This window comes from Poromitra crassiceps (assembly GCF_964638095.1).
Source record: "Poromitra crassiceps genome assembly, chromosome: 4".
Taxonomy (NCBI): Eukaryota; Metazoa; Chordata; class Actinopteri; order Beryciformes; family Melamphaidae; genus Poromitra; species Poromitra crassiceps.
Genome location: NC_139626.1, coordinates 41,802,789 through 41,873,406, shown reverse-complemented (window position 1 = coordinate 41,873,406; position 70,618 = coordinate 41,802,789). Strand labels below are relative to the sequence as shown.

Sequence of the window (70,618 nt, the reverse complement as noted above, 5' to 3'; positions counted from 1 at the left end):
TCTGGAACGGAAGCACCAAAAGACACGGGACTGGCGGCATTGGAAAGCTCGTCAAATTTTACATCTAGTAGTAGGTGAGTTGAAGTAAGGAAATCAACGCTGAGCAATGAACCCATTTTTACAGAAAATAGTTACAACATCAGATGCGCGTAACTCCTACGAAAATGCCTTAAAATGCATGAATTTTTTTTTATGAAGACATCTCCCGACATATATACATCGGTTTAAATTTGGTGCAATTTGGTGCAATTTTATTTTCGATTTATTTTCGATTTTTTCTTGTTCTCTTGTTTTATTGTCGAAGCCTTCTTCTTCTTCTTTGAGTTTTATGGCGGTTGGCAAACATATATGTGCATTACCGCCACCTACTGGAGTTTGATATCAGCCAATTGCCTGAGGGGTGGGCATGGAAACGAAGGCCACGCGAGCCCAGTGCATTGTGGGAAATGTAGTATTTCGGGTCCCCGCACCCGCCCCTCCCCTCCACCACCCCCCCCCCCCTCCACACAGAGTGGATTTCTGGTGATATCTCTGGCGGGAAACAACCAATTTCAAAAATTTCAACGGATTCGAAAACCTTAGGGGCGTGAGATTTAATTCATATTAATATATTTAATTCATATTCCCCACGGTAAAGCCGGCCTTTAAACAACCCCGCAGACATAAATAATGACAAATGTTGGTTTGCATAAAATCAACCCGGTTTAAGCTCGTACACCGAACCGGACGATAAACCGGAAATCGGCCCAACCCTAACTCGATCAATATATAAGAAAAAGAAAAAGGCCCAATGTCAACGCCAGACCGCTCTGTTTCACCACAGGAGCTGGACTATGAGAAGATACACAAGAAGATGCTGAAGCCGGCCTTCATCTTTGACGGTCGGCGAGTGCTGGACCACCTCCACCATGATCTGCAGAGTATAGGCTTCCAGGTGAGCACACACAACACACACTTTTCATACAAATCATGTAACAACATTGGTCCTAGCTAGAACTAGAGCTCAGAAGATACCACAATAATACAAGTGTGTACTGTAGTTTGTGAACAAGGCAACTATATTGAGGAGGGACATGCCTGTGAAAAGTTAGCTGAAAGTGAAAAACCAGCCAGAGAAAGCGTTTTCTCACAGCTGTGCGAGGTTGCTGCTGGCTATGCTTGTTCGGGGGCACCGTTTGAAACGGTCCAATTTGAAGCTAATGGCGGCAATTTGGTTTCTCTCTGTAATTTTGTTGCGTTTCTTCTGTCTGCAGATTGAGACCATCGGTAAGAAGGTGACGTCAACACGCATCCCCTACACGCCTGCAGCTGTGGGCGTTCCTCGCATCGGTGCCACGGAACCTCCCATCAAGAAAGCCAAAGTCTAAACTCACCCCACCACACACACACACACACACACACACACACACACACACACACACACACACACACACACACACACACACATTCCTTTCTCACCATTTCTACAGCTGGTCTTAACCATTTCAGCCAGGTAACAGGTTCCAGCCCCTCTTGTTGGTACACGTTTAATGGACAAAATTAGCCAACGGTCTGTTGACTAATTCCTGTCTAATATTAGGTTGAACTTTGCGCCAGGTTGAATGTTGGATAGATGGCAGGTTGGTTAAAGCAGATCTATGAATTGAGTTTGGCTCTCCCAAAGTGGTCTGCAAACCAGACACACAGGCAGGGTTTATATATTTAATGAATGCCAATTAATTTCAAGTCAAGTCAAATGTTATTGTCCCAGATGAGCGATTTGGGCTACAGCAATTATAAAATGCATATCACAACATAAAATATATACCGTAGTATCACATGAACATTAAGATAGTGATAAAGGTGACTCGCACCGCTGCACTAAAGTTCATCTCAAATCCAGGAGAATTGATTCAAGTGTTTGTTCATGCCCATAAAATCATATACCGGTAATTTACATCCAACAGTCCTTAGAGGATTGGACCATGCCGTCGTCAACAGCAAGATCTACTCATTTCAAATGCAGCAATCATGTATAAAGTGTCCCTTATAAACTGTTTAAAGAGAACAGTTAGTTTTGATCAGTTTCATCTACTTTAATACAATGTATTTACTATGTAATCAATGTTGACACTCAATGGCAAAAATATATATACTATTTTTAAAATATTTTTATAAATCATCTTACTGTATGTTGGTCAGTGTGTCATCAGTATGATTGTTTACTAAATGGGCCAATGCAATAAAACGTGATGTGTCCTCAAGTCTCGTGCCTGTTGTTTCGTTCCCTACAAATGTAGGGAGGGGAGGGGGGGGGGTTTATGTTCAAATGAAATCTGGTTTGAAAAATTAAAACTGGGAAATTTGGATTAATAGTTTTAATTATTTAAATACAAAGTTACATTTTATACAAGAGTCAGTCTGTATCACAATTACACCTTTCAAGCATATCATAAATTGCCTCAGACAAAGCAGTCCACACAACTTAAATCATTTTATTAGTCCTGAAACGGCAGACATTGCCTCAACGGCTCCTATAAGAGCTGCTGATAAAGGTCAGTGATTTAGGAGGCCCTGAGGTGATAGCTGTGGCTCTCATCTGGGCCATCTTCTTTTATTGGCTAGCTCGCTTTGGAAGAGTCCAGATCCACATGAGCTCCATACCGTCAGGCTCCTGACCGATGTTTGGTCTCCATAAAACACACACCTCTGGGCTGTGTCTGGCAGAGGACCAGTGTGTGTAGGGCGGGAACAAGAGTTTGGCCCCGTACTTCAGTTCAATCAACTTGTAATGCCTTGTTAATGTCCGTCCTGTACCCACTCTTTGAGCCCCTCTTGTGACTACCACAGCCTTTGGTACTACTTGCGCACTGCTAAAATAAAGTGTTCCAGCTATACAATAATGTGATAGGATGCTGCTGTTGTAAAAGTGGATTGATCTTATTGTGAAAGCTGACGCAGGAGGAAGCTGGAGGGCAGCGTGATGTGGGCTCTTCATTCTGCTAGAGTGACTTCTGTTTTTCTCTTCTCCAGCAGATTCTTCAGGAAGAACTCTCCTGTGGAGGGGGAAAAACATTTTCTTACATCTTATCCCATTTCCTTTCCTGGCACTCATTTATACATGATCATTATGGTCAAATGAATATCGTAAGGCCACTAAGCTTCCGACCTTTGCGCTCATTATTTTCATTATCTCGGAATTTAATCGTATTACTACAGCAGCTCTCACAGCAAGTCACTCCTGATAAGTGCTTTGACTAAATGTCTGAAATGTAAAATGTAGATTAACATTTCAAAGTCCCAAAAAATAAGAGACCTGTGTCACTGGGAGTAGACAGGGCTCTGCATTCAATTCATTCACATGGATTTTAAAAGTGTTAAGTGTGTGTGTGTGTACTGTATGTGTGTCTCACCTGCTTTGTAAGAGGATCGCACCAGTGGCCCGCTGGCAGTGTAGACAAAGCCCATGTCGTTCCCAACCTTCTCCCAGTGGGCAAACCTCTCCGGTGTCACATATTCCTCCACCTACACACACACACACACACACACACACACACACACACACACACACACACACACACACACACACACACACACACACACACACACACACACACACACACACACACACACACACACACACACACACACACACACACACACACACACACACACACACACACAGCATGACTGCTGTGGTGTAGGGCAGGGATTCCTAACCAGTGGTACGTGTACCCCTAGGGGTAGCTTGAGCAGTACATGGAAAGATTGGGGATTTCAATTTATTTCCAAAATGATATAAAAATAAATATTTTAAGTCATTTCATAAGCCCAAAGCTAAAATGATACGTGGATCATCGTCGATGGGCCGACCCCCATCGACCTCTGAGCCTTCTACAGACCATCCCTATCGTGATTACCGTAATTATCTGTTTGAATAAAAAAAGGCCAACTCCATTCAACTGCGACGCACACGGGACGCACAGGTGGCATTGAACAAGCGTACCCTCTCCCCAGTTCTGAGAAGCGGTACAGCCACTGGTAGAGCGGAGAGGAGGAGGGGGAGGATAAACAGAAGTCGGTTGTGTTGTTGTGAAAATGTTAAGATAAAGAAGAAACTTCACATTCCTTCCTGTTTTCAACCCAATGTGATTAATGTTACAAGTCTTCAACTGTGAATTTCTGTTTCTGTCTCCTGTTCCATGAAGTCGCTCCATCACATACAGTAGCCTACTGCTGCGGTGTTTCTCTCTTCATGTAATGTTAGGCTCAAAACAGCCCACATGAATCTAACGTTATCCGCCAGTAATTCTGTCCGTTTTCTGCCAGCTAGTTAAATTCAACACACACGTTTGTTGGTCAGGACCTGTAACGTTATTTGTTTTGGACCTTTCAATATAGCCTACTGTTTGAGTCGCCTGTCTGTCTCTGTGCTGTAGCCTATCCAAGCCCACTGGTCTCTCATGACTAGCCTGGGTGAACCCAGCCTCCACGTGACCTGCTCTCAGACCTGTTCTCAGTCACTACAGTGACTAGGAACAATGAGAGCAGATCACGTGGGGGCTGGGTTTACCTAGGCTATCTCATGACATGGAGAGCTCAGCTGTCATGTTGTAAACGTGAACGTGCATCGCAGCCAAACGGCACCGCAAGTTGCAACGACTTCATGTGACATGCTATCTGCGCCCCCCCCGCTGAAAAAAGAGGCCAACCCCAAAACACCGGCAGTTCAGTGACAAATCTATTTTGTGTGGATTTACTTGTAAAGGCGGTTACACACCAAGAGCGATGCGAATATACAGCACGAAATTGCGATGTGAATTTTGACCCACCTGTCAATCACAGCAACAGATGTGTACACGTGGGACACGGATTTCCCAAAAATCGACTGTGGTCCGAAAAAATAATAAACACCGCAATAACGCTCAGCGAAACTTTGCTGTTGGTATGCACGGTTGCATTGACTGATATAGGTTCGAGAAATATTATTGAAAACAACGCTCCCGGTGTGTAAGGACCTTCAGTCCGTGGATCCACTGTGTTTTCTCTGCGGTGCAAAGAACAGGCATGAGTGAGGGGGGTCTGTTGGCATGGCAAAACGACTCAAGGGGTACATAAGGCAACAAAGGTTGGGAACCACTGAGAGTGGGGGGAAATCGAGTGTAACATGCTCGCTGGTACCTTGAGGTGGCGTTTGGTGGGCTGCATGTACTGGCCCAGCGTCAGACACTCCACTCCTGCCTCCCGCAGCTCTGCAACACAACAGTGTGTTCAGAAGGGCTTATCAACATCAAAACCCTGTGTGTGTGCGTGTGTGTGTGTGTGTGTGTGTGTGTGTGTGTGCGTGTGTGTGTGCGTGTACCAGTCAAGGTGTTGAGTATCTGCTGGTCGCTCTCCCCCAGCCCCAGCATGATGGATGTCTTGGTGAGCACGGTGGGGTTGACCTTTTTAGCGTGCTTCAGAACACTCAGTGACTGGTCAAAGTTCGCTCTGGGGTCACGCACGTGTCTGGGGACAAACGTGACACATTATCATCCTGGACCAACAAGTACTATGCATGCCCCCAGAATAACATGCAGAACAATCAGAAAGTACTGTACATACTAACACCACTAAATATCATTCAGCTAAGTGTCATATGTACTGCATGTCTAATTCATGACAACTAGTACTCAAGTAGTACTAGTACTAAGACTCAAATGGCCCTTTTTTTATATATAACTTACGGTATAAAAGTGTATATATGAATCCATGATCCATGACAATTGTATCGTATTGGATGGACTATGTACTGTAGTTGATCAATGTATACTAAGAGCAGGGAAATGGCTTCCTTGTGCCACCTGCTGGTCAATGTGTGTAACACTGTCCTCCTGCCTATGACTTCCACTCCAGTACAAGCTTCACTACCTCCCTCTCCTGGCAGAGATGTGAACAACATTATGACTAAGCCATTTGATACAAAATAACAATGCAAAGACATTAAAGTCCAGGTACCAAGTGTCAGTTTTCTCTTCACAAGCCTTACATTTACAGTCTACATTTGAGACAGACTGATCAGGTAGGGGACAGATGGCTATGATCTGCATATATAAAACTGGAAATGTAGTTTAATCCTGTATCAGCTGGTAAATGTAGAGGTTAGATGTGTTAGTAGTCTAATTAAGCGTGGCCTCACTGGTGGCCTTGCAAAGCCAGTGTCCTCAGCGTCTTTAGAACGGGGCCACACCTGGCTGGACATGAGCTAACGAGCCACATTTCACACTCCACAAGCTCCAACATACTACTGCTTCTAAATACAAAATGCCCTATTTGAGGAGATGTTTTGCACGGCATTCAAATTTGATATTCGCTGGTGTTCTATTTATATCTGTTGAACACAAGGGACTGGAAGAACAACAGTGAAACCAGCAGTTGTCTACCACTGAGTTGGCTTTTCTCTCTGCATGATATGTCCTCATTATTTTAAAACCTGCTGTTCTTTGGCTGGCCGGATACTCGACTGCTGCTAAAGCCTAGCACTTGCCAGACTGAGGAGTGCGGATCAAGGCAGGGCCAAGTCTTTACTTAGGTAAAAACAGAGATTAGCTCCCCAAGTGAGAGGCTGCATCACCCCATAAAAACACGCATTAGCTTAGCATTAGCCTGTATGTTAAACACGCATTAGCTTAGCATTAGCCTGTATGTTAAACACACATTAGCTTAGCATTAGCCTGTATGTTGTCAGCCATTGAACATACAGAGGTGAGATGTTCAGCCCAAAAGTCTCAGTCGGTACCTCTGCAGCTCCCGGACCGTCTCCACATTGTGGGCGTACACATCGAGCCCTGACAGGGCGATCTTCTCTACTGCCGCCAGGTCGCCTCGGAAATCAGGGGTCAGACATTCCACCAGGATCCGAGGGGACCTGGGCAGGCGAGGAAGAATGACAATAACCAGCGTGTAAGCAATAAGGCTCACTAATAATGTCATAGATATAAACATAAAGACATACATTCACTTTGGCTTTAAAAGTCACCACATATTTGTTTTTATGGGTAGAAGGATGGATGGACATTGAGATGAGAGATTTTTTACCTTTCCTTCAGGTTGGAGACAGTTTGAGCGAAGTGCTTAGCTCCTCCATCAGCAATATCTGCCAAGGAAGAAAATGTGAGAGCAGCGGTAGAACAGGGTGTTATTGCTGAGGAAAGCATTACAATGTCATCACTGTCAGTAAAATTGCATTTGAACATTTATAGGCCTCTTATGTACAGTCGTCTGGATCAGGCAAATAGACTTTGCAGAAAAGAGTGCTGGGGTGAGTGGGGGGTAATTAAGGACACATCTCCATGATTAGTCTGTACAGCTGCACTCAGGCATGGAGATTCTTCGACACTACCAGGCTGCAGCTAGCATCTCTCAGCTAGCATCTCTCAGCTCAGCTAGACCAAAAGCAGGGAACGGAAACGTGTCTGACGACGACAGCAGCCGAGTTTGCCTGGCTGGTATCAAAAAAACATTCCAACCATGCCATCCCTGGCTGAGTGGTATAAGGCAGCAAATACACCCACAAGTACTGTAGATAGATATAATGTGGTCCATTTACCATCTCTGTCTACCGAGGTGAGAACCACATAGTCCAGCCCCCAGGCAGCGATGGCCTTGGCTGTGTTGTAGGGCTCGTCGGGATCCAGAGGAGGGGGCTGGCGGGCCGTCTTCACCGAGCAGAACCTGCACCCACGCGTACATGTGTCTCCCATCAGCTAGAGACAGAGAAGGAGAGACAGAGAGTGTGTGTGTGTGTGTGTGTGTGTGTGTGTGTGTGTGTGTGTGTGTGTGTGTGTGTGAGAGAGAGAGAGATAGAGTGAGCAAGTGAGTGTAGGTTAAAGCGTTTATTTGTGCAAATCTGGGTGCATTCCTTTGACTAACAGTGAAGTCAGTTCCACCACAGACTCACCATGATGGTAGCTGTAGCAGTGGCATACTCTCCTCCTCCCCAGCACTCACCGATGTTAGGACACCTGGCCTCCTCGCACACCTGAAGGAGAGAAGAAGAAGAAGAAAAAAACTCAATACAATCTGACTGACAAAGGATTTTTAGATCTGGTACCAGTGTCAAATTGATTGATTGATAGATACAGATATAAAACATATTTGTTAGGAATTACACACACAAACACAGATAACGTACTGTGTGCAGGTTGAGGTCTCTCAGTGTATTCTTGAGCTTGTTGTAGTTCTTCCCAATGGGGATCTCTGTCTTCAGCCATGGAGGAAGTCTCAGCCTATCACAGCACAGCAACAGATCCACTTACAAAATGCTGGCCATCATCAGCTCTGTTCAACTTGTTGGGACTAGCTGTGGTAGTGGGACGGTATGTTTTGGTTTGTGTCTCATTTGATTAGCCAGCTAGCCAAAAAAACAGCCGCAATAACGAGCATTGTGGCCTAACCCTAACGAAGTGATAATGTTTAAATCTACTGAAATAATGTGGATTATATGGATAAGAAATGAAGAATAGAAACTAGAACATCAAAGGAATGAATAAATTCCACACATCATTCCTTCAACTGCTACAGCTCACCAAAGCCTGTTACATACAGTAAGGATTTGTCTTTGAACCCTTTGGTAGCCCATCTGTTTCTTACACATTCACAGACAAAGGTTTCAATAAACTATATGCACTGGGTGAAATTACCACTACTGTGGCCCCGTTATCTTTCCTATCGTACCTCTCTCCTTTCTCTCTCTTCAGGTTGCCTCTGTACTCTTCCCACTTCTTTTTCTCCGACAGTTCCCCGGAGATGAAGTCTTGCAGATCGGGCCCATCATCACCCAACAACTCTTTCTTTCTGTCAGTCCGGGTCGGGGACGACTTGGCCGCTGTGGTCAGGCCACTTGCATACACCTGCCGAAGAGTGAGAGTGAGCTAAGTAAGATAGTTTCCTAGTTCTTCTTTAATTTGTCAGAATATGTCAGTGTCTTTTAGTTTGTCATGGTGTTTACGAAACATGCATGCGTCCATCCGTGCCACTACCAGGAAAACCAAATACCAGATACTTTGTTGTAATACACTACAAATACGTTATATAACGTCAAGTTACAAAACACTGCTTGTGACCAGATAGCCGACTAGTTGGCTAACCTTGCTAGCTCGCAATTTAGCCATGGCGTCAAGTGTCATTGGTGTGTCAGTGGTGTTTGGCGATAGTCCAGTGATGGGAAATACTTACATGTGTGTTACATCTGGGGGTCAACCATAGATGATTAGTGGAGAGACGACCAGCAATAAAACAACTTTGTTTGACCAACGCCATGTCTCTTAGAGACCAAGAGCAGCTACGCTAACTAGCGTTACCTGTCATTGACAACAAGCCTCGATGATCGGCTATTTTGGTCTGAAAGCAAAATAGTTAGCACTAGCAGCAGTAAAAACCTTGACGTATGTTGCTTTTTTGTGTCAGGTATTTTCTATTAATTTCCACTTGTACTGTTTGGCTATATTTTATTTTTTGCTGTCTATAATCGGAAATAGCAGTTTTGTAACAAGTTAATCGATTGTCTCTGCCTGGTGACGTTACGTACGTAGACTACAACTGCGTCGTGACGTCCTTCCGTCCTCCTTTCCTCTACTACCGGCGAGGTGAGAATGTCGGAAAAATGTATCGTGAACTTAATCTAACTCCATCAGTGTCTAATAAAACACATTTGCACTTTATTTAAAACTATCCGATCCGTAAATTCATATATTTCACTACAGACGTTATATTTTATCTATACTTATAGGTATATTACGGCATATGATATTTGTTTGTCCATTGATCCCCTCTATATCGTCCTCGGCCTGACGTTGCGCCTATTTGCATTCAGTGGGCACATTTTATGTGGATTTTAAATTATGTCCAGTGATTTATATTATACATTGTTTACTATAATCTGTTTTACGGTGTCATTCAATTTAACTATCCTGTATTCCGAATGGAGGGATTTGCTTGAGCTAGCATTGCGTTAGCATTAGCACTAGCACTAGCGTTAGCTGTGTTTAGACACACTGGTACCACACGTTGAATGATAAATAATGTAAATTGTACTAACGCTAAATGACAGTGCCAGAAAACTGTTTGGGCTACGTAGTTAACATTGATCCTATTGCCATATGTTATATTGAAGCATCCTCTTGTTGTGAAGTGCCTATAACGACAGGAGACTTTGCAGCCCTCAACCAAAACTGAGGACAGGGGGCTTGCTAAAGTGTTATTTTAACAAAAGCTGTAGTGATCGAATCTTACACACAAACGGGGTTTAAAACCGATGTAAATAACTTTTTTTTAAATCCCTGTCAATTACAGAATGAAGACCATTCTCAGCAACCAGACTGTCGACATCCCCGACAATGGTATGAGATGATTGATTTACAGATGGTTGACATTATGGATGCACCTGCAATGTGTCGTACATGAAAGCATGCTGCATCTGATCTGACTCCTTGTTGTCTCCGCTGTGGTTGTGCAGTCGAGGTGAGGCTGAAGGGCCGGACGGTGATCGTCAAGGGGCCCCGTGGCACACTCCGCAGGGAGTTCAACCACATCAACCTGGAGCTCAGCCTGCTGGGCAAGAAACAGAAGAAGGTAAGCGCTAACTCACCTGGTTTGGTTTCTGTGTGCTTCTAAATGGGGGGGAAGTAGTAAAGGGTGTCTGCAAGCCAGTCTGAGTCAGTGTGACGGCTGCTACGTGTGAATATCTAGGGATGCTTTAGGAGGGAATAAACTTCCAAGTCTGATTCTGCTATATTTGACACTGCCAGGTGGCGCCGATAACTAGCTGGATAAATTGTGTTTGATAGTAGGGTTTCTGGCATCACTGAGATGTTAGAAGCTTACTGTGAGTTTTTTTTATAGTGCCTTCAAGTGAAGCTTCCAAGGTATTAGGATAAATGTGGACAGTGTTGTCGGATTGACTGCGGTTACCTGTTAAGCCTCTCATGGTAACGCGTTTCACTCCTTGAGTAGGAAGGCTCCAGCTTTTCTTGAATACACACTGCTTTTGTTTCCAAGCAAGTGCTTCTCGATACGGAGACCAGCTACTCATCCTCACTAGCTTGCTGTATATTATTAGCTAAAGAGGGTCCACCAGGGTTTAGGGGTGGTGTAGTGCATCATGTATTCAATGTTCCTGGCTGCTCTGTGCTCCTCAGCTCCGTGTGGATAAATGGTGGGGAAACAGGAAGGAGCTGGCCACAGTACGCACCATCTGCAGCCACGTCCAGAACATGATCAAGGGAGTCACTAAGGTAAGGCTGCTGTTCAATTGACCTGATTGATCACACCTTTTTGACCGTTTTCACAGTTGTGAGGGGTGAAGGTACGATGTGTTCCGTGACTGCTGCAGTGCCTCCCTGCCTTTTATAAAGGGCTTATTTTTTCATAGTCACTGTCGTTTCTGTTGTGTGGCTGTACTCTGCTGCAGTAGCCGTGTGGCTAGTTATTTTTGGAAGAAGAATGCCTTCTATCTGTCCTGATCGCCGTCTCACTCGCTCCCCCTCTGACCGTAGGGTTTCCGCTACAAGATGCGTTCTGTGTACGCCCATTTCCCCATCAACGTTGTCATCCAGGAGACTGGAACGCTTGTTGAGATCAGGAACTTCCTGGGAGAGAAGTACATCCGCCGTGTCCGTATGAGGCAAGGTGAGTAAGACTGAGGGAGGCGGAGATGGTCTGTACGAGGGAACAAGCAGTCTTCTAGTGTCATAGTAAATTTATTATATAGGCTTATTGGGCTACAGCATAGCACCTACAGTCGGCACAAATAGTCTATGAATACCTGCATTTTAAAGTTACACAAAACTGACAACTGTCAAAACGAGAACTGTGTTGACTCAGTCATTCTCCAAAATATTTGACCTGTGAATTCGAACCGTGTTGACTCAATCTTTCTCCAAAATCACATGTAGTACCTTTTTTATGCCTCCGCCGGCGATAGCCAGGCCGGAGGCATTATGGATCCAGGTTGTCCGTCCGTACGTACGTACGGCTGTCCGTCCGTACGAGGTTCGTTAGCGCGATATCTGAGGAACGCCTGGACGGAATTTCATCAAATTTGCCTCAAACATCGACTTAGACTCAAGGATGATCTGATTAGATTTTGGTGGTCAAAGGTCAAAGGTCGAGGTCACTGTGACCTCTCCAACGCCATTTTCAAGCTTGTTAACGCGATATCTCAGGAATGCCTTGACGGAATTTAATCAAACTTGTCTTAAACATCGACTTGGACTCAAGGATGAACTGATTAGATTTTGGTGGTCAAAGGTCAAGGTCACTGTGACCTCTCAAACGCCATTTTCCAGCTTGTTAACGTGATATCTCATGAACAAATTTGCCTCAAACATCTACTTAGACTCAAGGATGAACTGATTACATTTTGGTGGTCAAAAGTCAAAGGTCAAGGTCACTGTGACCTCTCAAACGCCATTTTCAAGCTTGTTAACGTGATATCTCAGGAATGCCTTGACGGAATTTAATCAAACTTGTCTCAAACATCGACTTGGACTCAAGGATGAACTGATTACATTTTGGTGGTCAAAGGTCAAAGGTCAAGGTGAGCTCTCGAACGCCATTTTCAAGCTTAACGCGATATCTCAGGAATGCCTTGACGGAATTTAATCAAACTTGTCTCAAACATCGACTTGGACTCAAGGATGAACTGATTACATTTTGGTGGTCAAAGTTCAAGCTCACTGTGACCTCTCACACACCCAATTTCCAAGCTCTGTAACGCAACATCACAGGAGCGCCTTGACGGAATCTCTTCCAATTTGCCTCAAATGGCGATTTGGACTCCAGAATGAACTAATGTGGAGGCATAAGTCCGCGTTGCGGTCGTTCTAGTTTAAATTCACTTTTTGTTCTGTCTCCAGTCTGATTCTGAGCTGTGTGTGAAGGGTCTATTCCCTGCCTATGGTTAAATCATTTTTTGGCATTATCTGTCTCTTTTCCTACTCCACACCTCTGCCTTGCCTTTCTCCCAGGTGTGTCATGTGCAGTTTCAGTAGCCCAGAAGGACGAGCTGGTGCTGGAGGGTAACGACATCGAGCTAGTGTCAAACTCTGGTACGTTGATTCACCTTCTCAACAGCCATTCTGCATGATATGTTCATGATTTAACACAACCTCACTTCATTTCCTTCCTCCCAACTCCAGTCCATACACTCCAGTCCTTACACTCTGCTCCTCACCTCCTAATACTGCATATCTGTCAGATGGTTGTTGAGTTTCCTTTTCCCTGACCATACTGTACTTTTTTTTTAATGACTAGTTTCACATAGCAGTACTATGGTGTAGAAGCCCTATATGCCTATGGCTGCGTTCAGACAGGTTCCAGCCCTCTGGATTGGCGCTCCATTCGTTTTTAATAGGGGTGGTGTGTTTTGGCTGCGGCTACGTAAAAAAAAAACTCTGGGAAGAGTTCAACTTCTGGAGCCATGCAATCCAACATCACGCTGCAGTGTTTAATCACATAGCCCCCCATAGTGTAAATAAACTTGAGGTACACGATAACCATTCTTGTGTATATATAATATATATATATATATTATATTGTGAATATATAACCTGATCATAACTTGCTGCGCGGCCTCGCCCGCAGCTCGGCTATTGCGTGGCCTCACCTGCCTGCCTGGCGCAATGTCTCCCCCCTCTCTCCCTCAGTCTCTTAAAACTAATATTTTTTATATATATATATATTCAAGATTTTTATTGTCACTCCGTAGTACAAGTATCACGTGTGAAATTCTTGTGCTGTAGACTCCGTTACAACATTTGGCGAATCTCGTCCATCTCCCCTTGGCTAACCAGCGTGTGAATCATGTTGTCACATGTGATGAACTTTCTGTGAGCTTTCTGAGTCTGGAATCACAATATAATTTCGTGAGCACGCAGTGCTTTGCAACGTCAATGCACTGCGTCAATGCGCTACGCTCGCTTGCCTGACTATCTCCCTGCACCGGGAGACAATTAGGAGCATTCAAGTAGCCCAATACAGCCTTGTCGCACAATTGAATCGCATTGGTATTCAACAAACATGAACAACAAGTTGCTAATCTGCGGTAGGTGACGCTATCAACAACCTTGTGCATAATTAATCACTCCGCATCAACTCACATGCATGTGGTGGAACCATGGGTTGGAACCCGTCAATATATTGTAACGTCCGTCGTCACAATATCCAATGAAAAACTGAGGCAGAGGCAAAAGCAGCCGAATAGCTAGTCATTCTTCATACAATAGGTATTTCTGATACCAAGGTACACGTAAATATGGGACAAGGGTAAGACTCAATTACATCAAAGACAACAAAAGTTTGATGACAGTTGTCAATTCAGCCAGAATAGAAAGGAAAACTCCTGTTCCAAATTTCACAATAAAAGTACCATTGCAATTTTCTTTTGTGATCCAAAATACCACAAGTACCAAAGAGAAAATAAAGAAAACATTTCCATAGAAACCTGTTTTAAATTAACATAATGTTGTGACTTCAAAAAGTAAATTTTAACCCGCAGTAATACATAGCGCTTTTCTTTTTAAAATAAAATCATCTAGCTTCCGTTTGCTAGGTCGAGTTGGGCTCAGTAACAACAGAAAAATGATCAGTGAAGAATTCCCTTGACCACAGATGGATGTGACACGAGTTTAATCTTCTCATGTAATCTATCTATCCCATGTAGTTTAATTTTATTTGATCATATAATCTATCTTGTTCAATGGTCAATGTTACAGGTTACAACGGGACATTTGAGTGGTTGGTCTGCCCTCTAGTGGACAAAACGGTACATAACAACAACATGATGATTAGGATTTATAGAAGTAACATTAAAAATTCATTAAAAATTGAAAATTATTATATTATCTATCTTCCTCTCTATAGTACACCTACCTCTACTATTTGATGTGTAACTGAGAGAACCTGCTAACTACATTCAGTATTAGTTTGTTTTTGTCGTGGTGGTTTTGTTTGTCAGTTTATTTTTGGAAACCCAAAGCTTGTGAAAATATCAAACATGATGGGTGGGAATGGGAGGGGGTGGGGGGTCAAGGGAGGGAGAAAAAGTTTTGATGTTACCTCTATATGATCTGACTACTCTAATAAAAACATTATTAAAAAAAAAAATCGAATATTAAATTTAAAAAATAAAAGCACTGAAAATCGAATTGGATTATTGAGGAAGATTGACAGCCCGTGTGTGTGTCACTGATGACATCAGTGATGTCACAATGCATATGTATGACATCATCAGTGATGTCACTGGAACTATAGCCTTGTGTGAGTGAATTCGCAGCACGGCCTTGCCCGCAGCTCTGCTGATGTGTGGCCAATGAGACCAGCATCACTGACATCAATGATGATGTGACCAGAGGGACAGACGGAGAAACGCACAGAGCCCCAGCTCCCATTTATATACTGATGATGAGGATGATGATGAAGACACTGATGACATCAGTTGCTCGAGTGACAAGACTGATGACATCACAATCGTGACTGACACCGCCGCCACAGACACCACCCACTTAGCCAATTTTAACTAAAAGAAAGAATTGTGAATTAGATTCTCCAGCAGCCCTCTGCTCTAAAATAGTTTGTGAATCCAGATTTTTCTTTTGATGCCACCATCCCTTTATGCCACGTCCCCCCCTCTCTCAAACGTCATTTAGTCTTGTTTACAGTATCCTATTACACTGTCCTTCTCCAGTCCTCTTCCCTCTGCTTCAATCTGTATTCCCTCAATCTCTCATCATAACCTGTAGTCTGTAATGATGGTGATTCCTGATCCTGTTTGACCTGTACCATATCTCCTCTATTCCAGCTGCTCTCATCCAGCAGGCCACCACAGTGAAAAATAAGGATATCAGAAAGTTCTTGGATGGTATTTACGTGTCTGAGAAGGGAACGGTAGTGGAAACTGATCAGTAAATACTGCAGCTACATTCATAGAGGTAAGAACATGTCCAAAGCTTCCCTTGTCTGTCTTATATTAATCTTCTTCAAATCTTCCAGAAGTGTTAAGTCTGTTATTAGTTTGAGCTATCGGTTATTGATGCTTCAAATGGCTGTTTCGGCACGTGTCTAACTTGGCTCCGATTTATTGTCAGGATCTCACGGTAACGGCAGCAAGCGTCTGAGCTCCAACTTGTTTGAAATGCAGGAATGATTTGGATGTTTTCAAAAGAAGCCAAACGCATTTGTTTACTTTTTTATTTTATTCTGTGATGTGTATGTTTACATTTTTTCTAAATCTAATTTCATATGCTCAAACACAAATGTTTGTATACGATTGTATTAAAGGAACACTCCGCCCATTTTCAACCAGCTTTGTATCATTAGAACATTAGTAGTATATCAGAAAACTGTGAACTGTTTTGAAGTCTGTCATTTAATTTGACAGTTATTGAGTGTTAAAGTGTGGACCAGTGACATCACTGGTCTACACTAACTCAAATGAATAACTCATTCACTCAAATCAACTCTCAATAACTGTCAAACTAGATGACGGTTTTGAAGTCATTCATCTAGTTTGACAGTTATTGAGAGTTGATTTGAGTTAATGAGTTATTAATTTGAGTTAGTTTGGACCAGTGATGTCACTGGTCCACACTTTAACACTCAATAACTGTCAAATTAAATGACAGACTTCAAAACAGTTTACAGTTTTCTGATATACTACTGATGTTCTAATGATACAAAGCTGGTTGAAAACGGGCGGTGTTCCTTTAAGTGAGCGTCTGTTAAATAAAAATAAATCTTAAAAAAATATGCCAAACATAATCTGATTTTGTCAACTAGGCTGATGCATTATAAATTGCGGGTCTCAATACTGTGCCACTTAATGTAATAAACATTCAAAGTACGGTAAACCATGTGATCAGCTGCCTGTTCTCACTCTGCTCTCTTGTCTCTCCAGCGGCCTTGATCCAGCTGGCCATCACGAAGTTCAGAACGTTCAGGAACTTTATGGACGGCCAAAAACGCACGTCCATAAAGCAACCTTTCTGGAGGCTCTCTGAACCGTGTTAACGACCAATAAAGTTCATCCCCACTTTTCCAGATAAACTCGCCTCAGTGGTTAATTATTTAAGATCTGTCCTAATTTGTTGATTTAATCTTTTGTTTATATGCACTGAACAAAAATATACACACACTTGTTTCTCTTCCCATTTTTCAGAAAGATCTAAGACTTTCTATGCACACAAAGGCTTATTTCTAAAATGTTTTTTTTTCCATTTTAACACATTAAGTGCCAGAGACGACCTAACTCGTCTTACATAATCCAGCGCTTAAGTGCCAAGGACGGACTAACTCGTCTTACATAAACATTTTTTTTTTTTGACGGTGGGACATCAATCAACCCCTTTTACATCTTCGAGATAACTATTTGGAGCAAGAGCATGTGTGTAATCTATTTTACCGACCACTAAGTGGCGACAGATACAGAGAGAAGCCACAGCCACGGGACCCGTAGCAGCCGCCTCCCGCGGAAATGGCTTGGCGATTTTACAGTCAGAAGCCCGGACACACACACAGAACGGACAGAGATCTCTTCCCCCCAGAGCCGCGCAGCAACGCGCGAACACACACACACACACACACACACACACACACACACACACACACACACCGCGGGAGCAAGCCATTCAAGGAAATGGCTTGGCGATTTTACAGTAATCCATTTCAGACTCGTCCCCGCACGCAGGCAAGCAGGCAGGCAGGCACGCAGACAGACAGGCAGGCAGCACAACGCGCTTCTGACACGCCCGCTGTTAGGAGGAAGGAGGAGAAGACACACGGAGGGAGGAGTTTGAATGAGAGGGGTGTTTCCTGTTATGGAGGAAATTACTGTTCAAAACTATTGTTTAGAATGTCTGACGGTCTTACTGATGCCAAAAATGAATGGTTAAAGTGACTGTTTCACAAAAAGCCATTTATCTCTGAATAAATTTCCAGACGCTGAAACCATGCTGTACTCAACGGCTAATATCTACATAACTACTAACTCTGCAAACTAACTCTTTTAGACAGAGAAAGCACACATTCTATTAGTTATTTTTAGATGATTGGTGTTCATGAATTCTTAACAGAAAAGAATCCTCGGGCTGTTCTAAAATGAGCCAGAATCGTCAAAAACACCCCTGGCACAACTTACCTACAGGAATGAAAACATGGCTGGCATTCAATGTGTTAAAACAATACAATGCCACAGATACTGCAATATTGCAAGTTTTGAGGGAGCATGTGTGCCGACTACAGGAGAGCTCTTGATAAAACTGTCGAGTGGCCGTTTCTTGTGACATCCCATGGCACACCTGCAATAATCATGCAGTTTAATATCAGCATCTTGCTATGCCATATCAGTGTGCCATATCTTGTCAGATGGATGGATTCTTATCTTGGCAAAGGAGAAGTGCTCACTAACTAGTAAAAACATTTGGAAGCAATAGCCTATGCCTTTTGTGTTCATAGTAAAAGTCTTGGATCTTTTATCACTTATATTTTTGTTTATATGTGTAAACCTCAGGAAAATCTCCAGTTTCCGCTGACTTGCCCATGTGGATACACTGCAATAAATCTCACAGCATAGTAGTAGTGGACATTTGGCCACAGAAGACACTGGTCTGGTGTAGATATGACCACTAGTAGTCAGACATTCAGGTGATTAACATGTAGGTGACTTCAGCTGGAGAAATAAATAGATGTGTAGAATGAGAAATAAGAACTTTGACATCAGCGTCACCCACACCAGAGTGGATAAGCTGGATAGAAAAGGATGCACCAGGTCACACCATTGACCTATTGTGATTTTCTTTTAAACAAGTGTTATTACTGTGTATTACTTTCCAGGAGGCCAAACAGACATTCTTCCAAAAAATAAAGCAGCTACAACTTTCAACGATTTCTCTTCTCCCTCCTCAGTAATGAAAACAGATTTAGTGAGAAATTCTTAACAAAATGCACATCCGTTTCAGGACATACATTACAGAAACTACGTGTACAATGCACATCAATGTCTCTAAATAGTTTTTAGCTGGATAGAATTAACTAGTTTAATTTTTTTTAATTAAGTAGATATCGATTTAGCGGTAGGTAGCCAGTCCAGGTCCAAGCCATGCCTTCTTCCATACCACATCATCTACAAATTGATTCCAATATGAAATATCGGTAATGGCAATGTTGAAACATGGCTCATAGATCTTACCTGTATAACTGGTAAAACAGATTTTGCCCATGGAAGTGTATGTTGGAGATAACAAGGGTAATAGTTGGGCTGAAATCTAAACTCCAACCTGTTGAATTATGCCTAACGTAAATATGTACATCATACATCATACAGCGGCGGAGACGTCACGCACGTCGGCTGTGACGCACATACGTCACAGCTCCCGCTACAACGTCATTTCCAGGCGACCAGAATCGTACTTCGCGCTCGCGCCAAGGATTTACCCTGCCTTGACAACTAATCTGACATCTACCAGCAAGCAAACGTACAGTATCAATCATGGTATGTCACAACATATACTTGTCGATGTGTTCGAACAGTGAGCGGTCTGTTTTTGGAAACTCGTTCCGTTGCATCAGAATATTCGTGTTTTGAACCTGTCTGCTGTTTCGCAGCATGCACACAAGCCAGCTAAGTTAACGTTCATGTTAGCTGATGCTAACGTTACAAAAGATAACCTGGGCGAGGTGGCTCAACATTCTGCAGGCAGCACATTATTGTTGTCTTTGCCCTGTTTTGTAATTAGATAACGCGTTAAATGTATGAAATTGACAGTTGTGTTTTGTTACGAAACCCAAAAGGTTGAATGATGCATGCATCCATGTAAAAAGTAAAAGTTTTGCAGATGGTGGCCACAAAATACACATTAGCGTTAATACATTGATTTGCAACATATAACATTAGGTAACCATGCAACAATGTTCCTTCTACCCTGTCGGTAGTGTCCTGTTGTGATTGCCTTGAAGCTAACATGAGTCATCTTGGGGAACAGGACATTAGGCGGTTCTTTGCACCAACAACAAGCAAAGCCACGGTGCAGAAAGCAGCAGCCCCAAATGGAAGCATCAGCACAGAGCAAGAGAAGAAGAAAAAAAAGAAGTCTCTCTCTGCAGAGGATGACGTGAAGAAGAAAAAGAAAGTGACTCCCAAGGCAAGGAAATCATGATGTGATGCTCTGCTTATAGAGCCTGAGCCATGCAGATCTGGTGCGTTATGGTTAATTATGCTTCATGTGCTGCAGGTCACAAGCCCCAAAGCAGAGAAGAAACAGGACAGCGGGAAGAAACGCAAGAAGCGTGCAGTCATAGAATCGGGTAATAAGAGTGGCTCTGCATACCGCACCATTCATGTCTACTACAGTCAGTAGAAAGCGTTTAGCTTTTATCAACTGCAGCCAGCAGCTTGTCAGTTGCTCTTCACCCACTTCGTGTTTCTATTTGCTAATTCATCCCCGTCTTTCTGCCTACCAAGACTCAGAGGAGGAGCCAGAGAGGAAGCCAAAGAAATCTCCTAAAGAGAGGCAGAAGACCAGCAAGGCAGAACCTCCTCCCAAGAAGGATCCTGTGCAGTACGTCTCTGAAACAGGTGATGTGGACGAAGCTTCATTGTAGTTCTCACACGCACACACACACTACTGCCAAACCAAAACACTGTCTCATACCAGCACTTACCCTGGCTGTTATGCAAAATAACTTGTTTTGATAATTGAAGAAATCGGCTATTCCTCCATTTTTGGTTGTAGACTCAGACAGCGACACATTTCTGACCTTGAAGAAGACCTCCAAACCCCAGGAGAATGGTGTGTCCAAAACAGCAAAGACCAATACAGAGAAGACTCCGCCAGTGGCCAAGGAGACGACGAAGTGTCCCGTTAAGCCCTCCTCCACCCAGGGGAAAAAGGGGGTGAAATCCCCTCCTGTACCTGTCACCCCAAAGTCGGCCCCGCCCGCCAAGCCCAAACACACCCCCACCTCGGTGCTGGACTACTTTGGCACTGCGAGCGTTCAGCGCTCGGATAAGAAGCTGGTAGCCAGCACCAAAAGGAAGGCTGTGAGTATTGTTGATTGTTGAACCCCTCTTTATTCCTACCTTTTTCTTTGTTCATCTTTTATTTGTTCTCTCCAAACTCTTTCCCTTGTCTCACATATTTATCCAAAATGACATGGCTTTCTCTGAGTATTTGTACATTGAATTTTTTACTGATGTTTGTTCTCATCCTCTCACTAGACTCTCAAATAACGATCTTCATTTAAAATCTCAAAATTGCCACATACTAACTGTATAAATGCCAAATGATGATACCATACACAATGGTACACCCACGGCCGGATTCGAACCAGTGACCTAATGAGCTGATGTCATGGACTGGACCACCGTCACCACTACAGTGTCACCCAACTGTGAGGTCATTGATGATGTCACTGCAACTGTGAGGTCATCGATGATGTCACTTCCACTGTGAGGTCATCGATGATGTCACTGCAACTGTGAGGTCATCAATGATGTCATACATGCCAAGATATAAATAATAGGGCTGTCAATTGATTTTTTTTATTCTAAATCTACCTTAAACCGAGGTACCTTAAACCTGAGAGCTGTGTGAAAATATGCACTGTTGTATGGGTAGTAGCTATTATCATTAGTATGGGTAAGTATTTGGTATTGTTATTATTGCTACTAGTTACTGGGAATACACATATCTCAGGCTGCACTGTGTGAAGTTAATGGTGCTATCCTCTACATCTCTCGAGGCATAGACAGGAGCAGCTGCATGCATGCTCTCTCTCCCCTCTCTTTCTCTCTCGGTCTCTCTCTGGTCTGATCGCCCTCCCTCTCTCTTTCTCACTGCCTTTCTGTCTCGCTCGCTTTCTCTGCCTCTCTCTCCCTCTCTGTCTCCCCCCCCCCCGTTCTCTGTCTGTCTGTCTCTCACTCTCTGCCACGGTGAGAGACGAGACAGACGGGAAGAGCTGACTCGCTCCCTCTCTCTTACCCAAAAAGCAGGACATCTTTCTCAATTTGAAGCTGAACTTGCCATTATACCCATTTTCTTCCTCCTCTTCTGCTCATGGAGCTTTGTTTCTGCTTGCAATCAACGTTACTGCTTCCTGATTTCCCAAACTATGGAGCGGACCAAGGCTCAAACATCACAGAAGGTGCATGCGTTAATCGCGCGTTAAAAAAAATAGTGTCGTTAAAAGGAATTTGCGTTAACGCGTTATCGCGTTAACTTCGACAGCCCTAATAAATAAGCAATGTTTCTGTGTTCGACTGCTACTTGATCGGCCGCCTTACCTCAGCCGCATTGCCCCAATAAAATCTTAAAGACATCTCTGTGATTCTGATCAATCACCTGTGACGAGTTCTAATTTAAATAATCCAGCACATTATAATTGAAGCTACAACTTCCCTACACTAACTGTATGTACTCTGACTTAAAATCCCATCCGCTCCTCAGGCATCTCAGGACCCAGATGATGTGATGAGTGATGAGCTGATCGCCAGACAGCTGCAGATGGATGAGGACATGGAGGTAGACTGACCTACACTCCAGCTGCTTGTTTACTATAAACACTGATGTATTATTAACAAAGCCAGTGTTGTTTCACCCCTCCTCTTTCTAACCCCAACGTCTTTTCTCACTTAGCTGGAAACACTGGTTCATGATGACGAGGAGTTTGCCAGAACGCTGGCCATGCTGGACGAGGAGCCACGCGCCAAGAAGGTGACCAACACAACCACAAAGACCTACATGCACTTCCTACATACGCCATTAGTTGGTAAGTCTCATTGTGTGTGTCCCCTCACACAGGCACGTAAGGAGACCACGTTTCCCAAAAAGAGCAGCACAGACTCTGGCAGCACGAGCAGCCCGTCAAAGACCAACGGGACGATGGACTTGACGGATGACGTCATCGGTCCGTCCCCGAAGAAGAGCCCCGCCTCTGTCAAGGCCAGCTCCAAGCTGGCCTTGATGAAGAGAAAGGACGAGGCGCAAGCTGTGAAGAAAGAGGAGAAGAGCAAAACACCCATTTCGCCCGCAAAAAGTAAATTCTCCCCCAAAAAAGAGCCCCTCACCCCCTCGAGCCTGGCCAAGAAGTTCACACCCAAAATGGCGACCACACCCACCACACTCAAGACATCCCCCAAGAAACCGGAGGTGAGTCGCTCAGAGGGTTTATTTACCTTGGAAATATTTCAATCTGTAATCATCTCAAATCAAGGCACCGTGTGCATCTTCTTCATGGTGGAAACGATGCTCTCTCCCTTTTCTGTCAATGTGAGCAGAGCACAAGTACTAGTCCTGATGATGCAGAGAAGAAGAGAGGCAACTCTTCAGCCTACAGGAACTACCTCAACAGAGATGGACCACGAGCTCTGGGCTCCAAGGAGATACCCCAGGTAACACATACTGTACCTCTAAACTTTAGAGGTTAGGGAGAGACACATACCAGCTGCAGACGTTGTGTTCTGTGGCTGATCAGGTAACACGTACCTCTAAACTTTAGAGGTTAGGGAGAGACACAGAGTGCCTACCATCTGCAGACGTTATGTTCTGTGGCTGATTTTGCTGATTCATGTCACTGCCTTCGTCTTATGCTTGTTCACTAATGGTCTGTGATGGTGTGTGTGTGTGTGTGTGTGTGTGTGTGTGTGTGTGTTTTCCAGGGAGCAGACAACTGTTTGGAGGGCTGTGTGTTTGTGCTGACGGGGGTCCTGGAGTCCATGGAGAGGGACGCTGCCAAGACCATGGTCGAGCGCTACGGGGGCAAGGTGACGAGCAACATCAGCAAGAGGACCACCTACCTGGTGCTGGGCAGAGACAGTGGAGCGTCCAAGACCGAGAAGGTGACCAGACAGACTTTATGAAGTCTTAAATTTGGCTTTCTGAAACCTGCAGATGGCTTAATCCTTACACACAAACGTGCTCTATTATGTTTAGTGTTCACCCTTATTGACTCCTTATGCTTTGAGTTTTGTTTTTATGCTTGAACCATTCTCTTGCCGATGTGTTATGCCATGTAGATTATTTTGTGTTATGCCATGTAGATTATTTTTGCTGTTTTGTCTCTAGCCATGTTTGAACAGTTTGACTTTATACTCTGTCTTCCCTCACTGCTCAGGCGGAGAGTTTTGGTACCAAGATCCTGGATGAGGATGGCCTTTTGGAGCTGATCAGAACCAAACCAGGAAAGAAGTCCAAGTATGAGATCGCTGCTGAGGCAGAGGTCAGAACACACAAATCTACCCTGATCACTATATCATGCTGTTGGGCGTCCGGGTAGTGTAGCAGTAGATTCCCGGCCTACCAACACGGGGGTCGCAGGTTCGCGCCCCTGTGTTACCTTGGTCGGGCGTCCATACAGGCACGATTGGCTGTGTCTGCGGGTGGGAAGTCGGATTGAGGGTGTGTCCTGGTCGCTGCAGTAGCGCCTCCTCTGGTTGGTCGGGGCGCCTGTTCGGGGCGGAAGGGAACTGGTTGGAATAGCGTGATCCTCCCAAGCGCTATGTCCTGCCGGTGAAGTTCCCCGCTGTCAGGTGAAAAGAAGCGGCTGGCAACGGTGCATGTGTCGGAGGAAGCATGGTGCTAGTCTACGGCTCTCCCCAGATCGGCAGAGGGTGTGGCGACCGGGGCAGCAGGGGGAAATTGGCCAAGTACAATTGGGGAGAAAAAATGGGGGGAAATCAGAAAAGTAAAAATAAAAAAAGTATATCATGCAGTTTGCAAAGTGGTTTCATAAATCATAGCCTCATTTGCACACAAAAGGTGTCACTTCAATGGTATTTTTGAGTACGTGTGAATTTCATTTTGACACATTGTATTTCTTTTGGTGCCTTTTCCATGTCGCACAGAGCAAGGCCTCCACGAGCAGGACCTCAAAGAGCACCACCCCCCAGGCCCAGAAAATCTCCCCCTCCAAGGGTAACTCCAGGTCCCCTCACACCCCCAGCCCATCCAAGACCGGCCTGGTGGCGGGCCGAGGTGCACGAGACAGTGGCGGCACCACGCCCAAGAGAGACTTGGCCCCTGAGGCCCGCAGGGGTCTGGGCCTTTCTTCCTCCTCCTCTTCCTCAGCAACATCCTGCCCCTCACTGACCGGAGAGGGCGTCAGCCTGCTATGGGTGGACAAGTACCGCCCCCGCTCTCTGAAGTCTGTGATTGGCCAGCAGGGAGACCAGAGCTGTGCCAATAAGCTCGTCCGCTGGCTGAAGAACTGGCACAGGCACCACAGTGGGGGAGCTGCCAAACCACCAGGTAGGAGAGACAGAGGCTGTGTGTGTGTGTGTGTGTGTGTGTGTGTGTGTGTGTGTGTGTGTGTGTGTGTGTGCGCAGTCCGCACACATCTTGGAGGTGTTCCATCCACATTCTGAGCAATGCCGAACCAATTTTTCCTCCGTTGTTGAAATGAGTAACCAAAATTGATGTTGTTTTTAGTAGAGCCCGACCGATATATCGGTCCACCGATATTATTGGCCGATAACCGATATATCCGTATCAGCCGATATGTGGCCGATATTGCCGATATTTTTTTATTTTCTATTTTTTCTTTTGTTTACTGTTTCATTGCATTGATGTCATTTTGGACAATAAAGTTGATTGATAAGCTGTAAAATATCCTGCCTACATTACATATCTCAAGTCATGTCAAGTCATATCTTTGTCAAGTGTTTGATATTTGAGGGATAATTACCAAAAATATATATATAATGTGTATATATAATATAAGAATATCGGCCGATATATCGATATCGGAATCTTTTTACTCCCTAATATCGGTATCGGCCTCGGCCTCAAAAATCCAGTATCGGTCGGGCTCTAGTTTTTAGTGAATTTCAGCTCCTGACAGAGTCAACAGACCTCTCTACCTGTGTGTAACTTTTATACTGTTTCTTGCTCTACAGCTGCCAAATTTGGCAAGTTTGGAGGGAAAGATGATGGATCAGCGTTGAAGGCTGCACTGCTGTCTGGACCCCCAGGGGTGGGGAAGACTACCACCGCGGCCCTGGTCTGTGAGGTCAGTCTCAACACGCGCACAAACACACAATTTGGTCATTCATTGTTGTTTCCTGTATACTTTGTCGTGAGAATGTTCTTCATATGCACCCACATTTCCCATCTGGGGACGAGTTAAAGCTTGAACATTTTGCCAGTTCTCCTTTGACTCCATCTTGTCCTTCTCCCTCTACCTGCGTGTGCGTGCCTGCAGGAGCTGGGCTACAGCTACGTGGAGCTGAATGCCAGCTGTACGCGCAGCAAGAACAGCCTGAAGGTGGTGGTCGCAGAGTCGCTCAACAACACCAGCATCAAGAACTTCTACACTGGTACCGCCTCGCTCTCTTTATCTTCCTCCGTCTCTCTCTTTCTCTGGTCTCTTCTCACATGTTTGAACGTACGCCAGCCTTTACAGATGTACACAGGCAAATGGCATGTTGAAATAATAATATGAATGTCTGTAGCCTGTATCGGTAATTCGGTATGTGTAACTATTGGTGTGTGTTGTGCAGGCGCTTCTCAGACCGTGAGCAGTAAACACGTCCTGATCATGGATGAGGTGGATGGCATGGCCGGCAACGAGGACCGAGGAGGAATCCAGGTACGCAAACACACACACCTCTCTGTAAAATGTGGGAAAACTAGCTGAACTAAGAAAGATATTTTAACACACCATTATTATATCTATTTGGCCACATTGTTGTTGTTTCTAGTGGGTTTTTTCTCTTCTTCCTGCTGTTTTCTGTTTTGATGTTGTCTTAATCTTGTATGTTTTTATGTCCTGAGGACTACGGATGCAAATTAGCTTTTAGCTAAATCCGACATATTTACTGTTATCGTATAGATCACTCTGTAAGGTAACTGTTCATTAAAGTGTACTGTCCTGACCAAATGAACAAATAAAGTAAAGTAAAATATTAGTCAAAACAAATTAAATCAAAAATAGAGGTAAAAAAACAAACAGGCAAATGTTATATTTTAAGCTAACAAGGGGGCACCTCCCATTTGTCATCTAGATATCAATTATTTTATGTCGTCTGCCTTGCTTCCTGACGCCGACCTCTTGATGTTTTTGCCTCCTTCAGGAGATGATTAGTCTGATCAAACAGACCAAGATTCCCATCATCTTCATGTGCAACGATCGTAACCACCAGAAGATCAGGTCATTGGCCAACTACTGCTTCGACCTGCGCTTCCAGAGGCCTCGAGTGGAGCAGATCAAGGTACACGCACACACACGCGCTGATCTGCCCTATCACACCTGCCACCAACAGCTTTTCTGGCTGGTTGGATTATATTTGGCTGGAGGTAATTTAGGTAAAACACCCAGAAATCTTGGCGTCAATACACACAATGTAAAGATGTTGTGTTTGGATCCAACCAGGATGAGCTTGGATAGCAACTGTAAAAGGAGCTAGCAGTATGGAAAATAATATACGGTAGTTAATGGATAGTCAGTCGGCTCGTGAATGGTACAACAAGGGACACCATGTGTCTGCTGTCACTTTGGTCTAATAGAATGATTAGTATCAGTTAAAATAGAATTCAAGGCAGAACACTGGAGATGCTAGACTGAATCAATTTCCTCTCTCTCTCTCTCTCTCACATCTCCACACTCTCCCCTTCCTCTGCTTCTTTTCCCTCTACCTTCCCTCTTTCCTGTGTTTCATCAGGGAGCGATGATGTCCATAGCCTTCAGGGAGGGCATCAAGATCCCGCCCCCAGCCCTCAACGAGATCATCCTGGCCTCCAATCAGGATGTCCGACAGGTAAAGAAGCCAAAGAAATAAGGAAACCCTTTCTACCAGGCCCATAAACGTCTCTCGTCTGCCGTTTTTGCTAAACCTGCCTCCCTCGTTCCCGCGCCGCCCGTCTCCTCCTCTCCCCAGGTGCTCCACAACCTGAGCATGTGGTCGGTGAAGGACAAGGTGATGACGTTCGACCAGTGCAAGTCTGACGCAGCCAGCGCCCGCAAGGACATGAAGCTGGGGCCCTTCGACGTGTGCAGGAAGGTGTTCATCTCCGGGGAGGAGACTGCCCGCATGAGCCTCATAGACAAGTCCGACCTCTTCTTCCACGACTACTCGCTCGCGCCACTCTTCGTCCAGGAGAACTACCTGCATGTACGACCGGTGGCTGCCGGGTGAGAGAGGAGATACAGATATGCACAGCGCTACCTATACATACACATCTTTGATGCACAGCGCTACCTATACATACACATCTTTGATATGCACAGCGCTACCTATACATACACATAATAATAATAATAATAATAATAATAATAATGATTGGATTTATATAGCGCCTTTCCAAGGCTCAAAGCGCTTACACAGAATCATTATTCGTTCACACCATTCGTACCGGTGGTTCAGAAGCGTGGCAGCCACACATTGGCGCTCAACGGCCCCTCCGAACCACCATCATTCATGTCTACATTCATACCAATCATACCATTCATGTCTACATTCATACCAATCATACCAATCATACGAGGCAAGGAGGGTTAAGTGTCTTGCCCAAGGACACAACGACAGCAGCTGGGAGGGAGCGGGGATCGAGCCGCCAACCCTTGCGTCATTGGCCGACCCGCTCTACCTCCTGAGCTAAAGCCGCTATGATATGCATCTTTGATATGCACAGCGCTACCTATACATACACATCTATATGCGCAGCGCTACTTATACATACACATCTTTGCTCATAAGCCTGGCTGAGAACAAAGGATGAACAGTAATAGCATCTGCTGACAGACTCAAACATTTGATCCCAACGCAACTGTGTAGACATAATTATTCCTTTTATGTTTTTTTTTCCAATTTGTACCAATAATAATTTGTTCCAATGTACCATTAAATGAGGTTAGGATTATAACAGGTTATATTTTTCTTCCATCAGTGGTAATCTGAAGTCCCATCTGATGTTGATCAGCAAGACGGCCGACTCGATCTGTGATGGAGACCTGGTGGACAGACAGATCCGCTCCAGACAGAACTGGTCACTACTTCCCACTCAGGTAAAAACACATTATAGTGAATACCCGCACTGTAGAGCAGGGGTCTGCAACCTTATTTAGCATTAGAGCTATTCACCAAAAATAGAACTAGTTACAAGCTACTTTGCCTTTTTTTTTGCCAAGGCGAGTACATTGAAATTTAATTAAAAACCATTTGCACGTACCTATGTCCTGCTCCAACAGCCCCCTTTACATCTTCTCAGAATGCAGAACCTCTCCTTGCTATGGTTTGTTTGTGCCTAATTACACCTCTGATATATAGCATACAGCAGGGATACTCAACTTGCTTTGCCCGGGGGCCACTTTCGTGAAATGATAGAAGGCCAGGGGCCAGTTAATAAACAATCAATATACATTTTTCTGTAGCGGATTGTAGGTTTTTGGGGTGTCAGCCGGAGTTTAGTCTGACAATGTTGTGCACACCGGATAGTTAGTTAGGTTAAGTACATACATAAGTGCCTGGGTAGCGAGCAGACGGCGGTATTTGACAATTTAGCAGCTAAATCATAGATTTTGTTTTTTAATATATTTTATTTTCACATTTTAAATTTTTATAGAACACAAACAAGACAAAACCGACAAACAGGCTCAGACACAGGGGAAAGAAATGAAAAACAAAACAAAAACAAAATATAATCAACATTACAAAGTGCCGCCAGCCACCTAAGGTTCTTATGTTCTTGTAAACGATATACCTGGGATCTATCGTTTAATAATTAATAATTTAATCATTTATATTAATAATTTATATTAATATTAATATTAATAATTGAATAATTGAAAAGGTTGTCTATCAGCAACTCAACAAATTCCTAACCTCAAACGCACTTCTATACGCACCAATCAGGCTTCCGCCAGCATCACAGCACAGAAACCGCGCTCACCAAAATCATAAACGACATCAGAATGAACACAGACACAGGCCAAAGTACCGTACAGTTCTGGTACTACTGGATCTGAGTGCGGCATTCGACACCATCGATCACGCAATCCTACTTGATAGGCTAGAGAACTGGGTTGGGCTCTCGGGTGCGGTCCTAACCTGGTTCAGGTCCTACCTCCGCGACAGAAAATACTTTGTGTCCTTGGGCAACAACAAATCGGCCATAACTAGTATGACCTGTGGGGTGCCGCAGGGATCTATAATGGGGCCTGTTCTCTTCAACCTCTACATGCTCCCTCTCAGCCTAATTATGCAGAAAAACAATGTGGCCTATCACAGCTATGCTGACGACACGCAATTGTATATTGCTCTCTCTTCAGCTGACTACTCTCCAATAGACTCACTCTGCCGGTGCATTGACCAAATAAATGTCTGGATGAATCAAAACTTCCTGCAGTTGAATGGAGATAAAACGGAGGTGATCGTTTTCGGACCAGAAAAGCAGAGGCTCAGAATTGCCGCGCTCCTCGAGTCGCGATCCTTGAAGCCCAAGGACCAAGTCAGGAATCTTGGTGTTATTATCGATTCCGACCTGACCTTTAACTCCCACATTAAGTCTATTAGGAAATCAGCCTTCTATCATTTAAAAAATATAGCAAGAATTAGGGGCTACATGTCCAGACAAGATTTAGAGAAATGAATCCATGCCTTTATCTCTAGTAGGTTGGACTATTGCAATAGCATTTTCTCCGGCCTCACTAAAAAAGAACTTGGACAACTCCAGTTCATCCAAAATGCTGCGGCTAGAGTTTTAACCAGGACTAGGAAAGCTGATCACATCACTCCAGCTCTTAGGTCCTTACACTGGCTTCCAGTATCCTATAGAATAGATTTTAAAATATTGTTGTTGGTATATAAATCGCTAAATGGCCTTGGTCCAAGTTACATCGCCGACTTGCTCCCACGCTACGAGCCGTCTAGACCTCTCAGGTCTGCAGGGTTCGGCCTATTGGATATTCCTAGGATCAACTCCAAACACGGAAGAGCCGCGTTTGGCCACTATGCCCCCACTAGCTGGAATAAACTTCCTAAAGACCTCAGGTATGCCCCGACACTACTTGCCTTCAAGAATAGACTTAAGACCCTGTTGTTCTCTGTCGCCTTTGACTGTTAATCAGCTCTTCCACTGCCACTTTTAACCTATTTTTATTTATCCTATCCTATTTATCCTATCCTATTGTATTTTTTGATTTTAAATAAGGCGTGTGTGCCTTTTGTTTTTTCCTCCTGTAAAGCACTTTGGGTTGCTTCCTGTATGAAAGGTGCTATATAAATTATTAAACTTGAAACTTGAAACTTGATCTCACTCAAGGGGTCTATGGGAAGCCAGCCGGGTGAGTCACCCGTCACCCCTAGCCTCGTTGAGGTAGACTAAAAACGGGTCCCAGATAGTTATACATTTTCTAAGTGCATTGGTTCTCAGGAACCTAAGTCTCTCCATGCGTATAACAGAGGTCATGTCCGTCAACCACAATTGGAAAGAGGGTGGAGAGGGAGATTTCCATTCCTTCAGAATTTGTTTTTTGGCGACAGTTGTCCCCAGTGTCAGAGACTGTTGCACAGCTGTAGGAAAGTTCAGAGAAGACTCCGAGCAGCCGAAGATGGCGAGTTCTGCCTCCGGCTGAAGGGCCACCCCGTAGGCCTTAGAGTACCAGTCAAATATTCTGGCCCAGAATCCCGTCAGTGAAGGGCAGAACCAGAAGGCATGAGACAGTGTGCCCTCCAACACTTGACATCTTTCACACAGTGGTGAGATAGTAGGATAGATCTTGTGTAATTTCTGCTTAGAGTAGTGGAGACGGTGAACGACTTTAAATTGAATCAGCTGATGTCTGCTATTAACTGAGCAGAGTTGTACAACCGATATATAATATATAATGTCAGATAATTCAGTACCAAGTTCTTCCTGCCATGCCTCTCTAAATCCTCTCTAAATCATAGATTATTGAAAGATATTCCATATTCCAGACTGAAATGCTATAACAGAAGTGGAGTATTGGCCAGAATGACATGAACATTTGGACACTTAGGCCATGTTCACATTTCAGGCAAATACGATTTGCTGATAAAGTCAATAATCTTGCATTATCTTGATTGGTTTCCCAAATCTGATTTGGGAGTGTGTCCACACTGCCACAAATCTGATTCTCAAGTCGGATCTGTGTGGCCAGACCTAAACAGCCTATCTGCATGGGTTGCTATGGTAACGGCCTGGGCGTCAGTAAATACGTACGTTGGTGATGTGGTTTTCCTGCGCAGAAGCATTTGATGACGAGTTGCGAGTGACGTTCAAATCAGATTTGGTGGATCTGCGCGTCCGCACTCAAGTCACATCAGTCGAAAGCAGATTGGAAACTACCTCCATATGTGGTTTGGGACAAGTGACACAAATCAGACTTGGAGCGTCCAGACTCATAAAACCAATCTGGATAAAGTCATTAATAGGTCACTAAAGTTCACAAATCAGATTTGGCCTCCTAGTCTGAACATGGCCTTATTCAGCGGGTATCTTGCATCTTGCGTTCAGGTTTTTTTTTTTTTTTTTTTTCCCCCAATTCCGGTTCCAGTTGTGTATCACTGGCATACAGGATTTCAGGGCTGTTTTTGTGATCTTTGAATAAAGACATATTGTGTTTGCACATGGACTGTTATTGAAATGTGACTGGTAGGTTTCAGATTATTTTGCCGTGCGTAGCGGTGCGGGCTTGTTCTGCCCACAAATCCGGTGGGATCCATCGATCCACCGAGTGGAATTCACAGCATTCAATCGCCAGGATTGGCCAATGTCAACTCCAGTCCCCAGAACGGTCAAATCAAATCATCCACACACTATGTCCCGCCTCTCTACCTGGTTTCAGCGAAGGCAATATTTGTTTTCAGCAAGTATACGTCACACAGACCCTCTGAGACACCCTCTGAGGTTTCATGAACAGCGATTGCTCCCATTGGAATCCCGCTCGCTAGATAGTTATAGGAGATTCACTATACATGAGTGGGATTTAGTTTATGCATAAATCATAATAATTAAAAAATAATAATTGTGGATTCATTTGTGAGTTACTTAATTGACGGCTTGCAAGCTACCTGTTGGCGACCCCTGCTGTAGAGACTGTACACAAGAGGATTCAGGCAAGTTCATCATTGTGTGTGTGTGTGTGTGTGTGTGTGTGTGTTTTCCAGGCCATCTATGCCAGTGTGTTACCAGGGGAGCTGATGCGAGGCTATATGAACCAGTTCCCCACCTTCCCCAGCTGGCTGGGCAAGAACTCATCCACCAGTAAACATGCCCGCATCCTCCAGGAGCTGGCCTCGCACATGAGCTTGAAGTGAGTGGCACACATAGGCCATAGTTTTCAGACGTTTCCACATATGTACACACACACAACCATAGCTAGAATCTGCCTAAGGCCGTGTGTCCATATAGCTTCTTTTTCTGACCGTTAAACCCTGGAAGTGCGCTGGTGAGCGCTGATCCCAGCGCACAATATGCAATCAAGCAGATTGAAAATAACATTAGGAAGCTAGCTTGATAGCTAACAGCTAACAAGCTAGCAACACACGTTCTGTGATAAAAGCACAACACTCACCAGAAATATTAAGTGTCTAGCCAATCTGCTCCCACAATTGAGCCTTTCTGTCTCTGTTGTAATAGTTTCTCCATATGATTAGTTGCCTGAAAAGGAGCACCCGACACCAGCGTCTTTCTGAAAAGTTAAAATATTTTCAACTGGAAGTGCAGGGAGCCGGCGCACAAAACACTCTGAGCGTTCTGAAAATAGACCCTGGTTGCAGCGCGCTTTCTCTAGACGTCCATATGCGTCCGCATACGCTATCTCCTCATTGGAAACAACTGAAAAAAGATGCTGGTGCTTAGGAAAAGAAGCTATATGGACACATGGCCTAAGGACGTTCTTTACTGTGGTTATGGGTACGATGCTGACGAAGCACCCATGATCACAGTAAAGAATGTCATCAGGAGTATTTTGGACTTCATGCAGTAGTTGTGTGCGTGTGCGCGCTGACTGAAACTATATTCAGGCGTGAAGTGTCATTGCTTCGTTACTCTCACATTGGTGACACTGTCAGCCAGTATACAATTACCGGTAAGTGTGCCTTATATGTAATGTAATGCCTTACCTCTCCAAAGATCACCACAAGTTAAAGACCTTTTGTCAGCCTCACCTAACGCATAACAACAACAGAAAAGTGAGAAAACAAAGAAAAATGGCTTGTAATTGCATTACCTTCTCCTCATGTCTCCCAACTTCTGGACTTCTTTCCCTCCTTCCTTCAGGACGTTGAGCAGCAGACAGGCAGTGAACCAGGACTACCTGCCCTACCTGCGGGGGGCGCTGCTGACCCCGCTGCAGCGGCAGGGAGCAGAGGGCGCCGGCCAGGCCGTGCAGCTGCTGGACGCCTACCAGCTCATCAAGGAGGACGTGGACAGCATGATGGAGATCAGCATGTGGGGCGGGCAGCCCGACCCCTACTCCAGACTGGACCCCAAGGTCAGCACGGAGGAGCAGCATGGGCTGCCTGGGCTTTATTAGGGACCATAACAAAGATGGTCAAATGCTCCGGTCACTAACTTGTACAGTTTTTTCTATGAGAGTGGGAGTCCTGACACTGGTTGAGATCAATGCCACTGAGCTCCACATGCCTTTTATTATATGGTCACTCGGCAGAGGTGGGGGTTCGAGTAACATGACTTGGACTCGAGTCCCTCCCAGTCAGTTCATTGTTTGACACTTGGCTTGATGCATGAAGAGATTCCTTGAGACTTGACTTTGGTTCTGACAACTTGGGACTTGACTGAAATGGTTTCTAAATTGTTGATCAAAGATCCTGTCGAAGATGCACTTAACAAGTTTTCTTTTTAATTCTATTAAAATGATTTTGCATCGAAATATCCTAGATATTTTTTCTTTAAGATATTAAATTGATACTGGACCCTAGATTTGTTGTGACATGACTTGGTGTTCTACATTTAGACTTGTACTTGACTTGGTAAATCTACATTTAGACTTGGAACATAATTTCCGACTTGACTGACTTGGGACTCAAGCCAAATGGACTTGATCACACCTCTAATGCTCAATCAGCAGTGTTTTCTGTCCTCTAGCTGTCTGGTCAGTCTTTTCACTATCAGTGTATATGATTTGAAGTCATGATAAGTCAACTCAGAGGGTATTGTGTCATGCACAGTCCTGACTCCACCCCTGTCCTGTCTCCCCCTCCCAGGTGAAGGCGGCCTTCACGCGGGCGTACAACCGTGAGGCGCACCTGACGCCCTACTCCCTGCAGGTGGTCAAGAAGGGCCGGCGCGGGGGCGGAGCGGAGTCCGAGATGCCCGGGGTAGAGTCCCAGGACTCCCAGGAGCCTGAGGAAGAGGAGGAGGAAGGCCTCACTGCTGACGCTATGATAAAAGTAAGAAAAACCCATCTGCGGATGATTGTGATTTGTGTGTGTGTGTTTTATCATAGCTAGGGGTGGGAATCACCAGATGCCCCATGATATGATATTTAAGTCATGATATGATAGTATTGCGAATCGATTTATTACCTTTTTTTCACTGCAAATTATGTCCCCAAAGGAAAACCTTTTCACCATCTGTTTAATCTACGTCTACTTAGATGTGATACTCTGCTGGATCATTTCTCCTCCCTCCCACCCACCCCTCCCTAATCATAGCTGGCCTCAGTTCGTATCTGATCACTTCTTTGTCTCTTGTTCCTCCCTACAGCAGAAGAAGGTCAAAGCAACCAAAGCCACCAAGGAGCCCAAGAAGGAGAAGACGGAGGTTTCTGCAAAGGGCAAAGGCAAGGGGAAGGGCAGAGCTAAGAAATGACCTGTGACCAGTGAGGAGGAAACAAACTGTCCCTGTCTGTCCCTCCACAAAGACTGTAACACTTCTGTCCCTGTCTGTCCCTCCACATAGCCTGTAACACTTCTGTCCCTGTCTGTCCCTCCACAAAGCCTGTAACACTTCTGTCCCTGTCTGCCCCTCCACAAAGACTGTAACACTTCAAACTGTCCCCGTCTGCCCCTCCACAAAGACTGTTACACTTCCTCATGAGGCCGTTAATGATTCCTTAACGAGCCTTGACCAGTTTCTCTACTTTGCCAGTCTTGAATTGTGAACGGCAGGAAGCTCTGATTCATGTGCATCGCCCCAAACCCTCCACTCCCCCTGCATCAGCTGAGAAACTGCAGAATGTCCGGTGTTGTACTTCCTGTAATGTCTCCACAGTGTACAAATTATATTCTTGATCCGCTTGTCCCCTCCAGTATCATGTCAGCAGCATTATGGGGATGATGCCTCTGAACCAATATGGCCCATTTCTAAAGTCACTGCTTTGTGGTTCAAACTTTGAGGCTGTAAATAATGTAACTGTAGTGTAAAAGACTGTTGCTTTTTTTTACTACTACAATGGAACTCTGTATGTACAACTGTAATACTTCTGCTTTCTATAGTGAGCACTTTGATGACCAGTTGGACATAGAACATTTTCCTGTACATGGCAATTTTGTAAAGATTTCATGAGGATTACCGTAATAGAGAAATGTCTAGCTCACGGGAGTGTCAGTTTTCATATTTGATGTTTAATATCTTTGTCCTGTATTGAGTGAAACCCGGCAATACGCCAAATGGCCTATAGTCATTACACCACAGTAGGGTTTATGTTTAAGTTTATTTGCACACATATACATATTATATACAGTAAAAAAAAAAAAAGTCTGAACATTGTGCAGGAGAGGTTAAAGCCAAAAATAAATGCATGTCCATTATTATGTACCAATATAAACAGGCTTTTATTTGTGAAAAATTAAGGAGCCACAAGACTCACAATTTGAGGCTGGAGATCAATTTGGCATTTAACTAAATTAGATTTAAAGATGTAACTAGGTTTCAGAGTTAAAGATCACATTCCCATATTTCCACACTTGCCCTGGAGATGGATAGGAATATAGCCCAGAGATACCAGATGACCCAACTGCTCAGAAAGTCCACAGTGATTCTGAGCTGCCCTTCAGTTTATGCAACAGAATCAAAGTCCCACTCAGTGAGAGCTTGAGAACAATCGGCGATCTTCTTCACCTGCTGGCAACTCAGAGTCTCGGAGCACATGGGACACACACTCTCCGTCTCCAGCAGCCTGGACACACCAAGAAAAAACAGATAGAAACATAAGCAAGCGTTTCTAATACCGGTACATGGAGTAAGGACAATCCGCTTTTAACCTGCATTCACACAGTTCTTCAATCACCTTGAAAAGTTCGGTCTAGAACAGGGTGGGAATTTCCATATGCCAGCGCACAAAGGCCATTGCTCTACTGACATCGTGAAGAGCGATTTTTCATAAATTGTGTGGTAAAATGAGCCAATTACAGACAGTAGCAGGCTGCCAAGGTGGCCTTAGGGATCTCAGGGCAGCACGGCCAGGGGGAAGGGCAACAGAAAATCCCACCCTGGTCTAGAAGTGTTCTGTGTTAATGTCTATGATTAGGAAAATGTGATTTTGGTAGGGTTCCTTCACATTTTCCATTTCAAAATTGCATACTTTTTCACATCTGAGTACACGCACCGTGTTTTGTGTGCCTTGCGCACATTCTTTTCGGCTCGCTTTGGGTCGTCTCGTCACTTTTTCATGACTTTAGAACAGCCTCGACCGTAAGCTTGCTCAGTGACCCCATGTCTAAATCTGAGCACCACTTCTACGGTGACATGGCGTCTTTTTAATGAGTCCCGATACATGACGGGCACATTTACTGTAAATAGTTGTGTACGTGTAACCCGAGTGAATCAGCTGAGATTCCTTACAGAACAAACTGCGAGTAGAGAGCGGGGAATTCACAGTGAGGACACGCACACCAGTCCTCTTTCAGCATATGGCGACCCTGGGAACAGGAAAAGGGAGATGGAGGATCGAGAGAGAACACGAATAAAGGACAGACAAGTGAAAAAAATTCAAGTCTAAGGAAGGTATTTTGGTAAAAATACAGTGCGGGTGCATGTGCGTGTGTGTGTGAGTGCAAGTGAGGATTTGTTTGCGACGCGTGTTACCGTGGCGATGCAGTAGGGCAGGTTGTTCTTGCAGGACATGCACAGCAGTTCGTTCTGTGGCAGCTGGAAGCCACAGAAGGGACACGGAGTAGTTTCCTCCTCCAGCTCTGACGTATCTGGACGACTGCGTGGACGGCGGGGTAAAGCGGGTGGAGCAGGACAGAGGGACAAAGTGAGGAAGTACAGATGTGTTGGAAAGGAAATGAAAGGGGTGTAGTAGTGACACAGAGTGGAAGAAGGGTCGATGCTTGTCGCTCACCGAACCATGGCTTCGATCTTCTTCCTGTACTTGGGGTCGATCTCGTTGCGGTACTCCGGTCTCATCAGCATGGCGGCGAAGCTGAAAGCCGAGTTCTTCAGGCCGGCGCGGTGACACTCGATCACCGCCGACGTCAGGATGGGCACGATGTCTGCACACAAACACACGTTCAGTTGGACTTTTTAAATGGAAAATGACTTATGAATCTCATTTAGCTTTTGTGATTTTTTTTAAACATGACATTTCAGTTTGTTGGGAAATGGGGCCCAATGTGTGAACTCACGTGCAGGAAACTTGCTGATGTTGTTGCTTACGCGGATGAGCATGCGTGCGCCCTTTAAGTGGTCTCCCCTCTTCACATGGATCTACGGGAAAAAAAACATTTACAGTCAAGAGGACTACTATGTGATATGGCTTCCACCTCCATAAGGCCCTCAAGGTTCTTTTCAAAGACAGAGATGCTTCAGTCTTTGTCCCTGGAAAATTCCTCATCGTAGGGCTGCACAATTATGGTCAAAATGATAATCACGATTTTTTTTTTTATCAATATTGAGATTACTCTTTGACTTTGGGAACATCATGCATTTATTGAACTAAAAGAATAAAAAAACATTGGATTTCTTTGAACTGTCATCTTCTGCCAAGGAAGGTTTAAAAATGAACAGACAAACACACCGGCTCTCTGGAGCTGAAACTACACGCACCACTGTGAGGGAAAAGGGTGCGCTGGATAAGACAAAAGGAGAGCAACATTGCTAAACGGAATGCAGCAGGTTTTACCTCAATTGTCTTGTTTTCATGAGTGTGGGAAGCCAAAATCTTGATCACAATTAATATTTGATGAATTGTGCAGCCCTACCCCATCGTGTTGATCACAGTACATAACACCCTCTCAAGCATGGTTGGTGTGTGACAGCATGAAGAAGGCATTAGCCAGTAGCCACTACGGCTGTAAGGACCTTGACTAGCAGGTAGGAGTGGAGGATCATCAGATTGGTGGCCATCTCAGCAGGGATCTTAATCTTCTGGGCCTGCAGCTCTGTGTACATGCTGAACAGCACGTCGTGGGCGTTCCGGTAATTCCCTGCAAGAGTCACACACACACACACACACACACACACAAAAAGAGAAACATACAATTAAGGTTCTGTCACTTCCTTGTTGGTGTTTGTGTGATTGCTTGTGTAGGCTACCTGCACACTGCTCTTCCCTGGCGATGATGATGGCGGTGCGAGCAGCCTCCCTGTACTGCTGCAGCGCCATGTAGAGACGGAACAGGTACTTGGCATCCTGGGAAGGGGGCGGGGGCACAGGTCAGCCAATCGTCAGCATTTTTAGAAAACTCACTCGCCCCCTTTTCCTCTCTCTGTGTTCAGTGGTTACCTTGGGCATGCCGTCACTCTCCCCCATCAGGTAATCTATCAGCTGGTTGGTTAGAGAAATGTCCTTGGCCTGGCCCACCTACAACACACACACACACACACACACACAATAGAATATCCAAACATATATGTACATAGTCCATTGGGATATTCATAACCTCCCAGTTTGTCCCCACACAGCTCACCGTCTCAATAGCCATCTGGACAGCCAGGTTGTCATCGGTGTTGGGACACTTCAGAAAGTGCTTCAGGGCCTGAGACAGAGGGAGGGACAGAGAGGAAGACCAATACTGACTGCTGCCTCAGCGAATACAGGAATGAACGGGTGGATGGATCAATGAATGAACATATAAATAAATGAATGAATCAACCAACCCATCAATGTCTGAACATATAAATGTAGAATTGAATGAACTTACTCTGCTGTACTGGCCACACTTCTGGAAGAACTTGCCAGCCTGCAGGTGTTTCTTCTCCCCCTCAAAGTAGAGAGCAATGCTCTGGTAGTCCTCTTGCGTCGCATCGGAGCCTGCACACACGCACACACACACGCACACACACACACACACACACACACACACACACACACACACACACACACACACACACCAACAACAACAACAACACTCTAATGCAATTAATATTCAAGTTGTACTTGTGTAGTATACCCATAATGCTCTACACTGACACACACACACACACACACACACACACACAGGCTGACCGATGATGTCGGCGTAGACCTCCATCTGTCCGTGCTGCTGTGCCAGTTGGAAGGCTTCGTCGTTGCACTGAGACAGCACCAGGAACTGGATGGCTGAACCGTAGTCATTTAGCCGCAAGAAGAACCTGAGACACACACACACACACACACACACACACACACACACACACACACACACACAGAGGTGTATGTAAATCTCAATTGCACAAATAGACAAAGTAGCTAAGTAAAAAACAGTTTGTTTTTAAACATTTAATAGTTGACTGCCTCACTTTTTCATGGGGCTAATTTAGAGCCACGACTTTGGTTTATGGTAGGGTGACCAGACTTTGTCCGGGACAGTCCCGGTTTCAGGATGGCCGTCCCGTTCAGGGTCCCGACAGATATCTCTCGGAATCGGGACACTCAAACTGTCCCAGTTTCCACCACAATTAAACTAATAATGATAGTATTCTGGTTGTTTTTCAGCGCTTACATAGATGTTTATCATGTTGTGTCATGTGGAATGAAGTTGAATGAACCTCCATTATGAAAGAAAGTGTGCCTGTGAGAAGCAGAAGGCAGCCAGGACCTGCAGTGCTACAAAATGCAGCCAAAACCAAAGCTGTGTAGACAGTTTTCATGGAATTGTGTTGCTAGGGAACAGTTTGAAACCTACTGTAGCTTATTTCCTTGCTTGTTGGTCCTACCTGGCGACCATCTTTGCTCCGTCGATGCTCTGCGTCTCCCTGACAACACGGACGGCGTCCTCCGGGTTGTTCAGGTGGTCCAGCAGCACGCGAATCACGTTGTCCCAGTCCTTTGCACTCTCATAGGCCTGCGCCGCTTCCTTATACCTGCCGTGGGCACACACACACATGCACGCACACACGCACATGCACGCGCGCGCACGTACGCACGCACACGTACGCACGCACACACACACACACACACACACACGCGCACACACACACACACACACACACACACACACACACACACACACACAGGCTGCATCAGTTTCTTTTTCAACTATAAACTTCCACTGTTGTTAATGGAGACAGTCAGACAAACAGACGGAGAACCTACTTGCCGTCCATCTCCTTGGCCTTGGCGTACTGCAGGTGGATCTTAGGAGAGGAGACGTGTGGGAGCAGCTCTCCCACCTTCGCCCTGAGTATGGAGTTGCATAAAGTCAGAGGTGGACAGACTTTTACAGGTCTCTGTATGTTGGTATCTGCCTCACCAGACTTTTACAGGTCTCTGTATGTTGGTAACTGCCTCACCAGACTTTTACAGGTCTCTGTATGTTGGTATTTGCCTCACCAGACTTTTACAGGTCTCTGTATGTTGGTAACTGCCTCACCAGACTTTTACAGGTCTCTGTATGTTGGTAACTGCCTCACCAGACTTTTACAGGTCTCTGTATGTTGGTATCTGCCTCACCAGACTTTTACAGGTCTCTGTATGTTGGTAACTGCCTCACCAGACTTTTACAGGTCTCTGCATGTTGGTAACTGCCTCACCAGACTTTTACAGGTCTCTGTATGTTGGTATCTGCCTCACCAGACTTTTACAGGTCTCTGTATGTTGGTAACTGCCTCACCAGACTTTTACAGGTCTCTGTATGTTGGTATTTGCCTCACCAGACTTTTACAGGTCTCTGTATGTTGGTAACTGCCTCACCAGACTTTTACAGGTCTCTGTATGTTGGTAACTGCCTCACCAGACTTTTACAGGTCTCTGCATGTTGGTAACTGCCTCACCAGACTTTTACAGGTCTCTGTATGTCGGTATTTGTCTCACCAGTTCTTGCAGCGGATGTAGACCGATGCAGCCTTGTCGTAATACTGGCCTTTCTCGTACAGCTGAGCAGCCTCAGAGAATTGCTGTATGAAAGGAAAGGAAAACAGAAAAGCAGAGGCACAAAAAGTAAGAAAAGGCTAAAAAAGCATTAAGGAGAGAGAGAGAGAGAGAGAGAGAGAGAGAGAGAGAGAGAGAGGGATGAAGTGGACTCTCTACCTTCATGCTCTCCAGGATGGCTCCACATTCCTTCTTGAGGACTCTGCTGGGGTGCTGGATGGCCTGCGCCGCCCCTCTCCTGATGTCGCCCATGCGGATGGACATCCTGGCTACGCCCCCCTGGCACGCCTCGTCGTGCTCCTGGTACTACACAGCCAGGGAGAGACGGAGGGAGAGAGATGGAGTTGGAGGAGAGGCTATGAGAGAGCGCAATGAAGCACTTCTGAAAAACTACAAGAGAACAGTGGTAAGTGTAGACACTTCACGAGCCACATTGTGTTGAATGTTCACAAGGTCACACTTGGACAGCACATTGAAAAGTGAAGTTGTTCTAGCAAGTGAAATATCACTTTAGCATGTTAAAAAAAAGAATAACTTGGCTAGCATTGTTAGAAGATGAGCTCAGATATACTGCTCTTACCGTTTGGTTGAGGGTCATGCCTTTCTCATAGTGTGACAGTGCATTCACATAGTCTCCACTACAAAGACAGAGAGAGTTCGTTAGTGTGCATAAATCATGTGTGTGTGTGTGTGTGTGTGTGTGTGTGTGTGTGTGTGTGTGTGTGTGTGTGTGTGTGTGTGTGTGCGTGTGTGCGTGCGTGCGTGCGCCGTGTGTGCGTGTACTTACATAAACTCCAGATGGACAGCATATTCTTTAGATATAAAGGGAATCTGGTCTTCTGCCAGCCTCTTGGCCAGCATCAGAGCACTGTCCCAATGCAACAGGTCTCTCCTCATCTAACACACACACACACACACACACACACACACACACACACACACACACACACACGATAGGCAGTTGAAATCATCAGTTTGATGATCCCATTGTCTGCTGACAATACCCGTGTTTCCAGTTAATTTCACACTTAATGGTAACTCATAAGCAGCAAAGCACCTGTCTTTACAATCACTTACGTTCGGTATAGAGCTGACAGTAACTTGTAATTGTAGCTTGTGACTGAATGCCAGACTTTCCTATAAACCCAAACAGGACAGGCATCTGCCCTGGAGAACATGCTGCATGAAGTCTGGGCACATTTACACTGCCTTTGTCTCTAGAGGACACATGCTGTTTACTCTTTAGGCCTGTGTGTGTGTGTGTGTGTGTGTGTGTGTGTGTGTGTGTGTGTGTGTGTGTGTGTGTGTGTGTGTGTGTGTGTGTGTGTGTGTGTGTGTGTGTGTGTGTGTGTGTGTGTGTGTGTGTGTGTGTGTGTGTGTGTGTGTGTGTGTGTGTGTGTGTGTGTGTGTGTGTGTGTGTGTGTGTGTGTGTGTGTGTGTGTGTGTGTGTGTGTGTGTGTGTGTGTGTGTGTGTGTGTGTGTGTGTGTGTGTGTGTGTGTGTGTGTGTGTGTGCGTGCGTGTGTTTGTTTCTGTGTTACCTCCAAAGCAGCGATGGGACAGTTTGAGGACAGATAGAGGTCCTGAGCCAGGTTGTAGTCATTCAGGAACATGGCCAAATGACCTGCCAACAAATTCCTGTCCTCTATACCCTAGAGCCAGAGGATGAGAGAGACAGAGAGAGAAGAAAAACATGGTGCCTGTTATCAAGAGTGTGTGAAACACGAACCATGGTGTGTGTGTGTGTGCTGTTGTGTGTCTTTTACCTGGGTGCCCTGCAGCGACAGGACCATGCCTACGTTGCCACTCATGCGGTAGACTTGGATGGCCAGCTCCACCTCCATGTGGACCAGACAGGCTCGGCCCATCTCTGCCCAGTCCGCCCCGCTGCCCGCAGACTTACACAGATCCCAGGCTTCAGGGAACCTGACCAGGACACACACACAGAAGAATGTTATATTTTTATATTATTATATAAAACCCTTTTAATATATATTAAAAAAAAAATTGACAGGCAGTTTTGGACAAACTTGTAACTAAACTACATTTACACACAATCATGGACATTATCCTGAGCAATAAAACAAAACCACAGAAGCTGAATATGAGACTTGTAAAAAAATGGCAGAAAACCCAAATAAGCACAATTCCTAAACTACAACATCTACAGTATTAGAAGTGATCATGGACTGGACTCCGGCGCGAGCGCAGGTCTCAGATCCACAACGTACCCCGACCTGACACAAAAACCTAGCACTTTTCAAGGGCAAATTATTTCAAAATTACGGGTCAATAATTCACAGAGACGTTCATATGTACCAGTCTCATAAGTGATCGAGTGCAATTTAGTTTCCAGTCATGCTTACGCATCGAGATGAATCATTAACACTTAACATAAACTCAAAGCACTCTTGAAATCCTGAGTATTTCTTAAGTGCTCTCAAGACCTAGGTGACCAGCAATGACAGAGCGCAGCGCAAAGAGTGATACTGTCGGTAGGAAGTAAGTGTATCAAGCTTGGCCCAGCATTTTTTTTATAAATCCAAGCTCTTTCAAGTACTCAATTATATTTTTATTCAATTTGTTTATTTTGTATTCAACACTTTCCAGGCCCGTGGCAACTCTGACTGACTGATATGAAGCGTTCCTCATCAGGTAGCAGCATCATGGCCGACCTCTTGAGCGTGAGTGCCTGGGCGAGCTGCGTGCTGAGCGCGTGCGGGGCGTCGGCCTGCGTGCTGCTGGACGAGAGGCTGAGGAAGGCGTGTGTGCTCAGGGCCACCTCGCTCGTCACGCCACTCGCCGTCTGGCACGTCAGCTCCCCGTTGTACAACAGCAAAGGCTTCTGGGAGTAAGGCAGCCCCGTGCTACCCACCAGCACCACCTGGAGGCCTGAGAGCAGAGAGAGAGAAAGAATGAGGAGAAATTCCCCCCAATCTTTGCACTCCTTACTATTGGTTGGCTGTCATTGTCGTAATCTAGGAATATCATCTGCTGTTGAACTCACTGTAAAAGAAGGGGGTCAGAGAGGAGGAGGGAGACAGAGACATGGACAAGAAGGCAGAAGGAGTGAGGAGAGACAGAGACATGGACAAGAAGACAGAAGGAGTGAGGAGAGACAGAGGAAGGGAGAGAAAGAGATGGAGGGTATGAAAAGGAGAAGTATACCAAGGTTCCCACACCTTCTTAAACATCAAATTCAAGGACTTTCCAGGCCCAATTCCCTCGAATTCGAGGACCCAACACGGCATAGTTTGAGACACGGATCAAGGTTCAGGGTATATGCAGGAATCCTGAACATAAATTCAATACATTTTAAGACCTTTTTAATACTTTTTCAAGACCTCAACGCCACTTTCGTCATATCAGCGATAGAGAGGTGTAAATCACAAGTTTCATCACGATACAATATTATATAGATTCTTTGATATGGTATTTGCTGATATCACAAAGTCTACCACGATGTGATTTCAATTCAATTCAGGGGTCTATGATCAATATGGGATGATATCATAATAAGCTCATTTAACATCATCAGCACAATAGCTACAAAATGTAATACCTCTCAAATGGCAATAAAGACTTTTTAATACTTTCTAAGGGCCTTAATTTTTTGATCAACTTTTAATACTTTTCAAGACCCCCGTGGGCCAGATACCCTGAGGTTAATTACTGTTACAGCACTGAGAATCTTTATAATGAGAACTAGCAGGAGTGTGTGTACGTGTACGCGCGTTATTATCTCCCTACCGTATATGGTGGTTTTATGCAGGGCGTAGGTGTAGACCTTGTCGTCGTCGTAAGCTACAAACACTCCTCGGTCAGTGGGCCAGTTCTCCCACAGCACTCCTGTGATGGTGGGAGAGAAGTTGGGGAGCTCATAGAAGCAGTCTGTCGCCTGGTTGGACACAAACACAACAGTATAGTGAAAAACAGCCAGCAGCACGTTTAGTCATATTTCAGTCAGTGTCAAACACTGCAACGCTGTGTCCTTTGACGTGCACACGATCATCGATGCATGATGTATCATCGGATAAAGGAGACAGTGTGAGTTTGATGAAAGCATTTCTGTGGTTTAAAGTAACACAATTTCCTCCAATAAGCTCAGTCTTTATGGTTTTCATTTGATACTTGGGCTAGTTTACTAGAATGTGACGCAATAAAATCCAGCCTGCAGGCAACACTGGACTGTTCACAAGGCCAAAAATTAAATAGATTTCTAGTAGAACTCGAGACGTGTTGGTCAGATCACATCTTAATTAATCTCGCCTACATAAATGATTAACTGCATCTCTTCTTGCCACGATATTTCATCACATTGTGCAACTTTTAAATGCTCCGTTTTATCAAAGGGCAATAAACCTGAACCTGAATTATGTGTGTATGTAAGTTCAGCTGTGTATTAGTCTCGCTGGCCAGCCTCCTCTCCCTTCCGTCCGAGGAGTCTGGCGCCGCAGGTCTCCATAACTGGGATAAACCCTCCCCTGCTCTACTCCGCTCTCCCATTGGAGGTGTCGGTTTCAGACGCTGCCGGGTTTCCGCTCCCCGCTTAAGAAGCTCTGTCATTGGCTCCGACCATGTCAATCAGAGTGGCTTCCGCTCCCTCCTCCCTGTGTGTTGCTGTAAATAGTCCCCTGTCGACTCAGGGAAAACAACAATGCTAACTAGCTAGCAAGCTAACGGCAGAAACCTACACGCTAGCTCGTTGCTACACGCTGAAAACGGCAAGTTGGATTGTTTGAAACTATTTTCCAAGGGCACTGCCTCTAAGCGCCACCCATCGCAATCCCACTATGGAGACCTGCGGCGCCAGACTCCTCGGACGGAAGGGAGAGGAGGCTGGCCAGCGAGACTAGCTGTGTATGGATGGTTGTATATCAAGTGTACTGACGTTGCCGGGGGAGAGCAGGAAGCCGCCGTTCTTGTTGTCGATGAAGACCAGCCGCGAGCCGTTGGGGTCGGGGAACACCTTCCTCACGCCCACAGAGTGGCTGTGGCTGTTCACCGTCTGCCAGTCCTCCAGTAACACACACACAACACTGCCCGACTGACCGAGAGAGAGGGAGAGAGAGAGAGGTTACAACTTCCACTCGCAAAAGAGAGAGTAAACAACTATGGGGAAATTAGAGAAACAGTGGAAACACGGTCACGTGAGAAAATAGACAGAAATACAGAAAGAAAATGGAAGAAGGTTGGGATAGAGAGAGACAGGAGGAGCGATAATGAAAAAGAGAAGAGGTGGAAGAGAGAGAAAAAGATAAGAGATAAGATAAGAGAAAGACCGAAACGGAAGGAGCAGCAAAAGAAGCAAGATTTGCAACTGCTTGAGAGTGGATGTCCACAAAGATTTTGAGCAGTGTTAAAACCACAAAATATGATGAAATATATGAATACAAATCCAATGTCATAGCTTCCCGAGGTTTAGTTCGCATTGAATATTTGTCTTGGGTTTGGTGATGAATAATTGCATAAAAGGGGGAAAAGCTGAAATCACAATACTGACAACTGTTGACATCAGCCTGCTCCCTGATGTATGATGACAAAGTGGGAGGTGGGCCTCCCCAGCAGTTTCAGGGGAGGCTCAGTGAATGGAAGTGAAACAAATATGACATTAGTTACTAAAAGGAGATGTCATAGAATACCCTAAATGTGTGTGATTTGGTTAAAGAAATAGTTCAGAGATGCAGTAGTTTGGGGGGGAATTTGACAGTTTTTCCCACTTTCCCAGAGTCAGACCTTTTTATCTTTTTTTGGTATAGTCTGAAGTTTGTCAAACAGTAATATCAGCCCGGGTCAAACAATGGGGGTCAAACAACATAATCATGATCCCATAGGCATCCAGGAATTAAGAAAGGGGGGGTATTTTTTCCAAGCTTTGTCTTGGGGGAGGCCCACAGTCTCAGACTTTGAAAACCCCTGCAATAGAGAATTAATTTGGGAAAGGATCATTTTCTAGTTCAGAAATGATAGTTACAGTTAGTTATCTGTGTGTTCAAGTCTTCATTGTGGTCTAGTTTATAGCTTTAGGAGAAATTGGATTGGGCCTGGGTTGTCCTCGGCTACAGAGTACCGCAGGGATGACGTATTTTTGTAGGCGGAAGGCGGAAGTTCCAGAGACGTTGGAGCTTAAGGGGAAAAGTGAATGGGGTTTTAGAATGGGTATTTTACTTAAATGTATAAAATAAGGTCTGTGGTTAACAAAAGTTTATGGGAGTGGTCATTTGTGTTCAGCAGGATAATCTTCACAAACGTGAATCACTTTTATGACTTTTGAAACGTAAATGCATCTTTTTAAGCGCGATTTTCAGAAAACGTTAAAAAAAACATGCTACTTCCGGACTCATTCCTGTGGTGCTCTATAGGAAAGGCCATGAGGGGGAAAATGGGTCAGCGTTGCCTTCAAAGAAACCCTGTGAGGTTCCTCAAAAGTAAGTGATCTGACTGTGGTGAGATGATGAGCCTTACATCAGTGCCGTAGTAAAGGAAGTCAGCAGTGAGTGCGTGGCAAAGTATCCTCCCTTTTCTGTCATCATCTGGAAACAGCTTCATCTGCCTCTTCTCCTCCTGGTCCTCGCCTTCAATCTAAAACACAAGTACAGGTGTGCTTTCACACTCAGAACACACGTACAGGTGTGTTTTCACACTCAGGACACACATACAGGTGTGCTTTCACACTCAGAACACACGTACAGGCATGCTTTCACACTCAGAACACACATACAGGTGTGCTTTCACACTCAGGATACACATACAGGTGTGCTTTCACACTCAGGACACACGTACAGGTGTGTTTTCACACTCAGGACACACGTACAGGTGTGCTTTCACACTCAGGACATACAGGTGTGTTTTCACACTCAGGACACACATACAGGTGTGTTTTCACACTCAGGACACACATACAGGTGTGCTTTCACACTCAGGACACACGTACAGGTGTGTTTTCACACTCAGGACACACACACAGGTGTGTTTTCACACTCAGGACACACATACAGGTGTGCTTTCACACTCAGGACATACAGGTGTGTTTTCACACTCAGGACACACTTACAGGTGTGCTTTCACACTCAGGACACACATACAGGTGTGCTTTCACACTCAGGACACACGTACAGGTGTGTTTTCACACTCAGGACACACATACAGGTGTGCTTTCACACATACAGGTGTGCTTTCACACTCAGGACACACATACAGGTGTGCTTTCACACTCAGGACATACAGGTGTGCTTTCACACTCAGGACATACAGGTATGCTTTCACACTCAGGACACACATACAGGTGTGCTTTCACACTCAGGACACACATACAGGTGTGTTTTCACACTCAGGACACACGTACAGGTGTGTTTTCACACTCAGGACACACGTACAGGTGTGTTTTCACACTCAGGACACACGTACAGGTGTGTTTTCACACTCAGGACACACATACAGGCGTGTTTTCACACTCAGGACACACGTACAGGTGTGTTTTCACACTCAGGACACACATACAGGTGTGTTTTCACACTCAGGACACACGTACAGGTGTGTTTTCACACTCAGGACACACATACAGGTGTGTTTTCACACTCAGGACACACATACAGGTGTGCTTTCACACTCAGGGGGAAACGAAAGAATTATGCAAAAGTGTGAAACCTGTACACAACTGCTTTGCTACACATACAGACTATTCACTGTATAATATATGGACAACGCGTCTCCACTTCCTAAAATGCAAAAATGAAGCCAAAATATCTTGTTTCAGCGAGCTGCCATCTTGCTTGTTTGGTGTCATTTGGGACCAGAGTCTGCGCAGTAGAGTCGGGCTGAGCCCCCTCAGCCGTGCCGCAGTCTGACAGAGGTTTGAGAGTGGCTGTTTGGCTCATGTCCCATCCGCTAACATAGAGGGGGGCAGTATTTATGACCTATACTGCAGCCAGCCACCAGGGGGCGATCAAGATGCTTTGGCTTCACTTTGTGGGAGCTGACATGATGTCCACATATTGTGCCGTCAGTGATACCGATAGCTCACCCACTCACCATGTGCAGCTGTACTTTCCCCTCAAACATCGCTGCTGCGTAGTCCGAGTTAAGGCACATGCTGGCTATCGTCCCCAGGTACTCAATGTCCTTCAGCCTGTTACAACCTGAGTGAAACACAAAAATAGTTATACTCCCATGCATGACTACACACACACACACACACACACACACACACACACACACACGATAGCATATTTAACATATCACACACACACCGCCCACACCGCCGTAGAACCAGGCTCGGTTGTTCATTCCCACGGCCACATGGAATGGCCCCACTGCAATGAAAGTAGGCTCCACTTCCACTTCTAGGACCACAGGACTCTCCTGAGAAACACAGGGAGCGAGAGAGGAACTGAAGATCCTGTAGGTCCCGCAGGGAACAAAACAAACAACAAATACCCGTCCGGTGTGTGTGTGTGTGTGTGTGTGTGTGTGTGTGTGTGTGTGTGTGTGTGTGTGTGTGTGTGTGTGTGTGTGTGTGTGTGTGTGTGTGTGTGTGTGTGTGTGTGTGTGCGTGCGTGTCCTCCTCACCCCCTCCACCTGGTTGGAGACAGTGACCTCGAGCAGCGAGGTGAGGTAGGCCAGCCTGGTACCGAAGCTGTCCCCCAGGATGGGCAGCCTGGTCAGGAACACATGGAGCGTCCCTCTCTGGGTGGATATCGCCAACAGCTGCCCGTCATCTGTCCAGGCCAACTGGTCCAGACCTGAGGGAGGAGGAGAGAGAGGGAGGGAGAGGGTATTATTTTGATTTTGTTGTTGTTGTTATATGTTGTTGTATTTTATGTTTCAGGTACATACAGTATGATACATTATGATTATACATGATATGATACATGATGATTAGTAGTATGAATAGTATGAATAGAGGAGTGAGAGCTTGATATGCTGTTCACTTCCTTTCTGTACCTCTCCCTTTGCAGCAACAAATACAACACTCTTAACAGCACCAATAATGTACAGTAAGCAGTGAAATAAGGGTCGGCAGCAAAACTGTCCAAAATATTTCAAAAATTTACAAAACAAAAAACAAAAACAATAAAAGTCTATCACAGTATTTCCCGAATATTGTGATTTTGAAAATTGACACACACAAAAAGAGAAAAAGAAACAAAGAAAAATTGGATATGATTGAAAATGGGCCCAAGCCTAGTCTCACCTTTAGTCTCGTCATCCAGACGAACGATGTTGCTGATGTCTTTAAGATCAGACAGCTCATGGATCTTTATGCTGCAAAGACACACACACACACACACACACACACACACACACACACACACACACACACACGGCTTTAGACCTTTTTACATACACACCTGTCATACATACTTTGAACCTGTGCGTGTGTGTGTGTGTGTGTGTGTGTGTGTGTGTGTGTGTGTGTGTGTGCGTGTGCATGCGCGCATGTGTGTGTGTGCCGTGCACCTGTTGTCCCCACAGGAGGCAGCCTTGTTTAAGGCCGGGGAGATGGCCACACTGTTGAGGCTGTCTTTATGGTTGTGAGCCTGGTACAGCTCCTGGCCGATCTCCCTGATGTGGGTGGAGATCACCACAAAGTAGCCATGGGAGAAGCCGATCAGTATATAGCCGTCACCGTACCTGGACGAGAGGGAGAGAGGGAGGGACTCGGACTCAGTACAAACCCCTCCTGGATATTTGGCTGTGTGGTGGAGTGGGCGCACTGTACCAGCGGTAGGAGACGATGCTTCCGTAGCGAGGCTGGAATTCCAGTTCTATCGGGTTTTCGGGGTCGTTGAGGTTGAAAAGGAACAGCGTCTTCTTCCCCACAGACACGCTCACCTGAAGGGTCAAAGGTCAGAGTCAGGTGAGTATGTGTGATGATGACATCATTCCTACGTCCAAAAATCCCCATCCCTGATTAATGTGTAGTCATGGAAATACTGCACAAAAGGAAAGTGTGTATGCTGCTCAATCACTTGAAAATGTTCTAATAAAGTGGAAATATTGCTTTAAATATCACACAGTTGCCAGATCAGACAAAGAAAACAAATCAGTTGCATAGAAGTGGAAGTTGTGTGAAATTATGACTCAAACAACAGGGAAGATTGTTTTAATAGCAACCCTCTAGGGATGAATGTGCTTTTCTCATTTCTTCACGTGTAGACCGGTGTAGACACACGCACACGTGCGCGCGCACACACACACGCACGCACGCACACACACACACACACACACACACACACACACACACACACACACACACACACACACTTACGGTGCTCTCTCCTGGAGACGACCTCTCATCTGTCTTCATCACAGAGAAGTAAACGTCAGCAGGCTCGCTGCGCAGCGTCGTCTGGCAGAACGACAGAAGGGAAGAACGGTATACCAGGTGCTCTTTCCTGTTAATATCCCTGTGCTTGCTCTGATATGCCTCTTTTCTACCTTTCCTCCAGCTGTTACTCTTTTACCTACTCTATCATACATGACCACTCTGACATTACTCTACCATACATGACCACTCTGACATTACTCTATCATACATGACTCTACCATACATGACCACTCTGACATTACTCCATCATACATGACTCTACCATACATGACCACTCTGACATTACTCCATCATACATGACCACTCTGACATTACTTGCACTATTGGACGCTTGTAATGGGTTAGGGTAAGAGTTACTGCAACAATAATCAATTGTCAAGGCAATGCTTACATCTGTGTGTTTGTGGCTGTGCGTGTGTGTTCACGCACACAGGCCTGTGCATGGGTGTATACCTGTCGGATTGTGTCCCCCTCATGGTTGCTGACGCTCAAAGAGCGGTCATCACTGCCCAGTGCCAGTAGATTATGAGTACTCCAACAACCACATGTGATCCTCTTGGTGTGTTTACCTAGTATGTGAGGTGAGGGAGGGGAGAGAGAGCATCAGTAATAGAGGAGACGTGAAAGGTAGAAAACCACAAACAAGTAACTGTGCAGTCGTGTGTGTGTGTGTGTGTGTGTGTGTGTTAGGGCTGTGAATCTTCACTGGCCTCACGATTCGATTCGATTACGATTCAGAGGGCTACGATTCGATTCGATTACGATTATCGATGCATCTCGATGCATCTTCAATCGATGCATCACTTTTTTCCCCAATACATGATTTATTTTTTCTCACTTTCATTTTTCTCACTGTGTGGCTACTTTTAATATAAAAGTGCATTTGGAATTGCATTGCATTATGATCCAAATAAACAACTGCATGTACTTCCATGATATTTTATTCGATTATTTAAAAAATTATAATAATAATTAATAATCGATTTTTGACATTTGTGAATCGATGCAGAATCGTGCACGTCCGCATCGCGATGCATCTTATAATCGATTATTTTTGACATCCCTAGTGTGTGTGTGTGTGTTTATATGTGTGTGCATGCGTTACCCAACACAGGGATCTTCCGTGAGGTCTGCTGGTTGTAGATCAACAGGTTTCCTTTAGCCGTCCCAACTGCCAACAGTGGGCTGGTCTTTGACCACGAGATGAAGGACATCTGATCCCTATTGAAAACAACACAAGCAGGAAGGAAACCGGGAATGCCTCGTTAAGAATTAGTGGTGCTAATGTAGTCTATACAAATACTGGCAGTGGCTCTGTTGAACAACAGCCTGGTAAAAGCATCCTGATCGCGTGAACTCACATTCCGTTTTGTTCTGCGTAACAGTCTGGCCTCCAACTCGCCCACATCGATTTCAGTGGGCGGGAGTACTTGTCTTGACAGACAACTGCTTCAGCCAATCAGCGTCACCAAATCCAAATCCACTCGAAAGGATGGCAAAAACTTGTTTTCCCGCCAAGAAACTCCACTGGTGCATACTCGTGTTCCTGTTTAACTCATTGAGTGCCAATGACGACAATCGTCATCAATTCGAATACTAACGTAGAGTGCCAATGACGACGATTGTCGTCAATTGCGTTTTTTGACGGTGGGACGTGGATCAAAGCCAGATCCATCTCCTGTGAAAGTATGGTGGATGTTGAATGTGTAAAAGCTATTTTAGGGACCCATTAGGTGGTGTGCTCTCCAGATTAGAGAAAGGCGAGGAAAAAAGAGAGAAGTCATGGGGAAACGGAAATCGCATCGGTATGCATCGATATGCATGAAGCATAACGTTAGCTGTGCCTGCAGCAGCCAATCTGCTGCCACAATTGAGCCCCTCCGTGTCCGCTGCGATAGCCCATCCGCATGATTAGTTGTGGAGTTGTTATTATTCTCAACTGGAAGCATGGGAGCCGGTAACAAATACACGCGGAACGCTGTGAAAAAGCTGGATGTAGCGCACTTTTCAGTGCAGAGCAAACTCAGCAGAGAGCCACCAGAGACACACCCACGGAGGAGGGGTTTGCAGTTGAGGGGGGGGGGGGGGGGCACGCAGGGCAGCATACAACACCGACCCAGACAGACCCAGACAGCAGGACAGGATTGGCAACACAAGCTAGAATATCTGATGCCCACCAGCAGTAAATCAAGACCAGCAAGAAGCTGCAACCAGCAGCGCACGCAGGGGCCAGCGCTGCTGGTTGCAGCTAAAAAATATTATTTTGCCAAACAAAATTCCTTTGTTTTCACTGTTTTATTGAAGGAAATTATTTTTGAGGTGTCACATCAGAAAATATTAGCTTCAGAGTCAGTGAATGTGCTTGAAATGCTTCATTTCACAAAAGGCTAATTATCTCAGCTTCTAATTTGAAACGTCTCTTTTTGCTCAAAACAACCTATCTTCTCCGGCTCATAACTAAAGAACGGAAATTATATCAATAAACTTTTTTTTGCTGATGATAGAAGATTCTCATCGTTCTTTGGGCGTGTTCGGTGTTTACATAGTAATATCACACAATATTCTGTGGGCCTCGAGAAATCACTGAAAACGCTCTGAAACTCTGGCACTGGGAGCGTCCGTTCTCCAAAAGTGGCTGGCACTCAATGAGTTAATTGTTGTTATTGAGTCTATTTCTTCAATAACTGCACTTATGGCTGTGTTTACCCACGTTAACGTTACCACTCTTTGCTTCGGGAGCCGCCATCCTGTTTTGCCTGATTGGCCGGTTATGTTGTCAATTACGAGGTAGGTCCCTGATTGGCCCGTGCATTTTGTAATTTAACGTAATTTAACGCCCGCACCGGCTGGAGGCCAGAATGATCCGCAGAACGAAACAGAATATGAGTTCACGTGATCAGGATGGTTTTACCAGGCTAGATGAACAAGGGCTGGAATTAGAAATGTGTCGGCGTGTCTGTCCCACCTCATGCCGCTGTCTATATGCGATGTCTTATTGACGCTGGCCTCCCACAGGTAGATGGAGCTGGACTTTTCAGCTATCACCGCCAGAATGTCCCCGTCCTTATCCCAGTCCATCGCCACACAGCGCCTGGAGGGAGCGAGAGGAAAGAGGAGAGAGACTTTTGAACAGCAATAAGTAATCAGCACAATACCTTTTACTTATAACATTATAAGCAGAAGACGTCAACAGATCTGTGGAATAGTCAAAACATGTCCTCTCTGTCCGCTTACCCTGGAAGGTTGAGTTCATTCCTCTTGTGCCCATATCGATCAAATATATTCACCGAGTTGTCATTTCTGCATGAGAAATGCACACATTTTAATTACATTTCTGTTTGAGTTCTTTCCAGTAGGCTACTTTACAAAGAAGTTGAATATTACAATATTTTGGTTGCACTCTATTCTCATGTCTCCAGCCACAGCAGTTTATACTCACCCTGCAACAGCGATGTAATTCCCAAGGGTTTTCTGCCATTTGTACTGCAGGGTGAAGTTTACCCACGCTTTGTCCGTGAGGGTGAAAACACGCTGTGGGCAGAAAAGGGATTTAAAATATGAATGTTTGTAATACAAACAAACATGTATGCTGATAAAAACTGAAATCGCCAAGAGGTTGGAAAACGCTGTCCGATAATGGACCTCGTCCTGTTACATAGCTCGTTGTGAATGAATGCCTGATAACGGAGCGTGTCACATAGCGTAAACCAGGTTATAAACCAGGTTGTTGTGATTATAACGTTACCCTGGTCTAGCTCTGGACCAGGGCTAGCAAGATGATATACCTAGCAATGTGTTAGCTTAGTTAGCAGGAGTTACCGTTAGAATGTAAACACATTCATATGACTAAAGCAAGCTCATCATAAACCAACGAGTAACTAATATGTTGTTGTAATTCTTTCCTTGGCGCCTACCTTCATTTTGATGACATTTAAGCTTTTAATTCAAAGCATCTTCGCTGCAACAGTTGTGTATATCCCAGAATGCTTCGCTGTTAGCGTCTGCAGAAGCTACAGCGATGTCATAGCAACAGCCATTATCCAATCAACTTTAGCTAGTAGCTACACCGATGTCAAGAGGCTAGGATAATACAATTTATATTAACTTCCGCTGACACTTTCAAAATAAATTGTCGATCGTATTGCAACACTTATTTTGTACACACAGACACACACACACACACACACACACACACACACACACACACACACACACACACACACACACACACACACACACACACACACACACACACACACACACACACACACACACACACACACACACACACACAACACAATGGCCAAAGTGATAAGTATCTTCTTTATTCTTCTTGATTAGTTTGATCTCTCTATTTGCTAAACATCTTTGGAAGAAAACATTTGCTTTACCCATGTAAGAGCAAAAAAAAAAGTGTCAGTGTTGACATCATATGAACACCAAACACCATTCCATATGTCTCATAACTCTCAAACTCAACATAGTTCAAATTTGTTATTTTGTGTGTCAGGAATACTAAAACAATATGTGCTTGTGCTTTTAGCGTACTTCAAAACTGATCACAGTAGATTTTAAAACCCTGGGAAATATTTTCTCACTCATATCCCCTTTAGGCTATGTAAATCAAAGAGAATTAAAAATGTGCCTCCCTCCTCGATGCCCGCCAGCATGACAAGTGAGTATTTTTCATGTTTCAGCACATCAGAAAGTGAAAACACAAATGCTGATCTAAATACATATTAAATAATACACTGTTTATTGAATGTATGAAGGTCGTTTCCTTTTTCTTAGCCTCTGTGTTTTGGATTCCATCTCAAACTGAACTGCCTGGCTTCACGGCACATACAATACAAATCATGGAAGAGGAGATATAACATATTTCTGTTGCAGGATGTTGGTTGAAGGTCGCATAGCAGCAGTTTGATATTTTCCTCAGGATCTCGGCACTGAAAGTGCAGTGTTCCCTAATAGACTCACTGGGCCATCTATCGTCGCTGTTGCAGTCTGGATCACTGAACCAGTGAGGGGAAAACCAGAGCACGTAGTTCATTTGGGGGAAGCCAGGCAGCACAAAGTCCATGTCAACTCCCCAGGTACTGATGGGCAGTATCTCTCCAAACGCCCCATCCATCTTCCTGTCTTTGTCTCCAGCCATCTAGCAGATCTGAAATCTCCTTCGATGTGACCTTTGACCTGTGCAGATTGTCATCGTCCTGAATGTGCCCTGAAGGCAAAAATGACGAGTCGTTTGGACCAAACGTTTCAGCAGAAGATCCTCCCCTGGGTTCCGGGTCAGTACGGTATCTTATGCAGTACTTTCTGTGGTGAGAAGGAGTAAATCATTAAATGTCTCCGCTGTCAGTTTGGTTACACGCTCTATATGGTCTACTCTCTCTGTCAGTGCCTGCAGTGGATGGACTCTCAGCCAGGTTCCCATTGTGAATGACAACTGGTTCTCAATCGTCTTATTTTAGCAAAGCAACCTTAGCCAGCAAAGCAGAATCTTTCCAGTTAAAGAGGCAGTAAACTGAACAAATGCCGGCTGAAATAATATAGAACATCATTGAAACTCCCTCTGCATTTCCTTCCTTGTTCATGCTAATGAACAGACAGGCTTGACATCTTTATTAAAATAGATTTTAGCAGAAAACAATGGACTTTCGGCAACAGATAGGATGATAGGACATAATCAGTGCTGTGTGGTCCTGGCTGCCCCCACCAGCAGGCACACAAGCCCCACAGACAGAGTGGCACAAACTATCACATTTTGTATAGTGCATCATGTGAAATCAAAGAAGAAAACTTCACTAGTGGGCACAGTACATGTTTTAGTACTTAATGCACACATAGCCTACTAAAGTACAAGCACTGGTTTACGTTGTACACCTGTTTGGTTTCCGTTCAGTCAACAGACAGTCAGAGATGGGCAGTATTTTAAATACATGTATTTAAAATACGGATTTCAAATACATTTGTGTATTTTGTAATTTGTATTTGGCTGGACTGAGAAAAATAAGATGTACTTTGTATCAAAATACTTTCAGACCTTGTATTTTGTGTATTTTAAATACATAAAATACATTTTTATTTCATTTTATTCTCAAATGGACACATTTTAAACATTGACACAGGTTTGTGGAATAAAAAAACCGCAATGTGAGATGTCACTTCTACTCCGCCTCTGATTGGCTTACCCTCAGAACAATCTCAACCACAAATCAGAGGCAGAGTAGGGTAAAACTAGTACTGAAGCCTCGTGTTGGTGGAAATTCCCCCAGAGATAAAGTACTAAATGTGATAATCAGATATTGCATGCTAAGGCAAACACTGCCCTATCTGCAAATGAAACTGTTTACTGCATGCAAACCAGTGTATCCTATTAGAGAGACACAACTAACGTTAAATCAACAAAACAAAACAAAGCAAAACAACAACAATAACAAAAGGATGTTTGGTTCTGAGCTTTAGCGGGGTGCAGAACCATGACCCTCTGATTAAAGCTGTGATGAACCCGACAGAGTGCCACATTACACCAGGCTGATAGAGTAGAAGTCTAATGCTACAGCCTGATGCCTGAATGATTACAAGCCTGTTGATTTAACTGTCATGAAGGTGTTTGAGCGACTGGCCTGTAACCATTTATCCACTGTTGAAATGGACAGGAAGTCTAACTCAAACACGACAAGAAGTCTGACTCAAACTAGTACTGAAGCCTCGTGTTGGTGGAAATTCCCACAGAGATAAAGTACTAAATGTGATGGTTAGATAAGCCTATTGCATGCTAAGACAAACACTGCCCTATCTGCCAATCAAACTTTACTGCATGCAAAACATCATGTTAGAGAGATACAACTAATATTAAAAAAAACACCTCCGTACCCAACTCAGCTCTACAAAATGGATAAATAAATATACTGTTACAAAGCTGACAACCTCCCTGTTTCCATACATTAGCCACAGGATTAAGTTCCCCTCACCATGAATGGCATACTGCGGCACCATGGTTACATGTTCCTGAAAAGTAACCTTTTGTAGTGGAATAAATAATGTTGCTGTATTTCTATGTGTGCAGCGTGTTAAATAAAGACTATGTGACAATTTACTGACATGGTGGATGTGAAGTTGTTTATAGGGGACCTACTATCATAACATAACTCTCATAACATATCTTTGGCTAAACATGGTCAAAGCTCCAAAACGTGAGGTTACTGTAACGTGTAGAAATGCTACCTGTAACTCAAAAGCCCTCACATAAGGCAATTAACAGCTGAAGTGAAGGAGAAATAAGTTGTGCTGAAAAACAACTGAAATGGAAGAAGTGTAGTGTGTTAGAGGGTACACAAAGGAGAATACTGTCACAGAGGACTAAAGAGATGGTTTACCATCTAAATAAACCAGAAAATGTCACATTTGAAAAGCTGGAATCAGATAATTAAGACATTTTTCCTTAAAGAAATGGCTCAAAATGATTGATAGATCATCAAAATAGGAAATTAATGTAATATTTGGCAATGAATCGATTAATTGACTAATTGTTGCAGTTCTTTATCAGTTTTTATAAAATGTATTTTCATGTATTTTCAAAATACAAAATACGTATTTGTATTTCAAATACATTTTTCAGACCAGTATTTTGTATTTGTATTGTGATACATTTTTTGAGCAAGTATTTTTAATTTGTATCAAAATACTTTTTGATGTATTTTCGCCCATCTCTGCAGACAGTAAATGATGAGAGCAGATCGTTAATAAGAATACAGACATGTATTAGATGTATGGAGTCCAACTCAGCAAATAATGGAAGAGATATTTTCTTAAGTTAAGTTATCCTTTATTTATCCCCATGGGGAAATTCATCCTCTGCATTTGACCCATCCTCTACTAAGAACCTTCCTAGAACTAGGAGCAGTGGGCAGCCGCAGTGCAGCGCCCCGGGGACCAACTCCAGATCTTTTTGCCAGTGCCTTGGTCAGGGGCACTGACAGGAGTATTAACCCTAACATACATGTCTTTGATGGTGGGAGGAAACCGGAGCACCCGGAGAAAACCCACACGAACACGGGGAGAGCATGCAAACTCCACACAGAAAGGACCTGGGATGGACCAGGGTTCGAACCCGGGACGTTTTTGCTGTGAGGCAACAGTACTAACCACTGAGCCACCGATCTTCCATCCAACATCAAAGCGACGTCAGCTGAGGTATTAATCTCACCTAATGTGGAATCCCCAAGAACAACCTGGAGAAGAAGCACAGAGCAGGAGATGAAGGCTGAAGGGCTGGCATGGCAACAGCCATAGCCTTAGGTGGCTCAGAGTGGAGGAGAGGGTTTCCCAAATCAAATTGTGCATGGTATTTAGGATCTTTAAACGGGAGGCTCCTCGCTACCTCTCTGACTATTTTTGTAAAGTCAGTGAGGTACATGGCTACTCCACAAGAGGAAGCACCTCCAACATTGTTCCCCCTAAATTTAAAACTCTAAAGGGTAAATGCACCTTTTCTTACTCAGCAGCTATTTTATGGAACAAACTCCCTGAGAGTATTAAGACCCTTAACTCCAGGTTCTCTTTTAAGCTTGCCTTGAAAAAATGGCTGGTTGGCTCCCAAATGTGATCCTAACCTTTTATTTTCCTTTTCTTATGTCCCCTGAATAGTCGCGGGTTTTAAACCCTAGGTAGGTTCCTGTTTTAGTTTATGAGCTGGTCTCTATCTTATTATTTATTGAATGATGCATTCTTGCTAGGTATCGAAATAACCATTCACTTAAGGTTAAGAATGTTTGGTTTGAGTGTAAAATGTTATCTGTTTGTGTTGTCTTTGCCCGCGCACACACGCGCTCATACCTGCATACAGATTCACTCCTCTTGTCCCACACACAAGGACCACAATGGAAACAAGCCCTCGGGCTTTATTGTGTTTTATTCCTTTTGAGCAATATGGTTATGCTGTGTTGTCTTGTACGATCCTGCTATTATTGTTTCAATAAAGTTATCAATCAATCAATCAATGACAAGGAACATTGGACTTTGCTGATGGTCTTAGTCAAGTGCAGGGCAAGCCGTAAAGATGGTGGTTTTCTGCACAGTCTGGCTCTGTCACAGATCAGGGAGGCCGGAGTCTTCGATGCATTGAGCTTTCAGTTATATTTGAACAAAACATGCACAACCCATGTATGTAGCTAGGAGGGGGAAATCACACTATCTATCTACAGTATCTATCTATCTAGCGCTCTATTTATCTAGCGATTTATCTGTATCTCCTTTTTTGACTACATTTTAAATACACTAAAATGGATAATAGACTTAATAATAAACTACAAATAAATAATAAAATAATAATACACTTTAGGGGACATTCAACTGAAAGATGCCTATAGCAATATGCTGGATAGGCTAACTAAAGTTGAAACAGACTTTAACACTAAAAGTGCAAAAGGTCTGATTACTGATTTCTCTGGGACACGGCTCATCATGTAAAAACAGGGTAAAACAACAGTTTTACAACAGAATCTGCCTGATTAAACACTAATGTAGAGATGAGATGGCAGATGCAGACTTCAGTCTCCTCCTTGATCCACCATCTAAGACAGTAGAGACTGTTTGACCATCTAGTCACTAGATGGTCAGTGAAGGACGCCTGTGCTGCTGCCTCGCAGGCCTTGCTGAAGGGAAGGCCTAATGGGAAAACAACAATAAAACGCTTCACATCCAGCTGGGTACCAAGCTCTCAGGGTAGCCGGATTTCATCGGGACCTTCTCAGCTCTTTCTTCATCACTGTAATGACTCGCATCATCTGAAGGACCTTAAGAGTCGAGATTGGAAACAGGACATGCCGATAGGAAGGCCCATGTCTTTATATTTCAAAATATGTCTTGCTCACATCAGTATCCTGAGCTGAAAGTTGCCTGCATTAGTGAGAGAGAGATCCACTGGGCATATAGGCTCAGTCCCTCATCATACATTGATATTTGAACTGTAAAACCACCAATGTTGTTAAATAGCAGTGTAGTGTTGCAGGTTATGTTTACAGGTTATTTCTACATCGGGATGAGTATAACGCGCCGCGGTCGGACAGTCCGGCAACACTTTCCATCTCTCTCTTGTTTCCCCGTCACACCTAATGGACTACGACAAGGTCACCGGCGCCATCTCTCAGCGCCACAGGGAGCCGCTTGTCAGAGCTGCTTATGATTTAGAGTAGAGCTGGTTATGATTTAGAGTAGAGCTGCTTATGATTTAGAGTAGAGCTGCTTATGATTTAAAGTAGAGCTGCTTATGATTTAAAGTAGAGCTGCTTATGATTTAAAGTAGAGCTGCTTATGATTTAAAGTAGAGCTGCTTATGATTTAGAGTAGAGCTGCTTATGATTTAAAGTAGAGCTGCTTATGATTTAAAGTAGAGCTGCTTATGATTTAAAGTAGAGCTGCTTATGATTTAGAGTAGAGCTGCTTATGATTTAGAGTAGAGCTGCTTATGATTTAAAGTAGAGCTTCTTATGATTTAAAGTAGAGCTGCTTATGATTTAAAGTAGAGCTGCTTATTATTTAAAGTAGAGCTGCTTATGATTTAGAGTAGAGCTGCTTATGATTTAGAGTAGAGCTGCTTATGATTTAAAGTAGAGCTGCTTATGATTTAGAGTAGAGCTGCTTATGATTTAAAGTAGAGCTGCTTATGATTTAGAGTAGAGCTTCTTATGATTTAAAGTAGAGCTGCTTATGATTTAAAGTAGAGCTGCTTATGATTTAAAGTAGAGCTGCTTATGATTTAAAGTAGAGCTGCTTATGATTTAGAGTAGAGCTGCTCATGATTTAGAGTTCCCACTGCAATAAATAATTTAATAGAGCCAACCACTTGGCTGCAGGGCGCGGGCCCAGGGTTAGAGGATGTGTAAATGGCGAACATTCCTCACACACTTATTCCACTTGGTTAATGCTTCTCCTCCATGCTGTCTCTGGCTCAAACTGTGGCTTGTGCAGTATGCTAGCACACACACACACACACACACACACACACACACACACACACACACACACACACTTCAGAATAATGCGGGCTCATATTACCTTCAATCCCACAGCAGTTCTGAGAAATAATTCAAAAGCATTCTTCAGCAATAAACGCTGCATAAATCTGACTGGAACCTCAAGACCTCTGGAGGAACACTGACTACGGATGCTGTCACAGATAAGAGCCGCACATAAACACGCACATTTACATCCCGTGTGTGTGTGTGTGTGTATAATTATGAGTGCCAGGCAGTGAGACAACATGGAATCTGCCCGCAAAAACGTCTGCACCAATAAACAGGATTTAGATGTTATTCTTTGAGCAGCTGTGCGCACACATATTTACACGGAACAAACGAAGCAGAAAGGGTTAATTTACATCTTGACTTTAATGTAGAAAAGACCAATAATCATATATTACAGCAATAATAGTATATTACAGCAGCATATACATAGGCTACATAGCATTAGCTCTATTGTGAAGAGGTGTCACATGGTGTAGGTACAAAAAAGAGATGAGCAAAAGCACTTCTCACGAGTCTACCAGAGATTTGACAGCTTTATTTTCATCTCATCTTCATCTCACTTCATGATACAAAAAGGCAACGACACACGAGAACACATGATCCATTTAGTGGCCACTGCATAATATACAGCATAATACAATAAGACTACAGATTTCATAGATATTTATTTACATAATATACACTGTTTTGTTTCATTTGGAATGTCTGTCTTTATTACCAGCCGCGACAGCGGAACTGGTATTGTTTTCAAGTTGTGAGTCTGTCTGTGCGTGTGTGAGTGTGTGTGTGTGTGTGTGTGTGTGTGTGTGTGTGTGTGTGTGTGTGTGTGTGTGTGTGTGTGTGAGTGTGTGTGTGTGTGTGTGTGTGTGTGTGTGTGTGTCATCATGGCAAAAGGTGGTTCTGGAGACACCTATTGTAGTGGGAACGACCACAGAAGCCGTTTTATGTCTGTCTGTCTGTGGACAGATTTTGCGAGCGTGATCATCAAAACGATGCAACATTAAAAAGATGGAGTCACGAAACTTTACGGGTGTGTAGTTGACATAAAAATGTCAACTCTCACACACACACACACACACACACACAGATTGTTTTGTTTTGTTTTGTTTTACGTCTGACCCAAACCTAATGCTCTGAACGTGTGGACACACACTGCGGGGGTGACGCACTTCTTCTGCCGTGATCTAAGAAGAAGAATGACTTCCTGAATGAACAGCAGACAGGTGGGAGGCAAAGGGAATAATACGGCGGCATATTAGCCCTGAATAAACACCAGCTCAGAGCTCTGCGGTGGGGACTATCTGGCCCGCTCGCTCGCTCCGCGCTGCTTTTTACATGTCAGACCCACAGATGTGGGAGGCTTTTCAAACCTCACTGGCTCCTGAGGCGCTTGGCTTTCAGCTGTGTGCTTAAACGTGTGTGCGTGTGTGTGTGTGTGTGTGTGTGTGTGTGTGTGTGAAGTGCATCCCGGGGGCTACGTTAGCTAGATCTAGATCTGTCAGGACGCCTGTCATGCATTTCACTGTCAGATTCCTTTTTGTAGCATACGCTAGCTAGAGGCACACACACACACACACACACACGCACGCGCGCACACACGACAGATGCTGCAGACACAAACAAGCAAGAGGGAAGCAGACAACATCAAATGGTTGTGGCATGTGTCAATATTGATCCTGCAGGCTGCATCTTTGTATCCTTGTGGGTACAAAAGCACATAACTCAAGACAAGCCCACACAAATGGACACATCAGGTGATTTCACAGTTGTTGGTGGGCTTTAGTTCAAGCTTGTCTTTTGACCGTATTCCCATCAACTCCCAAATTGTACTTGGCCAAATCCCCCTGCTGCCCATTGCTCCACCCCCTCTGCCGATCTGGGGAGAGCTGTAGACCGACTAGCACATGCTTCCTCTGATACATGTGCAGTCGCCAGCCGCTTCTTCTCACCTGACGGCGAAAAGTTTCACCAGCAGGACGTAGCGCGTGGGAGGATCACGCTATTCCCCCCCCAGTTCCGGGCCCCTCCTGAACAGGCACCCCGACCGACCAGAGGAGGCACTAGTGCACCGACCCAGACACATACCCTTAATCTGGCTTCCCACCCGCACAGACACGCCAATTGTGCCTGTATGGAAGCTGGAGGCAACACAGGGGCTCGAACCTGCGACCCTCGTGTTGGTAGGCAGGGGAATCTACCGCTGCACTACGCGGACTCCCCACATTAAATCCTAATAATACATTAAGGCCTTTGAACTCAACATCAAAACAAAATGCCTGCACCATTATTACAATACATTCATGGTCTCATTTTATGGGCTGTTCACCATTTTGTCCTGGTATCTAACTCTGCTCTATAAAGTCATGTTGTGCACTGGAGTGTGTGCTGATGAAACACACCTGTGTGTGTGTGTGTGTGTGTGTGTGTGTGTGTGTGTGTGTGTGTGTGTCTCTATAAAGTCATGTTGTGCACTCGAGTGTGTGCTGATGAAACAGACCTGTGTGTGTGTGTGTGTGTGTGTGTGTGTGTGTGTGTGTGTGTGTGTGTGTGTGTGTGTGTGTGTGTGTGTGTGTGTGTGTGTGTGTGCATGCCGTGTGTGTCTCTATAAAGTCATGTTGTGCACTGGAGTGTGTGCTGATGAAACAGACCTGTGTGTGTGTGTGTGTGTGTGTGTGTGTGTGTGTGTGTGTGCATGCCATGTGTGTCTCTATAAAGTCATGTTGTGCACTGGAGTGTGTGCTGATGAAACAGACCTGTGTGTGTGTGTGTGTGTGTGTGTGGGTGTGTGTGTGTGTGTGTGTGTGTGTGTGTGTGTGTGTGTGTGCATGCCGTGTGTGTCTCTCTGGAGTGTGTGCTGATGAAACAGGGATGAAGAGAAAGCAGCAGGGAATTGAAGATGTGGAGAGTGGAAAGGGAAGATTCTCATTTGAGATAAAAATATACTCCTCGCAATCCCTGGACACTCCAACACACACACGCACACACACACACACACACACACACACACACACACACACGGCATATACACACACACACACACACACACACACACACACACACACACACACACACACACACACACACACACACACACACACACACACACACACAAGACATGCACACACACACACACACACACACACACACACACACACACACACACACACACACACACACAGAGAGGTCCATAGTGGAGAGAAAGACGGAGGCGGGCACAAAGAAAAACCCAAGCGAGCGCTATATAAAACCAAGCCTGTTAATAGCAGATTCTGTGCTCTATACTATATATAGAGTCTATAGTGGGAAAAAGTAGAGCAAATGTTCCTGTTGGGATCAATAAAAAATAGATATTACTACGTATTATGACTATTATGATGATTATTATTACTACTGTTACTGAGGATGTAAACCTAACAGGTAGTTCTTGATGGAGCTCAATCATGTGTAAAATGGCGGTTGAAAATGTCAAGAAAGAAAAGGACGAAACAAAAGATCTGGAGTCTGGAGCACACACCCACACACCCACACCCACACACACACACCCACATGCATCTATTTTAAAGACAACACTTTGTTACTCTACACTATGGATGTGAAATGATGGCAGGTGAAATGCGTGGGCACACACACACACACACGCACAACACACACATGCGCACGCAGACACACACACACACACACACACACACACACACACACACACACACACACACACTATTATCAGATTCAGCATGACGACATGCGTTTGACTGAAGAAGCTTCCAATGTGTCATAAGCGTTCTCCAGGCTGTGCTGATGGTGTCAAAAGTCTCTCTTTCTTCTGTCAGAGAAGAGAAGAGCTCTTCAGCACTTACCGGCTGCATAACAGAACATAACAGGGAATATATTAAAATGGCATCAATACATCAATACAGGGCATCTGAAATTGTTAGGAAAACTGAGAGGGTAAAATGATGAGACATCTGAACAGTCTTGACAATCACTTTCTCACTCTTCTGTCAGCGGAAATAGGAGCTGAAAGGCATGTAGGGGTGTGTGTGTGTGTGTGTGTGTGTGTGTGTGTGTGTGTGTGTGTGTGTCACACACCTTGTCGAGGGAAACAAAATAATAGGACAAAATATCGACAAGACAGCTGTTCTGTCACGCTCAGATAAACACTGCCGTGTGAAAGTCGGTGGCTGTTCACTTCGACGGCAGAATCCATCAGAATGTTGGCATGGATTTGTGGCTTTCAAAGAGAGTCACATTTGACTTTGTGACTTTGCCGAAGAGTAAAACACCTCAAGTGTGTCCAGTAATCGCTCTCTCACTCCCCGGTGCTGGCCACATATTACCAGCGCAATGGACCTCATCCGTGTCATCTCGTTGGACAGACTCACTCACTGTAACCCACGGTGACCATGCCAGCGGCGACTGAGGGGCGTGTCTCCGAGTCTGCTATTTGTGCCTTCATAGTTTGACGGCCACCACACACGCGCCAGCCCTGCCCAGGCACAGAGGAGCCACCTAGAGGGAGAGAAGAGAGTAACAACCAGGATCACACTCACAGTTTGCCTGTACTGTTGTACAAGCAAAGCTAGAGATTAAGTTAGGGATTGTTGGACAATATATTCAAATTCAATATAGCGCAAGACAGCAAAATATATATTGTGGGGCAGAAAAAAGAATTGCAATATTAGGTACCGGTACATTTTATTCTTCTGTAGTAATCACAAATGAGACGCTCGGCCATCACAGTTTCACAACCTCTCCATCCAATATTTTTTTTTCTTGACTTTGTATTGACTGAATAAGGCTGTTAATATTCCAGCGAGCCAATGCCATAGCTGGAAAGATTTGTGGCTCAGAAATCTCGCTATTATAATAAGGCGAAGTGTGCGAGGTAGAAATGAGCACGCAATAATTCTAGTTGACATAATTCTGCGGCAATCATACATTGTTGTCATTGCCATTCAACATTTATTACATTGTATTGGGGTCACACACAACAAATGTGATGGAGCTGAAAAGAAGGCGACAGAAAAGTGTGCGCGTGCGCTTTCCCCCTCGCATATTTCTCTGTTTTATTGTTATCCTCGCAATACTTCTTTTGGGGCATATAATTTGCCTCTGTATTGGGAAATGAGTGGGTAGAGTACTGATATAGCAAATAAAAAGTTTACTCATAACTTTTTGCTATAACAATGTATGGTTGTCACAAAATCCCTAGGCACACCTGGAATTGCCCCACGGCACAGCTCTAGGGGGAAGCTGTGTATCTGCCATGCTTGTATGTTTCGTTAGCTGCTGCTTATCCACAATTTGACCGATGTTCCACCCGTCAGTCACTTGGTTTTACTCGTAAACCTAACACCCACGTTACGCATGTTGGAGGGCGCAAGGATGAACACATTTCAGGAGCGGTGTTGCAACTAGTATTGGTATTGTGAAATGTGTCAGGACCACTAGTTATAGTGGGCGGGGATATAATTGGGGGATCTTATAGTAGGCGGGGATATAATTGGGGGATCTTATAGTAGTGGGCTCGGTCTGTCTTTGTTGACTCTAATCTGCAGTTGTTGTCTGCAGTTGTTGTGCCAGTTGGTAGCAAAAATTGTAAAATAGCAATGTTTGTGGAGCAACGTTGCTATTTTACAATATCGACTCCGAAATTTGCCCCTTGGTTTTGTTTAAAGCCCCATTCAGCAACTTTTCCAAGTTTCGCTATTTGGGAAACTGCGCCCTCTGGGTGCAATACTATCGTATCGATATTGCCGTTCAAAGTCAACAAAACACAGCGCCAGAAAGCTCTATGTACATGTTGTGACATCAGGTACTCAGCACGTGATGAAATAATAATCCATAGTTGAATCCATAGTGAAATGTCATTTTCGTAGCAAATCCGCACCGACTTACTTCCTTGTTTTCCAGAACACAGCGCTTCCACTGTACAGCGCATGTGCGGTATGCCGCTCATGCTGTCTCAAGGTGCGTTCACACCGACCTATTAAAGTTTTTCGCTGGCGTCGAGTTTACATACAAAGTCAATGCAAACGAGCGATTGAGCGTATATTCGCCTGGGAGAAAAATCGCTGGGCGTCCGAGCGGCAGAGACAGAGCGATAGGGAGAAAATACGCTCGTCGCTCAAGATGAAATATCCCAACTCGAGCGAAATTACGCTGGCATCAGTCGCTCGCTGTTCAACGCTGATTGGCTGCCGTGTGAGAGTGAGTCAAGGATCACTCTGGCTTGGAACAAACCGCTGGTTTATTGTGTGGCAACAAACCGCATTGACAGGCTGACAGCTGACATGAAGTGAAGTATGTACTACCGGTATGGAGGTCGCATTAGGAGCACGCTGACAGGCTTTAGCTTGTAAACAATGACGGTGGCTCGTAGTGGACAAACATCATGCCATTGCGTAACGTTATATCCCCCACATGTCCGTCATTTCGTGTGCCTGTTGATGAGCGATTTAAACAGAGCGACAGAGCGATTCCAAAGGGTTGAATCAAGCGACAGAGCGAAAAATAAATATCTCGGTGTGAACACAGCTTAAGATTCGGGGGGATGAAGTTGCAACATTGTTGCGATTTTCATTTGGTTCGGTTCGCTTTCACACATGCAATTTGTCACAAACGCACCAAACCTTCTGAACAATGTCGAAACAGTCACTCGTCTATTGGACAGAATAGATAAGGGAAATCTCTCCTCTCCAGCAGACTTCTTGCCTGGCTGTGGCTGAGGGCTGACTGAACACTGACTGAACAACACAAGTGAATCCGCAAAACACAAACCATGGAGCAACACCTGCGATATTGGGATTTCTAGCTTTACTTTGGTGTTACTATCAAATCAATATTTTACAAGAATGTGCCCAATATGAGCAGCAGATGAGGCAGCAACATTTCATTCTGCAGATGAGACGAGTAGCCTACGTACCGAAGGAGAAGCGCGGCAAGCCAGCTGTTGAGAAACAATGTGTTGTTGTTATTATGGCGACGTACGTCACGCGGCGCGCAGGTACTGTACTGTACTGTACTTATTTTTTTTAC

The 70,618-nt window shown here is 44.6% G+C and overlaps 6 protein-coding genes across 7 annotated transcripts in view; 3 read left to right on the top strand and 3 right to left on the bottom strand.

Moving 5' to 3' along the window:
• The window catches only part of ugdh (UDP-glucose 6-dehydrogenase), a 10,118-nt gene extending 7,885 nt beyond the window's left edge, over positions 1-2,233 (top strand). The window contains exons 11-12 of the mRNA XM_083634795.1: positions 824-934; positions 1,254-2,233. Coding sequence (XP_083490921.1) covers positions 824-934; positions 1,254-1,367 — 225 coding nt within the window. The 3' untranslated portion in view covers positions 1,368-2,233. The remainder of the gene's footprint in view (positions 1-823; positions 935-1,253) is intronic.
• Positions 2,234-2,400: 167 nt separating this feature from the next.
• On the bottom strand, positions 2,401-9,416 carry lias (lipoic acid synthetase). The gene is made up of 11 exons (XM_083634797.1): positions 9,196-9,416; positions 8,695-8,870; positions 8,153-8,246; positions 7,919-7,999; positions 7,568-7,724; positions 7,057-7,114; positions 6,758-6,886; positions 5,342-5,487; positions 5,161-5,231; positions 3,393-3,504; positions 2,401-3,035 (listed from the first exon to the last, which is right to left on the bottom strand). The coding sequence occupies exons 1-11, from the start codon at positions 9,277-9,279 to the stop codon at positions 2,974-2,976; spliced, it is 1,170 nt and encodes a 389-aa protein (XP_083490923.1). The 5' UTR covers positions 9,280-9,416; the 3' UTR covers positions 2,401-2,973.
• Positions 9,417-9,584: 168 nt separating this feature from the next.
• Positions 9,585-17,055, top strand: rpl9 (ribosomal protein L9). Of its 2 annotated transcripts, none has more exons than XM_083634799.1 (8): positions 9,585-9,605; positions 10,312-10,358; positions 10,475-10,590; positions 11,157-11,252; positions 11,514-11,646; positions 12,987-13,067; positions 15,818-15,947; positions 16,913-17,055. In XM_083634799.1, exons 2-7 carry the CDS (start codon positions 10,313-10,315, stop codon positions 15,922-15,924), a joined length of 579 nt encoding a protein of 192 aa, XP_083490925.1. In that variant the 5' UTR covers positions 9,585-9,605; position 10,312; the 3' UTR covers positions 15,925-15,947; positions 16,913-17,055. The 2 variants fall into 2 exon arrangements, with proteins under 2 accessions (XP_083490925.1, XP_083490926.1); XM_083634800.1 differs by having other exon boundaries at positions 9,601-9,624.
• A 2,360-nt stretch (positions 17,056-19,415) lies between these two features.
• rfc1 (replication factor C (activator 1) 1) lies at positions 19,416-36,528 on the top strand. The gene is made up of 23 exons (XM_083634802.1): positions 19,416-19,504; positions 19,995-20,153; positions 20,244-20,316; positions 20,474-20,587; positions 20,745-21,052; positions 22,458-22,532; positions 22,647-22,724; positions 22,812-23,159; positions 23,288-23,401; positions 23,669-23,848; positions 24,124-24,228; positions 24,854-25,256; positions 25,904-26,016; positions 26,209-26,323; positions 26,507-26,595; positions 27,080-27,217; positions 27,668-27,763; positions 27,884-28,137; positions 28,893-29,010; positions 33,134-33,279; positions 34,248-34,461; positions 35,195-35,380; positions 35,697-36,528. Exons 1-23 carry the CDS (start codon positions 19,502-19,504, stop codon positions 35,799-35,801), a joined length of 3,534 nt encoding a protein of 1,177 aa, XP_083490928.1. The 5' UTR covers positions 19,416-19,501; the 3' UTR covers positions 35,802-36,528.
• Positions 36,529-36,696: 168 nt separating this feature from the next.
• On the bottom strand, positions 36,697-56,535 carry LOC310774674 (WD repeat-containing protein 19-like). The gene is made up of 36 exons (XM_083634784.1): positions 56,468-56,535; positions 55,993-56,084; positions 55,788-55,853; positions 55,519-55,644; positions 53,659-53,774; positions 53,007-53,122; positions 52,494-52,574; positions 51,945-52,057; positions 51,683-51,856; positions 51,417-51,487; positions 50,792-50,964; positions 50,473-50,584; positions 50,255-50,361; positions 48,689-48,805; positions 47,115-47,270; positions 45,974-46,121; positions 44,899-45,115; positions 43,990-44,149; positions 43,765-43,875; positions 43,013-43,122; positions 42,806-42,863; positions 42,385-42,531; positions 42,169-42,251; positions 41,452-41,535; positions 41,073-41,219; positions 40,384-40,508; positions 40,079-40,188; positions 39,845-39,913; positions 39,661-39,738; positions 39,471-39,567; positions 39,237-39,361; positions 38,561-38,642; positions 38,278-38,428; positions 38,019-38,142; positions 37,776-37,852; positions 36,697-37,110 (listed from the first exon to the last, which is right to left on the bottom strand). Exons 1-36 carry the CDS (start codon positions 56,471-56,473, stop codon positions 36,990-36,992), a joined length of 4,050 nt encoding a protein of 1,349 aa, XP_083490910.1. The 5' UTR covers positions 56,474-56,535; the 3' UTR covers positions 36,697-36,989.
• Positions 56,536-67,992: 11,457 nt separating this feature from the next.
• The window catches only part of LOC310774679 (kelch-like protein 5), a 79,762-nt gene continuing 77,136 nt past the window's right edge, over positions 67,993-70,618 (bottom strand). The window contains exon 13 of the mRNA XM_083634792.1: positions 67,993-68,089. Within this exon, the coding sequence (XP_083490918.1) occupies positions 68,033-68,089 (57 nt within the window). The 3' untranslated portion in view covers positions 67,993-68,032. The remainder of the gene's footprint in view (positions 68,090-70,618) is intronic.

Coding starts and splice junctions, on each gene's coding strand:
- rfc1 (XM_083634802.1), top strand. Junction 26,017..26,208: donor CCGCGGCCCTGGTCTGTGAG/GTCAGTCTCAAC, acceptor GCGTGCCTGCAG/GAGCTGGGCTACAGCTACGT. Junction 34,462..35,194: donor ACTCCAGACTGGACCCCAAG/GTCAGCACGGAG, acceptor TCCCCCTCCCAG/GTGAAGGCGGCCTTCACGCG.
- rpl9 (XM_083634799.1), top strand. CDS start 10,313: ATGAAGACCATTCTCAGCAACCAGACTGTCGACATCCCCGACAATG. Junction 11,647..12,986: donor CCGTGTCCGTATGAGGCAAG/GTGAGTAAGACT, acceptor CCTTTCTCCCAG/GTGTGTCATGTGCAGTTTCA. Junction 13,068..15,817: donor CGAGCTAGTGTCAAACTCTG/GTACGTTGATTC, acceptor CCTCTATTCCAG/CTGCTCTCATCCAGCAGGCC.
- lias (XM_083634797.1), bottom strand. CDS start 9,279: ATGGCGTTGGTCAAACAAAGTTGTTTTATTGCTGGTCGTCTCTCCACT. Junction 8,247..8,694: donor AAGAGAGAGAAAGGAGAGAG/GTACGATAGGAA, acceptor GTGCTGTGATAG/GCTGAGACTTCCTCCATGGC. Junction 3,505..5,160: donor CCACCAAACGCCACCTCAAG/GTACCAGCGAGC, acceptor GTGTGTGTGTAG/GTGGAGGAATATGTGACACC.
- LOC310774674 (XM_083634784.1), bottom strand. Junction 43,876..43,989: donor TGTCGCTGCAGGGCACCCAG/GTAAAAGACACA, acceptor CTCTGGCTCTAG/GGTATAGAGGACAGGAATTT. Junction 42,864..43,012: donor GCTGTCCATCTGGAGTTTAT/GTAAGTACACGC, acceptor CTGTCTTTGTAG/TGGAGACTATGTGAATGCAC.